Raw genomic sequence first — 72,089 nt, forward strand, 5'->3', positions numbered from 1 at the left:
ATTCAGCGATATATAAAACATTTATCTATCTTGAACTGAGAATAGGAAAAGCAATACTTGCATCAAAAGATTTAAAATAAATATCACTTGAACAATAAGTGATGATAGGGATACTTGCCTTTGGGTTTTAGCAATTAGTCATACTCGCAAAGACGCATCTATTCTGACATTCTGACTCAAAACATCTCCGTCCTTCTTTTCAACACTTTACTAATATGCTGCTCCTGCGATTGCTAGAAGCCAGACATCCAATACCATTCCATCTCATTCTTTATCCAGTGTCTTGTCTTGATCAACTCGAATGATCTGCATCTATAATTAAAATATAGAACTTTAATTGTCTTAATCGATAACCACTCGACGAACTACGCGTCAAAAGCCTATCGTCTACCCATACGATAGCCCACACACAAGGAAAACAGTCAAACACAAGACTTATGACCCACATATACACGTAATTCACATAGCACATAAGCACATAACTCATATATCACATAATTCATATCATATAAGACTCGGTTCATCAGAAGGGTCGACTCGATATGTTTAAAACTAAAATCGGGTCAAAAATATGATTTATCGATCAAAAATCGACTTGGAATGATTCGTAAAACAAACGACCTTTCGAAACAAAAGGATTTGGGTCTCGAAAGTATTTTTAATGAAAGCAGAATATTTTTCTGAGTCTGTACGCGTTCGTTTTGTATTAAACGGTCGAACGGTTTATTTATAAAAATATCTTGTCTCAACACGTCATTAGGTTTCGTAAAAAAAAAAAATTAATTATATAACCTCGTTCGACGTCTCCGATAATCGTAGGTTACGTTCCCGTATTTTTGGAATTAATTTCCCAAAAATCGGGCAGCGTCTCCTTTGTTTATCGGCCTACCCGTCGAACATCCCGACGTCAATCACAACAACATCAATCAATCGCGATCTACAATTTAATCACCAACTTCAATTAACAACACCGATTTGCAATTCACCAATTCTAATTAAATACAATTAATAATCACTATCATCCGTATTTTTATGTTTTAATCCGTTTTTGTGTTTTAAATCGTAGGACTCAGAATAACGTCATCACCGTCCACCGTCCGCTCGTAACGAGTCATCGCGGTACGGCGGCAAAATTTATTGGTGCCCGAAATATTCGGGTATCCGAATAAATTCCACCGATTAATTTATAATCCTCGCATATAAATTATTTATTTCATGAAATCAATCAAATAATCTTTCCTGCAAAGAAAAATTAAAAAAAATAAAATAAAATTTTAATCAGAACCATTTGAACCAAGGCAACACAGGCAACATACTCGCGTGCTAAGCACGCGCCACCACAACATAAACGGGGCAGAACACGGCCAGAACAGGCCGGAAAATATCACACCACACACTCACTTCCACAGCCGGAAAGACACACACACACCACACGATACACACACACACAATTTCATACACACAGAAACGTATACATACAGCAAGTATGTATATATATAAACATGAAGCAATCGATGAATAAATAGGAGGAAGGGCGGCGATTACTACCGGAAAACGGAGGAAGGCAGCGGCTGAAATCCGCAAAACAGCAGCGGAAAGAATAAAAATAAGGAAGGGAAGAAGAGAGGGAAGAAATAGGGACAAGGAGAGAGTATTACATAGACAGAGGGGAATGAGAGATCGAGAGATTGAAGGCGGAGGGAGTAAGCCGAGAAGGAAGAAGAAACGGGGGGGGGGGGAGGTTCCCCTTTTTTTTTATTTGCTTGCTTGACAGGTGTTGCACTGAGCACGGGGACACAAACACGTGTCCACAAATTATTTTATAAAGCCGACACGTATATGCGAGGACAACTACGAACCTTTTAAAGCCCCATTTGTCCCGAAATTCGAAGTCCGATAAATTAAGAAAAATTACCATAATAATCTTAAATTATTATAAATATCCCGAAGTAAATAAAAATGTAACTTTCAAAATTTTAAAATAATTTCTAAAATACACTTTATACCCGCTTTTATCAATTAAACGAATTGACGCGCGGGTGAAATTAATCCTAAAAATTTCCAAAATAATTTTAAAATTCTCGGAATATTCCAAGCTTGAATAAATATGAGTTTCATGATTTTTAAAGAATTCTGGAATTAAATACGGATTTTACAAATAAATGCAATCAGAAAATCATACAGGGCTAAATAAATAATAAAATATTGATTTCTAAATTTTATAAACTCCTAAAAATAATAAATAAGATTATGAAGTAATAAAAATGATTTTAGAGATAATCCAAATATTTATGAAAGTAATTCTTTAACAAAATCACTTTTAATTATAAAAACAAAATAACACAACTAATTACAGAAATGATACTCGAACACCAATAATCTCACCTAATTAATAAAGATATTAACAAAAATAATATCCAGCTGTCAGAACCCATACACATAGTTTATTTTGTAATTACTGGGAAAATGATTAATAAATCCATAAAGCATTATAAAATCATACACCGGTCCAAAAATTACCAGAAAACTACCACAATTATCTATATTTTATTCTGGACATATAATAATTTAGATACTCAAATAGTATCACATATAAACACCCAAACATCAATTCCAATTACCAGATCATTCCCTTAAATTCACATAAAATCACATAAATAATTTCAAATAATAATAATAATAATATTTGAAAATATGGGATATTACAATCTACCCACCTTATAAGGATTCCGTCCTCGGAATCAGCAGAAGAAAGCACTGAGGGTTTTCTAACCAACTTTCCGTTTCCAAATAAACTTAATTTTCCAAAATCTCAAACCAATCTTATATTCCTTGTATAATAAAACTTTTACAGGTGCTCTACTGGGCACCATTGTTCCATTCGCCTATTTTGACCAATTCCTCAATAGAATCGCTTTACTGATTGCGAGAAAGAAGAATAGAGAGAAAGATAGAGGGAAGAAAAGAAAGAGAGAGATAGAGAGATAAAGAAACAGATTGACTTCGCTATATACCCCTGATATTCTAATCGCATTACAATCCACTGTCGTCCTTGGTAATTCCATCACATCGCTTTACTCTGACTTGACCAAGATAACTCAACTTAACTTGATTGGCATACCTTTGAATATTTGAGATAATAAAATCATAGAATTTCAAAGAGAAAATAATTTTGTAGCATAACAGGATAGAATCTGAATTTGAGAAAAAGTATTATTGAAATGAAGGAATAACTGAGAGATCAATATGATCAAATGAACTCGGTATTGCGTGTCCAAATTAAGACACTACTAAAGGTTGTTAACCTTCATGTATTCACAACACACGCAAGTGATGGCGTCCCATCCAACTCCTATCATACAGACAGGTATACCTTGTGTCCCCTATAGTTAGGGTTGTTCATCTCAGTCAAAATAAAAGAATATCAACGGAATTGAAAATCAAATGAATAAAGCTGAAAAGATTTCAAAGCTGATATTTATGAAGGAAATGAAATCCAGAGAACCAAATTATGTACACCAAATGAGCAAGTGGTGTCACATTACCATGAAACTATCCACCAAATAAGAAAAGTGGAATTAAATTATCATAACTTGACAGAGCTATCAAAACCTGAAAAATAGGCTTCATGACAGCCTCTGGCACATTTAAAACACAGTTATGATTGAAAATGAGTGTTAGGGAATATATCCTCTAACAATTACTTCTTTTGAGAGATGTCAAAAGGAATTATAGAAAGAGAAGGTATTGCCAAAGTCTTAATATTTATCTTCAATTTGAACTCTCCAGTTAAATCGTCACCCACTTCTAGACACTTCTTCACGTTCCAATGATATCGATAATCTCCATCGTCGTCGAATCGTAGTCTCGAAAGATTCCATAATAGAAGTTTGCAGCTTTTCGGAGTTCCATCCAGCTCAGCACAACCATCTCGAACGAATGCGCCTATCTTAACTTACTCGTTGGTACTATATCCAATAGTCCAACAGGAACTCGATATGAGCTCAAACGTCCTCACATAGCTATACACACTCCTACACACTCTCGTTTCTAGTTTACTATAACCTCAGCTCTGATACCAACCTGTAACGCCCCCAAATCTGGGGTCAAGGGATTTGGTCGTCACGATGAAACCTCAATCCAAAATAACCTGTTAAATCAATAAATAAATGCCAGCGGAAGATATTTATCATAAATGACCCCTATCTACTCCAAGATCTTTTAAGGTTACAGTTTTAGAAACAAGAATTCCAAATTCCACAAATAATTTTTTCTCATTCTTTTAAAACTCTTTTCAATAATTCTCAACCTTAAAACTTAACCCGCTAGTATAACTTCGAAAAGAAGTATACTAGGCCCAAATACAATACACAATTATAATATAATATAATATAAACAACTTTACACAATAAAACTTACACTAGTCCGCAAACCCTGGACCAACCACCTTCCAAAAGCTTCTTCTTTGCTTCCTCGAATTATGCAGCTAAACAGCGCAAACTAATCCTCACTGGAGGTTAAATTTAAAAACAGGCAAGTATGAGCGGAAGAAATGCTCAGCAAGATCATTATAACATATATATAGGATCTTTTGATATAAAACCGACATCTGTATTAGAGCAGAACATTTAAAATCATAATTGCTGAATCATAAAATTTTAGTTGAGGAATCCCAGATTTAATTCCTTAATTGTATTCAAAACCAATTTGATATTTTTGAGCGAGATGCTTCAGCAATACTTTGAATCTTGACGAGAATAAAATTCGTAAAACAGTGTTTACAGAAATATCGTAAACCACAATAACATGAGACAATGATTATGGATTGAATCATAAACTTTATTCAAAACCGAACTCTTCAAATTAATACTTATTCTGCTGTCATATCAAATTAGATATCAATATGAACTTTGATGCTCACAACATTCCATACTGAAGTCAACATCATTCATCTATACTAATACCACCTTTGATATTTAGCAACAACGTAAGTATCAGCATAAATCAAAATCTGAATCAAACCGCACTTTACCATTATTCCAAAACAGAAACAGTTGATAAATCATTTATTCTATGAATATCAAAAACAAATGATAATTTAGATTAGGATCATCCTCCGACGGACGTACTATCACATGCTGATCAGCCCGTGTGATAGCACAAGGTCATGATTCGTAGAAACGTGACCCCAAAAACACGATTACTCAAACAAAAAGGCATAACTAGCCTGTGGCAAAATGGTGTCATAATATTTCATATGGCACTTAGAAATAGCCCTCCGCTGGACCGTCCGTCCCGGTCACTTACGCAATTATGATCCAATCTTAAAACCTTTTATTGAAATGGGGTCATAATAATTGACACCTGAAATAATTTTATTCGCCCAATTCTTGGGTAGGAATATTCGCAACCAAATCACTTTTATCAAAATCCAAAACATTTATAAATCCGATAATTGGATAAGTAAAATCACTTGACTATTCTGAACATAGAATAGCAGATGAGTATTTGCATGAACATAATTATTTAATTCAGCGATATGTAAAACATCTATCTCTCTTGAACTGAGAATAGAGAAAGCAATACTTGCATGATAAGATTTAAAATAAATATCACTTGAACAATAAGTGATGATAGGGATACTTGTCTTTGGGTTTTAGCAATTAGTCATACTCGCAAAGACGCATCTATTCTGACATTCTGACTCAAGACATCTCCGTCCTTCTTTTCAACACTTTACTAATATGCTGCTCCTGCGATTGCTAGAAGCCAGACATCCAATACCATTCCATCTCATTCTTTATCCAGTGTCTTGTCTTGATCAACTCGAATGATCCGCATCTATAATTCAAATATAGAACTTTAATTGTATTAATCGATAACCACTCGACGAACTACGCGTCAAAAGCCTATCGTCTACCCATACGATAGCCCACACATAAGGAAAACAGTCAAACACAAGACTTATGACCCACATATACATGTAATTCACATAGCACATAAGCACATAACTCATATATCACATAATTCATATCACATAAGACTCGGTTCATCAGAAGGGTCGACTCGATATGTTTAAAACTAAAATCGGGTCAAAAATATGATTTATCGATCAAAAATCGACTTGGAATAATTCGTAAAACAAGCGACCTTTAGAAACAAAAGAATTTGGGTCTCGAAAGTATTTTTATTGAAAGCGAAATACTTTTCTGAGTCTGTACGCGTTCGTTTCGTATTAAACGGTCGAACGGTTTATTTATAAAAATATCTTGTCTCAACACGTCATTAGGTTTCGTAAAAAAAAATTAATTATATAACCTCGTTCGACGTCTCCGATAATCATAGGTTACGTTCCCGTATTTTTGGAATTAATTTCCCAAAAATCGGGCAGCGTCTCCTTTGTTTATCGGCCTACCCGTCGAACATCCCAACGTCAATCACAACAACATCAATCAATCGCGATCTACAATTTAATCACCAACTTCAATTAACAACGCCGATTTGCAATTCACCAATTCTAATTAAATACAATTAATAATCGCTATCATCCGTATTTTTATGTTTTAATCTGTTTTTGTGTTTTAAATCGTAATTTATAATTTAAATCATATTTTGTATTTTTAAATCGTAGGACTCAGAACAACGTCATCACCGTCCACCGTCCGCTCGTAACGAGTCATCGCGGTACGGCGGCAAAATTTATTGGTGCCCGAAATATTCGGGTATCCGAATAAATTCCACCGATTAATTTATAATCCTCGCATATAAATTATTTATTTCACGAAATCAATCAAATAATCTTTCCTGCAAAGAAAAATTAAAAAAAATAAAATAAAATTTTAATCAGAACCATTTGAACCAAGGCAACACAGGCAACACACTCGCGTGCTAAGCACACGCCACCACAACAGAAACGGGGCAGAACACGGCCAGAACAGGCCGGAAAATATCACACCACACACTCACTTCCACAGCCGGAAACACACACACACACCACACGATACACACACACAATTTCACACACACAGAAACGTATACATACAGCAAGTATGTATATATATAAACATGAAGCAATCGATGAATAAATAGGAGGAAGGGCGGCGATTACTACCGGAAAACGGAGGAAGGCAGCGGCTGAAATCCGCAAAATAGCAGCGGAAAGAATAAAAATAAGGAAGGGAAGAAGAGAGGGAAGAAATAGGGACAAGGAGAGAGTATTACATAGACAGAGAGGAATGAGAGATCGAGAGATTGAAGGCGGAGGGAGTAAGCCGAGAAGGAAGAAGAAACGGGGGGAGGTTTCCCTTTTTTTTTATTTTCTTGCTTGACAGGTGTTGCACTGAGCACGGGGACACAAACACGTGTCCACAAATTGTTTTATAAAGCCGACACGTATATGCGAGGACAACTACGAACCTTTTAAAGCCCCATTTGTCCCGAAATTCGAAGTCCGATAAATTAAGAAAAATTACCATAATAATCTTAAATTATTATAAATATCCCGAAGTAAATAAAAATGTAACTTTCAAAATTTTAAAATAATTTCTAAAATACACTTTATACCCGCTTTTATCAATTAAACGAATTGACGCGCGGGTGAAATTAATCCTAAAAATTTCCAAAATAATTTGAAAATTCTCGGAATATTCCAAACTTGAATAAATATGAGTTTCATGATTTTTAAAGAATTCTGGAATTAAATACGGATTTTACAAATAAATGCAATCAGAAAATCATACAGGGCTAAATAAATAATAAAATATTGATTTCTAAATTTTATAAACTCCTAAAAATAATAAATAAGATTATGAAGTAATAAAAATGATTTTAGAGATAATCCAAATATTTATGAAAGTAATTCTTTAACAAAATCACTTTTAATTATAAAAACAAAATAACACAACTAATTACACAAATGATACTCGAACACCAATAATCTCACCTAATCAATAAAGATATTAATAAAAATAATATCCAGCTGTCAGAACCCATACACATAGTTTATTTTGTAATTACTGGGAAAATAATTAATAAATCCATAACGCATTATAAAATCATACACCGGCCCAAAAATTATCAGAAAAATACCACAATTATCTATATTTTATTCTGGACATATAATAATTTAAATACTCAAATAGTATCACATATAAACACCCAAACATCAATTCCAATTACTAGATCATTCCCTTAAATTCACATAAAATCACATAAACAATTCCAAATAATAATAATAATAATATTTGAAAATATGGGATATTACACAATCAATGGAATCTTCGATCAGGAATTGTGCAAAATCGATCAGGAATCCTGATCGATTTTGATCAGGATTCTGATCGATCTAGCTCACAATACACCACTCTAATCAATGGAATCTTTGATCAGGATGTTATCCTTTTTCCATCAGAACTCTGATCGAACTAAGTGGTTTTTTACTCTTTAGATCGAATGAAATATCGATCAGGGTTCCTCCCTTTGTCAATCAGGACTCTGATCGATCTAAGTGGTTTTTTACCCTTTAGATCGAATGAATTATCGATCAGGGTTCCTCCCTTTGTCGATCAGGACTCTGATCGAATTAAGTGGCTTTTTACCCTTTAGATCGAATACAATATCGATCAGGGTTCCTACTTTTTGTTGATCAGGACTCTGATCGATCTAAGTGGTTTTTTACCCTTTAGATCGAATGAATTATCGATCAGGGTTCCTCCCTTTGTCGATCAGAACTCTGATCAAACTATTTCTTCAAAATTCTGGTCGATTTTTGACTCTTTAGTTTCCATTCCTGCTTCTAGAATATTCCTGAAACTTCTCTATGATGGGCTCTCCTCAAATTGGGCCTGGCTGTATGGGCCTAAAAATGCGTCGTATTCCGAGCTTTTCGCCTATAAAAGAGAAGTGAGAAGCGAGAATCCTCACTTCACTTCTCATTTCTCAACTTTTCTCTCAAGAACTCTCTCAAATTTCTCTCAAGCTTCCTCTCTTAGAAAGGCAATTTCCGGCGACCTCAGCCGCCGTAGCTCCACCACCTTCAAGTTTTTCTGGGTTTCAAGCCTTTATCCGAAGAATATCAATGGCGGATCGTGATCTAGCTCATTTGGGGAAGATGAACACTTCCAAGAGAGGTACTGCCATTCAAATCCAATCTCCGTACATTTCTTTAATAGATATGATAAACTCTAGAGGCGATGAATATCCCTCTTTATCTAAATTAGATTCATATAACCATGGTAACACTTTTCATGAGTTGGATGGTAGAATTGAGTCCATGAACACCGTGTATAAACTTCCACCCTATCTTAGGATTACCCCAGCCACCCCTGGGGATAGGACATGTAATTGGGAAGGGAATACTCTGTTTATTTATTGAGGTGCCCTGACCGCGGGTCTTAGGTTCCCCTTTCACGAATTTATTCCTCGTTTACTTGTAGATGTAAAAATCAACCCTTGTCAACTCCCTCCCAATGCATGGAGGAATATTATCTGTTCTATGGTTCTGTGTCTTAGAAACAATTTCCCTCTTTCCGTAACTGTCTTTAGGAAAGTCTTTCAATTTTATAACAGTTCCATGGGTCAACCGGACTGGGTTTTAATTCGTCAACGGCCCAAAATTCCCCATATTTTTGATAGCAACTCTATAGTCGAGAACAACCCTAAATGGAGGGATGAGTTTGTTAGGCTGACCTGGGCTAGGGGTGATTGGGCCACACTCTTCCGTAGGCCCTTTTGCAAAGTGTCAAATGGGAGTCCTGGTAGTATCAGGTTAACTGATGAGGAGGAGGTGGCCTATCAAGCCCTCATTTCTAAAGACGGAAAGACAGATACTTGGACTCTTTTAGAGGAGTTCTCGTTGAATAAAGTTGGACTTTCTCATGCCAGTGATAAGGGTAACTCTACCTGCGCATCTATTTTACTCCTTCTTTATTTGCAACTATATTACTTCCAGATTTTTAATACTTTTCTTCTCTTTCTTTTAGCTTGTGAGGCCATTAATAATATCAGCATGCCTAAGGAGGGGGAATCTGGCCGCCAGAAGAGGGCCAAGCTGAACAGAGACCCGAGGGGCAAGCCCGATGCTCCCACCTTCGTTAGGCCCCACGTCCCTGTTGTGGAGTTAAGGGATGATGTAGATCCTCCACTTAAGGCGGTTAGATCCACCAAATATGCCAAGGATTGGTCGTACCATTTCATCACTCCCCACGACTTTACTGACATCGTCACGGGGAGTGGCATTGAGACTATCGAGCTTTTGGGTTCTCAGGCCCAAGCTGCGGTAACATACTACTCCTTTCTTTTTAAATTCCAACTTTCTTATTATTTTTTTTAATGAAATTGTGCTAACTCATGTTTCTTTGTACAGAGTAACACCTACTTCCAGGCGGCCCTCCATCAGGCTAGGTCTTAGAAGGGGAACTCTGATGAGTTTGAAAAGGAGATGAAGAAATGGGAGGAGAGAGCAAAGGACCTGGAGAAAAAGTTGGACACAAAGAAGAAGGAGCTGTCTAAGGCTCATTCTGAGCTGGTGAAACTTAGGAGTGATAAGGAAAAACTCATTGATGATTACATGGATTCTGATAAATTCAAGAATCTCATGGAAATCAATGATGAGGGTCTTTACTCTTTGCAGTTTACCCAGGGATGGGATGCAGCTGTAAAGGCGGTCTCGGAGAAGCATCATGGCTTAGTAGATCCCAAGGACTTTATAAGTCCTGAGCAGCCAGAGACTGAGGATAGCTTGGATGCTCTCTTCAACTCTCCTCCGCCTGATGATCGTATTCTGGATCCTAGTACTGCCTCTCCTCCTGCTTCTCCCGTGAAGGGTGCTGAGAAAGAAGGTGCTGATAAGGAGCAAGGGAATGAAGGCTCCCGCATGAAGGAGTAGTGTTTCTAGTTTTTAATTTTATTCATAACTTATTGTTGAACTTTATTTGTATCCAGAAATTATTTCCCTTCGGGGTTTATTTATGCTGCTTTCTTCTTTATACCTCTCTCCTTTAACTTTTCAACACTTATTATGCTTTTAATGTTAGATGACCTGAGCTACTTAGCCCCTTGTGAAATAAGCACTTCTTATAATTGAAGAACTCTCGAAGTCTTCTTTTTTAATGATCAAAGCATGACCTTTGTTAAAATCACACAAAGTATTATCACCACTTAAATATCCAAAGGTTGAAATAATTTCAAACTTATTAATACGAAGTCTGGTTTTCCAAAACCTTACATAGCATGGGTTCTACCCTTAACAATAATCATGGGTTCTACCCTTAACAATAATGAATCAATAATGTAGATACTACTAGAATTAGAATATAAAGTCCTACGCAAGCAAAGCTTCAAGGTGCTTTCCAACCTACTTGTCATCTTGACAAGTGAGAATTTTGCTTTAACTATTTTACACATGGTAAACTTTCAGGTTTTGCGCATGCCAAGTTCTCGGGACTACAAAACCATCCATAGTTTCAAGCTTATAGGTTCCTCTACCTTGAACACTCTTGACCTGGTATGGCCCATCCCAATTTGGAGCAAGCTTCCCTTTCTTCCCTATACCAGAAGCTTCCACCTTCCTTAAGACTAAGTCACCCTATTTGAAGAACCTTTCTTTAACCCTCAGGTTGTAGTAGAATGAAGCCTTTTTCTGATATTCCACTATCTTCGCATGTGCCTCATCTCGCACTTCATCAATTAGATCCAGGGCTAACCTTTGCCCTTCCTCATTTTCCTCAGCATTGAAAGCTTGAATCCTGGGGGAGGAATGCGATATCTCTACAGGAACAACTGCTTCTGCCCCATATGCTAACATGAAGGGAGTCGCTCCAGTCGTGACTCTACAGGTAGTCCTATAGGCCCATAGTATTGGGAGTATTTCATCCACCCAGTTATTCCTTGACTTCTCGATCCTCTTCTTTAGTCCATCCAGGATTATCCAATTTGCAACTTCCGCTTGCCCATTGGCTTGCGGGTGAGCCACATAGATGAATCGTAATTCAATTTCATTCTCCTCAGAATACTTTTTAAATTCCTCATTGTTGAATTGCGTTCCATTGTCAGTGACTAGGATGCGCGGAATTCCATGTTGGCACATGATATTTTCCCACAGGAATTGTGCAACCTGCTTAGTTATGATTTTGGCCAAAGGCTTGGCTTCAGTCCACTTAGTAAAATAATCAATGGGTACAATCAGGAACTTCCTTTGTGCCGTGGCCATGGGGAAAGGTCCAAGTATATCCATTCCCCACATGGCAAAGGGGATAGGTGAGTTGATGGAGGTCAGCATCTCAGGGGGTTGTTTAATGACAGGTGCATGCTTCTGGCAGCGGTCATATTTCTTCACATATTCTTTGGCATCGGCCATCATCTCCGGCCAATAGAAGCCTAAACGGGTTATCTTATGAGCTAGCGCTCTGCCCCCCAAGTCTTGCCCATATATGCCTTCATATACTTTTTCAAGAGCCAAGCGTGCCTCATCGGGCCTGAGACGCCTTATGTAAGGAACCACAAAAGATCTTTTATACAAAATCTCATCTATCAAAGAGTACCTTAGTGCTCGAATAACTAACTTCCGTGCTTCAGTAGCATCGTTTGGTAACCATCCGGTTTGAATATGAGTCTTAATGGGATCTATCCATGACGTCCCCAGACCTATAGAAGCTACAAGCTTAACATCAATACTTCGTGTCTTCAGAACGCGGAAGTAAAAACATCCTGAACTTTCCTCTATCTCAGATGAAGCAAACTTTGATAATGCATCTGCCTTAGCAGTTTCCTCCCTCGGAATGTGCTCAACATGGCATTCATCGAATTGGGTCATCACAGCCCTTACTAGACGGACATACTTAGCCATCGTATCATCCCTTGCCTCAAACTCTCCCTTTACCTGGGATATGACCAGCTTCGAGTCTCCACAGACTTTCAAGTTCTTGACTCTAAGTGTCCCTGCTAAACCAAGACCATCTATCAGAGCTTCATATTCTGCCTCATTGTTTGTGGTCGGGAAGTCTAACTTCATGGCATACTCAATCAGGTACCCATCAGGGCTTTGTAAAACCAAACCTGCTCCACTTGAATTTATTTTTGATGCTCCATCAAAATAGAGCACCCAATATTCTTTCTTCTTATCATCCTGTTCTTTGTCCCCCTTATCAACTTCCTTGTCTTGAGGTATGGTATCTTCCTGGCTCCCGACTTCTTGGTTGGGTATGGTACATTCCACCATGAAGTCAGCTAACTCCTGGGCTTTTATTGCCATTCGTGGCTTATATTTGATGTCGAATTCTCCCAGCTCTATTGCCTACTTGATCAACCTCCCACTAGCCTTGGGACTGTGAATGATATTTCTCAGGGGTTGATTTGTTAGCACCTCAATTTTATGAGCTTGGAAGTAAGGACGCAGCTTTCTTGAAGCCTACCAGGGCTAGAGCAAACTTCTCAATAGTTGAATAATTCAACTCAGCTCCATGCAGAATTTTGCTGACATAGTATACGGGTTTCTGGATTTTCAGTTCCTCCTTAACCAATACAGTGCTCAAGGCATTCTCTGAAACAGCCAGGTATAAGTATAAAACTTCATTAAAAGTTGGCTTGGCCAACAACGGGGCCTGAGCCATATATTTCTTTAATTCCTCAAATGCCTTCTGGCTTTCCTCACTCCATTCAAAATCTTTGACCTTCTTTAAGGACTTGAAGAACGACAAACACTTGTCCCCTATCTTGGAGATGAATCGTCCCAGCACAGCAACCCTTCATGTGAGCTTCTGAACATTTTTGATAGTTTTTGGTGGCTCCATGTCCAGGATTGCCTTTATTTTATTGGGATTGGCCTCGATTCCTCTCTTGAAGACCATTAATCCTAAAAACTTTCCAGACCCTACTCCGAAAGCACACTTCGTAGGATTTAACATCATCTTATGATATCTCAGGACCTCAAAAGCTTCCCTCAAATGGGTTATATGGTCAGTCTTTACTAGACTTTTGACTAACATGTCATCAACATAGACTTCCATGATCTTGCAAATAAGATCCTTAAAAATTTTATTTACCAACCTTTGATAGGTGGCTCATGTATTCTTGAGACCAAATGCCATAACAAGATAACAATAAACACCAAAGTCAGTGATGAATGATACCTTTGGAATGTCATTCATGTGCATCTTGATCTGATTGTATCCACTAAACCCATCTATAAAGCTCAACATCTCATGCCCAGCAGTGGCATCTATCAAAGTATCGATCCTTGGTAATGGGAAACAGTCCTTAGGACAGGCATCATTCAGATCGGTGAAGTCCACACACATCCTCCATTTTCCATTGGCCTTCTTCACCATTACAGGGTTTGCTAACCATTCCGGAAATTGAATCTCCTCAATGAAACCGGCCTCTAAGAGCTTCTCTACTTCCTGTTTTATAGCTTCTTGCCTCTCTGGAGCAAAACTTCTTTTCTTTTGCTTCACTGTCTTCCGATTTGGGTCCACATTCAGCTTGTGAGTAATCAGTTCCGGGTCTATGACTGGCATATCAGCTGCTGACCATGCAAATATGTCACTATTTTCTTGCAAAAATTTCACCAACTTCCCTCTAAGGGGCTCCTCGAGTGTGGCTCCAATAAAAGTCACCTTCTCAGGATCCTCGTGGGCTAAAGGAATCGAAACCAAGTCTTCTACTTGCTTTCCACTTTTTTCATCATTCTCTCGGATATCCAGATCTTCAATAGGAAGAACCTGCCCCCCAACTCCATCCGCCCTCAAAGAGGCCACATAATAACTTGATAAGTGGATTTTATATCCACTTGGAACGCTTTATTACAAGCTTAAATTGCTGTTTTGGACTCAAGTTGTTGGTATTTTGATGTATTTTTGTATTATTGCATTTCAGGTATTAGTTATATGAAGAAAAGAGCTTTTAAAGGAAATATGATAAAAAGTGATCAGAATTGGAAGCCAATGCCATTTTCAAGTTGTAGAGAATCTTAATAGCTTCGCGTGGGCAGTTGAATCGCCTAATTCTGACGAGCAGAACTCAAGTTATGGCCAAAACAAGATTCATCAGAATTTTTCCCAGTCAGTAGCTGAGCGCCCGCTCAGCAGAGCTGAGCGGCCGCCCAGGAGCTGAGCGCCCGCTCAGGAGAGCTGAGCGGCTGCTCAGGGCGTGGCTGGTCGCTGATTTCGCTGAAAAAGCCTTTTTTGAGTGGAATTTGACGATTTTCCAGGTCCACTAGGGGCGTATATATACTTAAAAAAAAGGTTTTTCATCATCCGGGAAGATTGGGATACCAAGGAGAAGACCTAGAAGCACAGAACAACTCCGAAAAAGAAGATCTTATTTTCAACTTGTGATTCTTTGAATTAGTTGTAACTTTGGATGCTCATTTTCGTTCTTGTTGAACCTAGATCTCGATTATTCGTACTTTAATTATTATTCATTTTATTAAGACCTTGTTTTATACCGTGCTTTTATTGGAACCCATGGTGACGATGAGTTCGATTATGGGCTAATCGTTGTCATGGGGTTCTAGCGAATTTACTTATGAATTTCAATAGTTAATTTGTTTCGATATCTTGGTGTGTGGTGATTGATTGATATCCTAGTATTGGTTGTGCTTATTCGTTTTATGTGCGTAGCTAACATATAAGATAGCGTGTTAATCTCTATTGAAGCGATAGTGAATATAGAGGTTTAGAACTTGCCAAGCTAGCATAGGTTCATGTATGTGTATGCATGATTCGTAGGTAACTCTAACCGTTTGACTTCCCTATATAATCAAGATAGATAACTTATGCTTAAACCGTTATGTTGTCAAATTCTATAGACATATAGGGTCTCAATATAATTGGTGCCTATTCAGCTTATATCTCTTTTTTGGATGTCTGGTAGAATGGTACTCGTGCAACGAAAGTTGGCGTTTATCAGTTTCGTGTTATCTGATTAGTGTCATCACAATCACATGCTAAGGTTAAGAACAATAAGGCTATTGAATGAAGTATTTAATGAAGTTAGAATCCCATGTTTGTCATATATAGTAATTCAACCTCAATTCTCTTAGTTAATGTTATTTAGTATAATCTCTTAGTTTAATAAAAACCCAATTTGTTATTTGTCTTAGCATTGAGCGATAACCATACATTGTTGCCTAGGTGCATAAATTGAACTTAACCTAAACCAGTCTCTGTGGGAATGAATCTGATTTATATCTTATACTACTTGCGAACGTGTATACTTGCGTGAATATTAGCGCGTGTTTTCGCCCTAACACAACTTCTAGCCATTTTTTGATCTCCTCTCTCTTCTCCGATCCCATCCCGGGTTGGAAACTTCATAACTGAATGGTAGGAAGAAGGGATTACCTTGAAGGCGTGTATCCCCGTTCTTCCCATGATAGCGTTGTAAGTCGAACTAGCCTTTACCACCACAAAGTCCAACATCTGAGTTCCTTGCCTTGGTTCCTGTCCTATGGTTGTTGGCAACTTGATTATCCCTTCTAGGGGCACTCCACTCCCGCAAATCCATATATTAGCATGTCGGTTGGGGTCAATTGGGAGTCGTTATATCCCACCCTTAAAAAGGTGTCATGGAGCAAGATATCCACTGAAGCACCATTATCCATAAGGACCCTTCTCACCGGGTTGTTCCCTATTATCGGGGTTATGACCAGCGGGTCGTCATGGGGAAATTTCACACCCTCCGGATCAGAATCATCAAAACATATTGTTACTCCTGTCCTGGCCCTCTTCGGGGCTTCCCCAACAATATGCATAACTTCTCGGGCATACGCTTTCCTGGAGTTCTTGGATAACCCGGCAGCAGTTGGTCCTCCAAAAATTGTGTTTATCACAGCTCCCCGGGGTCGAGGTCCTCCGAAGATTGTATTTATCACTGGTCCCCTATGTTGGGGATTTCGCCCCTGATCTTCTTGATCTCTCCTTCGATCGTCAAAGTTTTTTCTCACGTTGTTGCTCCTGTCTCCTCCATCTTCAGTGTACTTGTTCAATCTCCCTTTTCTAATAAGGAACTCAATTTCGTCTTTCAGTTGCCTACACTCATCGGTGGTATGACCAACATCCTTGTGAAATCTATAATACTTGCTCTTATCTAACTTGGCAGGATCGGCCTTCAAGGGTTTAGGTCAGCGAATATCTCGATCTTTCTCGATTTCCATTAAAATTTGGCTCCTTGGAGCATTCAGCTTAGCATACTCAGTAAATTTTTGTCCAGGTCCTCCTCTCTTGGGAGTTGAGTCAGGATTTTGCTCAGTTCTAGGATACTTGTCCTTAGCGATGTATTCCAGATCGGTCTTCCGCTTCTTGCCTCCAGCGGGCTCGTTGCTCACGACTGTCTTCCTCATACTCTCTTCCACCTTGATATACTTCCCTTCCCTATCTTGGAGCTGCAACATGCTTTCAGGGGGGCGTTTGGCCAATGACATCTTGAAAAACTCATCCCTAGTTCCCTGTTGCAGTGCTATCATGGCTACCTTGTCATCAAGGTCCGGGACTTTTAAAGCTTCCTTTGTGAAACGATTCTCTTAAGGATTCCTTCGCCCCATGCACAATGCTCATGAGGGATGCTGAACTTTTCTCATGCACTCTCCCACTGATGAATTGCTTAATAAAATCCTGACGTAATTCTCTGAAGGACCCAATAGAGTTTGGGGTAAACGACTATACCACCTTTGAGCCATACCCGACATGGTTTGAGGAAAGGCCCGACACTTAATAGCGTCATTCATGAAAGGAATATGTCCTAAGTCCAATCATGTATTAGGATTTAGGAATAACTTTTATGTAATCTGTTTTGATTTCATTGATATTAATCAAAGACTAGTTTTGTTTTTATTACGGGCATTATCTATTTAAGTGTTTAAATAAGATATACCATAGTTTAGAGTAAAGCTTTTTATGGATTATGATGAGATCAAAATAGTGAGACCTAAAAGATGATAACTCTAAACTTAAATAGTTCCTGATCGTAGAATTACTAACTGGTAATTAATAATCCGTAGAGATCGGTACATACTATGCTTGCTTCATTATGAAGGATGTCTGTTCTCATAGATATTTGTGTGGTGACACTATAGCTAGTATGTAGGTGCTTATTATAGAATAAGTTCACTGAACATGACTCGCACAGCTGAACAACTGATGGAGTTCACTCACGTGTCAGCAGTTGTTCACATAGTGATAGTTGTACAAGTATCCTTAGACTTGAGGTCATCATAGTCATCTTGTGTACACTGAACTATGCTTTGGTTTAGTTCTTAGTCTCCAGGGACAATTATTAGGGCTCTACTGGGTATAGGAATTTGTACACGAAGATAGTGTATGATAAATAAAGGATCTACCCCTTCCAGTGAAGGAAGCGAATGCTCAAGGCTGATCCACTTATGCTAGTTCAGGAATCTCTGGCCAGAGTGAATGAAATTAGAAAGGAGTTTCTAATTTGCATAGAACTAAGCATAGTAAATGGTAAGCAAGTGATAAGATTAGATAGGCTTGACACGAGATCCATGCCTTATATTTAATCGGGACATTGTAGGGTAGAAGGAGTTTATTGTACGGTAACTATTCACTGAATAGGTTCTTGGTATTCTAAGCAGTGAATTCATATTATCCGGATAGTCGCGATATGCTGAGAAGTATCCCTCACGATGTAGAATAAATGTGATTAATTAATTAATCATATTTAATAAATTAGAGAATTTATATAAATAATGATAAAATAGTTTTATTATTATTTATTTCTACTACCGGCTTAATATTGAACCTATAGGGTCACACCATAAAAAGAAAATGATTTAATGGTGGATGAATTAATTAATAATGGCTAATAATTATTTATTTATGAAATAATTAATTAATTGGCAAATTTAATAATTGATTAAATGAGATTTAATTGATTATAAATTAATTAAGAAAAGTTCTTAATATTATTAATTAAAGAATTTAATTTTTGGAAATTAAATCAAGAGAGAGAATTATTTCTAAAGTGTTTAGAAAAAGGATTAATAATTAAAAGGTGTTTTAATTATTAATGGGAATAATAAATGGGAAAATAATAATAATATTTATGGGAAAATTTCAGCTGAAAATTTTGCCTATAAATATACTATTATAAACCCTATTTTTATTCTAACCCCAATTTTTAGAAAAACCTAATTCTCTCCACCTCCTCCTCCTCCTTAACGTCGTTTTCTTGGTGGATACCGGTGGAGTATTCATGTTTGAGGAGCAGCTGCTAAGGATCTCCGATCGTTGCTTTTGGATCGCATATTAAAGGTTAGTATTCGATTCATATGTTTTTACCATGATTTATATGCTTTTATTTGGATTTTATATGTGTAAAAGTGTTTTACCATGCCTCCGCTGCGATTAAAATCCAACATTGGTATCAGAGCATAGGTTGTATGCATGTAGATCTATGGTAAAAATTTCAGAATTTTATGTGCTTGTATGAATTAATTATGAATTTTACAAGTTATATCATGGATTAATTTTGTCTGATGAGAAATCGTTTCTCAGAATAATTTTGAATGTTGATATGGGTTCTACAAGTGTTGTAGATCGTCTGGGTAATTTTTTTCATAATTTTATGATGTATAGATTATTTATTATGAATTTTTGAAGTTGTTGTAATTAAATTCATAATTAAATAATCATATATATATAAATTGTAAGTATGTATATATATATATATCTGCTGCTGTTGCTGTTTGTTTGCCTCTGTGATGTCTGACTGATTGCACGGAAAGAAAGAAAAGCAGACAGAGAACAGAGGAGTCCGGCACGGGAATCGAGACAAGCAACGGCGGCTGCTGCAAGAGATGGGAATGGGGTGTCGCGCATTCCGCGAATGCGTTACACCCTGTGGCGCATTCACGGAATGCGTTACACCTTTTAATGGCTTAAAAGGGTTGTAACGCATCACCGGAATGCGTTACAGGGCTTGTAACGCGTTCCTGTAATGCGTTACAGCCCGACTGTCCACATTAAATTTGATTTTCTGGGAGTTTCGTAACTCCGTTTTGGGCGTGCAATATACCGTTGGATTCATTTTTCCGAGACGGATCTAATGGAGTGATCAATTTTAGTTTATATAAAAGTTTTGAACTGTTTATATTTCCGATAGTGTTTTAAAGCTGTTTTTTAATTGTTTTAACTGCTTTTAAATGCTTCATGTGATACATAGAGATGTATAATGCTTAGACCAATATGCTCGATGATGTAACATGCCTACCTTGATGTTTATTCATGTTTATATATGTGATATATGCTTAGTTTATCATGCGATGATAGATTTAGGTAAACTTAAATGAACATAAGGCGCTTGTTAGACAATCTAGTATAGTGAAATTGTTTCATAACCTTAAGAATAATATTATGAATACAATCATGAGATTCTTGTGTTTATGAAACACGTAATTGAATATGAATTTTCGATATGAGAGAAAGGATGATTCTGTCAACAACAGATTTCTATCTGTAAGAAAGAGTTATTAAGTGACGCCTCTTGACAATGCTCCACCCGATCTGGGAATCATCTGATTATTGATTATTGATTTGAAATATTTAATTTAAAAGAAAGAATCTCTTTATAATATGATTATGATTGTAACGTAATATAATCCCTCTAAAATTAAATAATATCAAGTAGTAATTGGCCAATGACACAACGGGCTTGTGTCGGTCATAGCCTTCCAACATGATATAAAGTAGTTCTTATTTTTAAATCATTGTCGGTTCGTGTTGACAGCCGAGGGCTTTGATTTCGAAATAAGAAATACTTGTCTATTACATAGAGATGTGTACATTGAATAAGAATCTAAAGGTCGGTACGTGCCACAGCCGTGGGCCTTTGGGGACTGATTCAACTGTACGGAATGTTGGGTTAGACTTGACTTAGAATATTGAGTTTGTCGTACAATAGCCGAGACTCAATTATTCAAGAGGCTAAAGTTTGATTAGGGAATAACATAAGATGTAATTGACAAGAGTTATCTGCCTATTGAACATTACATGGCGGTTCGTGCCACAGCCGGGGTTGTGTAATGGAATGTAGGATCCCTATTCCCACTAGCATTATGAATGCTTAATTTTTCACGTAGGGGGTTGAATAAATTAGATAAACTAGTGGGAGCCACTTATGAATAAAGACCCGATTCATATAGTGTTTTAAAATGAAATCGAATATTTGCTAAGTGTTGTTATGTGTTTATCATTTACAGATTTACTTTGTACGTCATGTCTTCTGCACTATCACTCAGGAGCATACTAGATGCTCACAAGTTGACTGGTCCTAATTATGCTGACTGGCTTCGAAACTTGAGAATTGTTCTCAGGATTGAGAAGCTGGAATACGTGATTGACTCACCTAAGCCTACTTAACTTGCTAGCGATGCGCATAATGATGAACATGTTGTGTATCGTAAGTGGATAGATGATGCAAATGTTGCTCAATGAATCATGCTAGCTTCCATGAACATTGAGCTACATAAGCAACATGAGCATATGGATGCTCACACTATCCTCATGCATCTATAAGAGTTGTATGATGTGGCGGGGAGGACAGCTCGATATGAGATATCGAAGGAGTTATTCGGTTGTAGGATGTCTGAGGGATCATCTGTGAATGACCATGTACTTAAGATGATCAATTTGATTGAACGTCTTGGACAACTTGGTTTTGCCATGGATGGGGAGCTGAGCTAAGACTTGGTCTTGCAATCGCTTCCGAGTTCGTTCTCGTAGTTTGTTGTGAACTTTCACATAAATAAGTTGGATGTCAGCCTGCCTGAACTCCACAACATGTTGAAGACTACGGAATCGAATTTTCCCCTAAGAAGAGTTCTGTTCTTCTAATTGGTGAAGGTTCCAATCCTAAGAAAAGGAAGAGGAACCCTTCCAAGAAGAAGAAAGTAAGTGAAGAAAAGCCGGTTCCACCAAAAGCTGAAGACCCCAAGAGCAAAGTTGTTTGCTTTCACTGTAACAAGGTGGGGCACTGGAAGAGGAACTGCAAGGTATACCTTGCAGAATTGAAGAAGAAGAAGGGTAGTGAGACTACTGCTTCTGATTCAGGTATGTTCATTATAGAAGTGAATATGTCATTAAATCAAATTTCTACTTGAGTATTAGATACCGCCTGTGGTTCTCATATCTGCAATTTGTTGCAGGGACTAAGGAGAAGTAGGACTCTTAAAGAAGAGGAGGTGATTCTACTGATGGGAAATGGAGCAAGAGTTTCTGCTGAAGATGTAGGATTATTTCATTTTCATATGCCTACGGGCAAGACTATTGTTTTAAATAATTGTTATTTTGTTCCCTCGATTGTGAGGAATATTATTCCCATGTTAGACTTGGCTGGAATTTCATTTATTATTGAGAATAATGAATGTTCTATTCTTAGAGATAATATTCTTTATGGATGTGGTACTTTAAATAATGGTCTGTATAAATATGACATAATTTACTTCAGATTGAACAAACTAATAAAAGAAAAGGGATGATGAAAATCTCACTCTATTGTGGCACTGCAGTCTCCATTTAGTAGACATGGAGAGAGGGCTGCAAATTTGCTAGGAATGGTATACACAGATGTATGTGGACCAATGTCTACGCAAGCCATGGGTGGATTTTCATACTTCATTACTTTCATGGATAATAGATCTAGATTCGGATATGTGTTTGATGAAACACAAGTCTGAAGCCTTTGAAAATTTCAAAGAGTATAAGTATGAAGTGGAGAAACAAACCAAACATAGTATTATAATTCTTCGATTAGATCGAGGTGGTGAATACTTGAATGGAGAGTTTCTGGATTATCTCAAAGTAAATGGTATAGTCTCCCAGTGGACGCCTCCAGATTGGTATCTGAAAGGAGAAATCGAACTTTGTTAGACATAGTTCGGTCCATGATGAGCTATGCAAATCTTCCAGTATTCCTATGGGGTTATGCATTGGAAACCTCAGCATATTTACTGAATAAGGTGCCTTCCAAATCTGTTCCTCAAACTCCATATGAGATATGGAAAGAAAGGAAACCGAGTCTTAAACACGTTAAGATTTGGGGATGTCCAGCTTATGTCAAGTAAGTTGACCCAGATAAGCTGGAAATCGATCCGTAAAATGTAGTTTTGTGGGATATCCTAAAGAGACTTTAGGGTATTACTTTTACACCGATCATCGGGTGTTTGTCTCTAGACATGCTACCTTCTTGGAAAAGGAGTTTATCCTTGAAGGAAACAGTGGGAGCAAAATTGAACTTGATGAAGTTTAAGAAGCACAAACTACTACGGATCAAGTGGAAACACCTGTTCTGACTGAACAACCTTCTGTGGAACAGCCCATTCGTAGGTCAGAGAGAGTGTCTCTCCAACCTGAGAGGTATTATGGCCTTGTCATTGAGAATGACAATGAGTTGTCAATCATTGATGAAGATGACCCTGTGACCTATAATGTGGCTATGAGTAGTGTTGACTCAGAGAAATGGCATAGTGCCATGAAATCCGGAATGAAATCTATGTATACGGGATACAAAAGAATGATTAGAACAGATGGCCAGGTAGAGACCTATAAGGCCAGGCTTGTGGCAAAAGAATTCAAACAAAGGCAATGGATTGACTTTGATGAAGCCTTTTACTTGTAGCCCTGTTATAATCAGTTCAGATTTAGCTGCTTTGTAGTCTCGCGGTTCCTTTGAATTTGCCACAACACCAGTGTTATCACAATACGCCGTCAAGCTCCTAGGCAAATTAGGTACCACATCTAAGTCCAAAAGGAAGTTCCTGAACCATACAGCCTCCTTGGTAGCCTCAGAGGCCGGCACGTACTCGGCCTCCATGGTGGAGTCTACAATGCATTTCTGCTTTACACTCCTCCATATAACGGCTCCACCTCCCAAAGTAAAAATATATCCCGAGGTTGATTTGCTCTTATCCCTATCTGATTGGAAATCTGAATCAGTATATCCCAAAGGAAATAGATCTGAGGCCTTGTAAATTAACATATACTCCTTAGTCCTTCTCAGGTACTTGAGTATAGTTTTTACTGCACTCCAATGTTCCTGACCTGGGTTCGACTGATATCTACTAACCATGCCTACAGCAAAGCAGATGTCAGACCTCGTACATAACATATCATACATTAAGCTTCCACATGCTGAAGCATAAGGAACTGCTTTCATGCTCTCTATATCCTTAGGTGTCGAAGGACACTGCTTCTTAGATAGAGCAACTCCATGCTTAAAAGGTAAAAAGCCTTTTTTGGAGTTCTGCATGTTAAAACGAGCTAATACTTCATCAATGTAGGGCTCTTGAGATAAAGCCAACATCCTTTTCTTGTGATCCCTTATAACTTTGATCCCAAGGATGTATGCCGCTTCACCTAAGTCCTTCATGTCAAATTGTTTGAACAACCATGCCTTTACTGATGACAACATCTCAACATTGTTTTCAATGAGTAAAATATCATCTACATATAGTACTAGAAAAACCACTGCATTACCTTCACTTCTCTTATACACGCACGATTCGCTTGGACTTTGATCAAATCCATATGACTGGACTGCCTGATCAAAATGAATATTCCAGTCTCTAGAAGCTTGTTTAAGTCCATAAATAGACCTCTTAAGCTTACATACCAGATGTTCTTGGCCTTCCTTAATGAATCCTTTTGGTTGCTGCATATAGATGGTTTCTTCAAGACTTCCATTTAGAAAAGCTGTCTTGACATCCATTTGCCAAATCTCATAATCGAGATGAGCTGCTATAGATAAAAGAATACGGATTGACTTAAGCATGACTACCGGTGAAAAGGTTTCCTCATAATCGATACCTTCTTTCTGAGTATACCCTTTCGCAACAAGTCTTGCTTTCCAGGCTTTCACCTTTTTATCTAATCCCCTCTTTTTCTTGTAGATCCACTTACATCCAATAGGTTTTATACCTTTGGGTGGTTCCACGAGCTCCCAGACCTGATTAGAATATATTGATTCTATCTCAGATTCCATCGCCTTTTGCCAAAGATCTGTATCTTTGTCTTGTATTGCCTCTTCGTATGTACGGGGATCATCATAATGTTCACCAGGGACCAAGTCTGAAGACTCTCCCAAAAACATGAATCTATCAGGCTGTTGAACAACCCTCCCACTACGACGAGGCACTGGTGCGGTATTAGTGACAGGTTGTACATTATGTCGTGGTTGTTCTACTTGTATTACAGCTTCATGGGTATTATTTGTCCCTCTCACTAGTTCCTCTAAAACGACACTACTCATGGGTTTGTGATTCATTATATAGTCCTCCTCCAAGAATCTTGCATTGATGCTAACAATGACATCCCAATTCTTCGGACTATAAAATAAATATCCTTTCATTCCCATGGGGTAGCCTACAAACAACTTTACTTCTGTACGAGATTCTAACTTAGTCGCGTTCTTGTTCAGCACATGTGTTGGACAACCCCATATTCGAATATGTCTTAGACTCGGTTTATCCCCGGTCCACAGTTCTAAGGGGGTTTTAGGAACCGACTTAGAAGGTACTAAGTTCAGAAGATAAGCTGTTGTCTCTAAGGCATGTCCCCAAAACGACTTGGGTAAATCCGAATAACTCATCATCGATCTAACACTCTCTAAAAGAGTCTGGTTCCTTCTCTCTGCTACACCGTTCTGCTGGGGTGTGCCTGGTGTAGTTAACTGGGATTCTATCCCATTTTCTGATAAATATTCCGTAAATTCTCCAAGCAAGTATTCGCCACCACGATCTGATCGTAGTGACTTGATACTTTTATTAAGTCGCTTCTCCGTTTTAGCTTTGTACTCTTTGAACTTATCAAAGCACTCAGACTTACGGCGCAACAAATAAACGTACCCATATCTAGAATAATCATCAATGAAAGTGACGAAATATTCATAACCACCTCTTGCTTGGATATTCATGGGTCCACATAAATCAGAGTGAACCAATTTTAATACTTGTTTGGCTCTATTCCCTTTTGCCTTCAAAGGCCTATTAGTCATTTTACCTTCCAAGCAGGATTCACAAACTGGAAATGGCTCCACTGCCAATGAGCTTAAAGGCCCGTCTACTACCAGTCTTTGAATCCTCCTCAAGTTAATATGACCTAATCTCAAGTGCCAAAGATATGTTTGGTTCAAACTAGAAGGTTCCTTTCTTTTAGTAGAGTTAGAAGATGTCTTGTTCAATTCCCTAAATTGCAGTTGCAGTGCAGGTTGACTAGGATTAATTATATACAAATTGTCTTGCAATGTACCGGAACATATAATTCGTTTATTCATCATAATAGAAACATTACGATCCAAACAAACATTATAACCATCCAAAGCAAGTTTAGAAACCGAAATTAAATTCCTTCTAAAAGAAGGTACATAAAGACAATTGTTCAAAACCAAAATCCTATCAGAACCAAAAGATAAATGAATAACTACTACTACAACTACTGCTACTTTCGTAGCATCTCCCATGAACACGTATATCTCACTATCTCTAAGCATTCTGGATAGTTGGAACCCCTGCATAGAATTACAAACATGATCAGTGGCTCCTGTATCTACACACCAAGTGCTCGTAGATATATCCGCTATAAATGTTTCTGTAACTAGAGAAAGAGACATACCAGTATTGTTTGTCTTCTTAGGAAGAGGACAATCCTGTTTCCAGTGACCTGACTGTTTGCATCTGAAGCACTTTCCCTTAGGCTTTTTCACACCACCCTGAACTCCCACTGCCTTCACAGCTTTCTGTGTCTGAGCCTTTTTCTTCTTCTTAATACCTTTCGGCTTAGAGGAAGAACCTTTCCCAGCCACATTCACTTGAACACTCTGCCGAAATAATCTTTCAGCTGCCTGAAGTTCTGTCAGCAGTTCCGCGAGACTATACTGCCTCTTGTTCATGTTGTAATTCAAGCGGAACTGCTCAAAACTCTTGGACAAGCTCATAAGGATAATGTCAATCTGGGTTTCCCCGTCAAGTTCAGCACCAAGGATCTCTATCTCATTCAGATGCGACATCATCTTGAGAACATGATCCCTTACAGGTGTGCCTTCAGCCATCTGAGTGTTCATTAAAGCCTTCATGATTACTTGCCTAGCAGCCCTATTCAGATCTCCAAAAAGTTCCTTGAGATTAAAGAGCATATCTGAAGCAGTGGCCATAGACTGATGCTGATGCTGCAAAACACCCGACATTGCTGGCAGAATGTAACATCGCGACATCTCATCAGCCTTAATCCACCGTTTATAATACTCTTTCTCATCTTCAGGAGCATCAGCAGCAGGCTGTTCAGGCTTGGATTCATAAGTGCAAAACTTGTACTCCTCAGCAGTCAACACAATGTCCCAATTTCGTTTCCATTCAATATAGTTAGGTCCAGTAAGTTTGTTATCCTTAAGTATGGTGAATAGTGGATTAAAGCCCATTTTATCCTGAGAATCATGCATAAACACATCACATAAATAAGGGTGCATTAATTATTAAGATCTAAATTATTAAAATTTAATGCACTAACATCTAAACACCATAAGCTTCTGGTACGCCACGATGTGTGACATGTATACCACCTAATTTTGTTTAAATGTTACTTCGGTCCTATTACTAAACAATATGCCACGTTGGGGTGGACTATATTATTTTTCATAGCTAAGTGTATACCATCATCAAATCTTAAATTATTCGAAATCTATGAAACTTGGTACGCCACGATGGGTGGCGTGTATACCTTCCAATATTCGTAATTTTGCCTTGAGTAGAATACTTCAATTCAATATTCATCAATGGTTTGATTTCCAGGTAGTGGAGGAGTCGCATCGGTCTCGCTTAAAATCCACAGCCTTACAAGTTTGATGAATCCGTTTTTGACAAAATCGCCCCAAATCAGAAATAAAGAAAATCCGTATTTATTCCTTTCAAAATTTATTAATTTAAGAAGTTTGTTCTAGTAATTTCTATAACATTCTAGACACCATAAATTACATGCCACGATGGGTGACGTATATATAATTTATATTCGTCTTTATGTTAAATTACCTACAACCAATAATGGAGACCATGAGATTTAATTTCATATTAATTCCCTCTCCCACTTAGAATTTTTTTTATTAAAATTGAGGAATTTTAAAATTAAATGGGGCCCTATGTTATAATTATGTCTAATCATGCATTCAAAATACACACATAATTTTAGCAACATATAACATTTAATTAAAGCAATAAATAAAATTTATGTCCATGTCGTCCTAATTAAGTTAAACATGCAATTTTAAAAGAATTACACACATAATTAACGACACACATAATCAATAAATTAAAGCAATAATTAAAATTTAATGGAAAAAATTAAAATAAATTTTCCACTATTATGGCCCTTGAAAAAAAGATCCAGCTCTCAAAAAAAATCTGCCCCAAGCGCGCCCCGACGCCCCCAGCAGCCCTAGCAGCCCCAGCAGCCCCAGCAGCCCCAGCTGCCGCAGCGGCCCCAGCAGCCCCAGCTGCCGCAGCGGCCGCAGCGCGCGCGCCCAGTAGAAGGGGAGTCCCGCCTTCCCTTGTTTCTGCTGTTTTTCACCGCGCCGCCGCCTGTTGCTTTTCTGTGAGTTTTGTTTTGATTTTGTTCGATCCAAACATCAACAGCATCCCCTTGTAATCGCACAGCGGAATAAAAAACTACCGGAATTGATTTCCGATCGCACATAACTATTACAAAATACCCGGAACAATTACAAACAAAATAGATCTAATACAAAACTAATTTTGTAAAATCTATTCTAACACGATCAACCCTCGTGTAAATTACAACCACGATTAAACCACGTGGAAACCAAAATAAAAATTAACCACGATTAAACCACGTGGGATCCAAACACATAATTAAAATATACATGGCCATAATAGTAGATTAACAACCTGTATCAAAAACAATACAAGCAAAACACTATATACACGCATATATAATTACGACATGGACATTATATCATAAAACGTAGAACCCATTACCAGGCTCTTGATACCAATTGTTGGGAACCACGGACTTAGGGTGTTACTACGTTTTACGATAAAGATTACGAAAAGAGGATTACCTTGTTAATGGTTGATTCCACGCTCTTCTATTGTATTTCCAAATTTCCTTGAGCGAAGTGTGGCCTCCGTCTTCTCAAGTTATCCTCTCTTCTTGCTCCTTGGTGGCTACAATATATTTTCACACCATTGCCAAGCAAGAAGAGAATAAGAATATATATAGGCTACAATAGGGACCATGGATAATTAGGTTGGGCCTTCTAATTACATCTTGAGCCTAACCCAATGTAATTAAATATTAATTCAATCCACTAAAGAATTAATATTTGCACTACCTTTTCTAATACCGTAATTTATTTAATTTGGTTCCAATATTATTTGCTTATTAAATTCCCCATGTTTAAAATATCATATGTCCATTAATTAAATAAATTACTGATAATTTATTTAATTAATATCTTTTATCCTTGATCATCCACTCAACCTTTATTTAATTATGCCAGAATAAATTCCACCTGCAGGGTTTCACATAATTAAATCTTTTTGAGCTTTCAAGGGGACATAATTAACCCGAATATTATCAGGACATGGATTCCTTCAATAAATAATATCCACCATGTATATAATTCCATCACCCAAAATATAATGATATAATTCAAAAGAATTATTTCATATATAAATCAAAGCATGTAAATAATATACACGTGTCAATTACTATTTCTGGATTAAGAACCTAAGCATTAATAATAACATAGAATCTTAGTTCTCCTTCTTAATCAGTATTAAGGAAACAATTCTAAATTTGATCATGTTCAATATACACAAAGTATACTAGCATTATTTATTAGTCAATATAAACTAATCTAAATAATACTACAGCCATACCAGTGGATTGTCCAACACCACCTGTGCTGTGAACCTTATTATATTATATAACTGTATTTAACAATCTAATATTCTGTATCCCATTTGATACTAGATTGTTCACAATATATAATATTAGACAACATGTAAACATTCAAATGATTCTCAAATAAACTGGCCAGAAATAAATGTACATACTTCAAATAAATATTTTCAGTATACACTAACAGGGGATTCGTACCTTGAGTAGCCGAGGGAATCGTCCCTTGTGGCTGATGTTCAGTTGCCCCTATCTGGGCTTCTCCTTGTGCGACTGCATAAGTTGAATGAGGAGGTACCTCCACGGTTGACGAAATCACTTGGGTTGTCCCCGTTGGTGTTCCTCCTTCAAGGGCTCTAACTGTTCTCCGTGTTCTCGCCATGGTTGTTGTTGTGTTTTCCCACAAACGGCGCCAAATGTTATGGATTAAAAACTAAAGTATAATAACTGTTGTATTTATTACTAAGGAACGTTAGTTTCGAGGCTCGATTTGACTGCTCTTGTGTTTCGTGACTCGATCTGCCTTAACAAGATGCCTACGTACCTTGCTGATTGCCAAAGATTAAGTCAAAAAATGTAATTTTGATTGGTGGGGGTGAGACCCCTTATATAGATGTTGTGAGTTCTTAAATTGGACTTGGGTTAGGAGACTTGGTAGGCAAGTCTCTGAATTAGAATGGACTTTGGAGTCCTAGGAAGTAGGAAGCTGATTCCTTATCCCATGAGGTTCCTTGGAGGCCAATCTACAAGGATTTGTATCCCCACTCTTAATAGCTGTTTTTCTCCCTTATTAATTAATTACGAAATTAATTAATATTCGGGGTTTTGGGCCTTCTTTGTTCCATCAGGCCTGATCTGGTCCATCAGGCCTGATCAATGTCTTAACCTTTTTGGTCTGAATGTCATACATCTTTTTATTGAGTCTTATAGCCCAAATTATGTGTAATTAATGTAATATCTAATTATGTAATCATGATTTATTTATTCCCTATCAATACTATTTTCTTATAATGATTTGATTTATAAATCTTATTTTACCAAAAAAAAGTTGTCTAGGTATTGATTTCTCGGAGGATCCGCCAGCTCGCATGAGTTTAATTGTAAAGAAAAAGATAATCTTGACTGAAAACTTGGGAGAAAGGTAATAATAATGTAGATATATGGACAATGAACTGATCAAGGAAAAGTCCTATCCCTCCCGTAATCACAATATTCATTTTATTTTTCATCTATTTTTCATATATATCGTCAAAGTCAAAATATATGCAGTGTTAATAATTACAATATTCATTCTATTTTTCCATCTATTTTTCTTATATATGGTCAAAGTCAGAAATGTGCAGAGTGTTACGAATTTTGAAGAAATATCGATGCATTTAACAATATATTGTGTGAATTAGTTTTTAAAAAATTACATGTATAGTTACTAATTAAATAAACAAATACTTCAAATACTTCGGAAAATGAACCATCTTTATTATTACATTCACATGCATGTCGAAGTACTAAAAAAGTGAAGGCCAAATGGAGCGGAGCAACATCAAAATGAAATCTATCCCCAATACAGGGATCGTAGTTGTCTTAAAATTATGTATGTAATGAAATTGATACATATAAGGGAACAAAGGCTAACAATGATTGGATAAATTTGAAAATCATAGTAATAATTTAGTGTATGCATCTAGGAATGGGTGATATGAAACAGGAGAAACCTAGGTCGAGGCACATAAAAGGAAGCAATATTTGCAAATTATAGCCCAGTGTGCTAGCTAGCATGTGTCAGCTGCACCAAGTTTTGAGTTACTTTAATCAAATCCACTTTGATACATGTGTATGTATATGCCTTTATTATTTTGAATGTAAAGAAGTTGTATATCCTATATATTTTTGGAAATTTCGAGCCATTTAGTCTGTGAATGAATGAAAAGAAATTGTACTGTTCTGTTTGCATAAAAAGAGTTGGTCAATTGTTTTTCATACCAGGCTAGGATTCGTTCTTCAAGGGCAGATATCAAACAATGCTTGATAAATGGTGTCATTTCCCTTCTGTGAGCTCATCATCAGTTGTATTTCATATAGCATTTTTTTTTTAAATTAATACTATTTTCACTTTAATAATAAAAATAAGGTATGAAACTAATCATAAAAATGATCATATGTAATCCTTTTATAATATTCATATAAGTTCTTACCAATGGTATTTCTCTAAATACTAGCTGTATTAAAATATCAATTTAACATATTGGAAAAGGTGTTTAAAACAATTGATTTCTTGACATTATATCAAGTTTAAACTCCTTATCATCCTAACATTGCCACAATTTAATGTACACACCAAAATTACCCTCACTCCAGTGAGGGCAAGAATTAAAACACTACAAAATTCTGGAAAACGCCTTACTCTATATCAGGTCGAGGTTTAGAAGGAGATTTTAATTTACAACTTAATTAATTCTCATTTCTGTTAAGGGGCACCATCCAAAATCCCCTACAGGAAAAACAAGATACAATATGGTTGTGGTATACATATACTTAACAACATAAACATGGTTAGCAAGGCCGTCAAAAAACTACTACAGCAGTAAATTGTTGGCACACAAGTGGATGTTAACATGCAAGTTAAAAACTTAGAATCGTGATCTGGAAAACAAGTAGATTAAGGAAAGCATGTAGCAACCAACCCCTCAGCCTCAGGACCTCATACTTAGGGTTTCAGGTACAAAGATAGGACCCACAACCCACATGATACATGCATGTATGTCCTTTTTCCCCTTGCTGTCCCACAAATGTTGACAACCAATTCACATATCATAAAAACCTCCCTCTGCGTTTTCGACCTCCCTTTGGTCCAGTTGGCCTGCTCGCCTACATTAATTGTACTATCCCTTCCTTAGACACACATATTTTTTCTCGTACGGACACTATTCAGATATTTTTTATAATTATTAAGTACCCCTCTTTTTCTCTCTTTGCCTTTCCTTATTTATGTTTCACTTTCATTCAACTCCTTCCATTTCAATCTGGTTTTGTTGTACGTTTGTTTCTTTCATAAAAAGCTAAAGGTTAGCAAGCTTCAGATTTTCATCCCATATATATTTGACCTATTTATATACTTGGTTCGATCTGTACTAGTGTAATCGATATATATAGTTCATTCTCTACTATCTTTTTATGTTTTATTTGGTTTATTTGGTGAGTTTGATTGAAAAAAATAGTTGAAGAAAATATTCGAACTTGAAAAAAAAGTGTATAGTTTATAAATTGGAGTAGACAGATGGTTGGGGTACAGTGAATGATTAAGAACAGCTGAGAACATTATATATAATAATACAATAAGTATTCGGTAAACGCACCAGTTACAATCAATATCAGTGCATCATATACCTATTTTTTCAGCCATTCTTGGACTAGCTACTGTTTGTTTTCTTGGTATTTATAGCGCTCTCTCTCTCTCTCTCTCTCTCTCCTCTTCTGTACCTTACCTTTTGAGCCCTATTCTTCCTAGTTTTTTCCAAAACCTTCTTCTCTTTCTACTACTTCCAGCACACATACATAGATGTATCTATAAATAGATACATCACATATCTTCTGTAAGCTTTCTTCATGCTTTCTGATTATTTTTTTAGCAATCGTGAGGTTTAGATTTAATTAGTTGGGTTTTGGCTTATATAAAGGTATTATAAATAGGAGCAAGAGAAGGTGAAAATGGTCCGGGGAAAGACACAGATGAGGAGGATAGAGAACGCCACAAGCAGGCAAGTGACCTTCTCGAAACGGCGAAACGGACTGCTAAAGAAAGCTTTTGAGCTTTCTGTTCTTTGTGATGCTGAGGTTGCTTTGATTATCTTCTCTACCAGAGGCAAGCTTTTTGAATTTGCCAGTTCAAGGTATGTATATATCACAATATGCTTGTTATCTGAGAATCCAGTTGTATGAGTTTTATATAAAACAATATTTTCTGTTATAAATTTTGTATTAATATGTATATTATCAATCATCAACAAATCAATGTCCTTTAATTGTTTGCAAGTAGCACACATATGTGCATCCACATGCAACAAGTCTTTTTAATATACAGAATAGATTATTATGGAAATTATGTGATCTTGTAGCTTTTAGCTACATAGGTAATTAAATTTCTATTTGTTATTTGTTATTTTCCTATAGCTTCAATATATAACTAATGACGACTACACAAAAACTTTATCTCGTGTGCTGAGATTTATTATTTAGGAAAATATTAGTAAAAAGTCTCCAGTATTAGACTTTTAGTGCTTGATTTTTAATGTTGTCCCAACCTCAAACTTATAATAGTATTTAGGTGTAACTTGTATCTAATAGGGAACAAAGATCCTAAAATTTGAGAACACAATAGCCTAATTTACTTCATTTTCTATAGATCCTGGAAATCAATTTGACAATAAAAGTTATTACTACATATATATGAATCAATTATTCTCTGTATACATATGCACTGGTTAATATTTTTACTCTTCTCTCAGGTGAGATGTTCTTCTTTCTTGCAACTTTTTCCCTCACATCTCTGTGATGGCCGTTTCAATGTTTTTTTATTTGATTAATTATGCACGCACCCGTCAATAGTCGACCTCCTGCTTGAGCTCAACGAGTGCACCATCAGCTATATTTTAATTCTGCTTTCCTGCCAATGTCTATATTCAACACATCATATTTTTTTATTTCTCCTCACTTTTTCACCCATGTTTTTCCAACATGATCTAACACAACGACAATGGATCCTGCAGTATGTGTTGGTTTGGGGAGGCCACTCACTTAGTTGTCTCCCTTAATTAGAAATCATTGAACTCGCTTTTTCCAGCTTATCATTAGCTTTATGTTAAAATGGGTTAATCAGTCTGTAGTTCAGTATAAGATACCCATATATGGAGAGACTACGGTTTTCACAAAGGCTCCAGCGGGCACTCGACATGATCTTTGACAATCATAACCTTTAAACTACTTTCAACCTACTACCAGAGTTCAAATATGTTACCAAATTCAATAATAACCTCCTTACTTTTGTTGGAAACGTGATGAGTTTGCAAAATATATATTTATATTTTTAGTATAACTCAAACAAACAATATATATTTATAATGTTAATACAAGCAACAACAGAATTTTGACTCAAAATAGGCTACTGCCTTTATACTCTAAAATTAGAGTTTCAGCTCTTTTGCTACAACTGTGGTGTACAACTTTACTAAGATGTGCATATCAACTTTTCTTCGATACATATTATCAGAAACATACATCCTTATTTATAGGCTATAAAGACCTGATTTACATCATGCCTTACCTCACACAATATTTATTATTGTAGCCTAATATATTGACTGCATAATTTTTTTAATTTCACTGCAAACCGTGTTACAACTATATACATCCAGGCAACCTTTTCTAAACTTGTGCAGCCTACTATTTTCCATGCTATTTACTCTTTAACAACCAAACCTTCTATGCTAAGTTTACTTCAGTTTAAAATACTTCCGTTTTATCCACATCTGTAACACCTTGCATGCATGTATCTTTGACTTAGGTCATTAATCTTACCCTACCATATTTTCAGGAAGCTATTATTGCTATAACTTTATTCAACCAAGTTATTTTTTTTTATTTTATCTCGGGAGAGTTTGCAAATTCTAACACTCCCCCTCAAACTCGACTTTGCATTCTGAGTTTTTCTTTCATTTTCCCAAACACGTCAGGTTTCAACGGTTTAGTGAAAATATCCGCTAAATTTTCTTCTGTCCTGCAGTGCACCAGTTCCACAATTTTATCATTTACTTGTTCGCGAATAAAATGATATTTAATGTTGATGTGCTTGCTCCGACTGTGTGACACTGGATTTTTTGCTAGTAAAATAGCGGATTTATTGTCCACAAAAATAGTAACCGGTTCTTACTTGACAAGATTTAACTCGCCCAAAATATAGCCTAACCACATAGCTTGACAGGCGCACGCTGCTGCTGCAATATACTCTGCCTCACATGTTGAGAGAGCAACCGTCTGTTGCTTCTTTGATGACCATGAAAATATCGCGGAACCGATATGAAAAGTATATCCCGAAGTGATTTTCCCGTCATCCAAGTCACCACCGTAATCACTATCTGAGTAGCCAACTAATTTTGCATTTTGAGAATGAGAATAAAATAATCCATGACCAAGTGTACCTTTAATGTATCTCAAAATTCTTTTAGCTGCCATGAAGTGATCTTGCTTCGGTTTCTCCATGTATCTACTAACCAATCCAACTGCATACATAATATCTGGATGAGTAAAAGTTAGGTACCTCAGACTTCCAACCAAACTTTTGAACAATGTCGGATTTACCGACTCCCTTGTTGAATCAACTCTGAGCTTTATGCTCGATTCTGCTGGCATGCTCACTGGTTTGCATTCCTCCATTCTGAACTTCTTTAAAATTTCCTTGACATATTTTTTCTGTGACATAAAAATCCCGTCTTTACTTTGCTTTACCTCGACTCCAAGAAAGTATGACATTTGACCAATATCTGTCATCTCAAATTCGTTAGTCATAACTTTCTTAAAATCATCAAACATACCAGGGTTGTATCCTGTAAAGATCATGTCATCCACGTACAAGCACACGATCATAATATATCCCCCTGAATTTATCTTCGTATAGAGGGCATGCTCGTATGGACTCTTTACAAAACCATTTCTCTGAAAATATTCATCAACCCTTGTATTCCATGCTCGTGGAGCTTATTTCAAACCATATAAGGCTTTCTTTAGTCTGTAGACTTTGTTTTATCTGCCTTTCTGAATATATCTGGGAGGCTGCTCAATATAGACTTCTTCTTCAAGATAACCATTCAGAAATGCTGACTTGACATCCATCTGAAATATCTTCCACTGATTCTGAGCTGCAATTGCAGTCAGAAGTCGTATGGTATGAACTCTTGCAACTGGAGCAAATACCTCGTCATAGTCAATGCCATATCTCTGCTTGTAGCCTTTAGCTACCAACCTCGCCTTGTATTTCTCCACTTCTCCATCTTGATTCGTCTTAGTTTTATAGACCCACTTGACACCAATTGCTTTGTGTCCTTCTGGAAGATCTGTGAGCTCCCAAGTATCATTCTTCTTGATTGCGCCAATTTCTTCGTCCATGGCTTTATTCCATTTGCTTTCTTCAGAAGCTTCTTCAAATGTAACTGGATCACATTCAGCCATTAAACAAAATAGAGAATAATCAAAAGATGTTTGTACCGGACTTGTAACTTCGTAGATATTATCCAAACTCCGCATCTTTCGTGGTGCTCCCCCTGAACTGCAACTTCCTCCCGTGGATGGTGTCGATACAGGAGTTTGTTGATTTGGACTTGGCGTCATCTTCAATGTTCTGGTTATCACCGTCATCGTCATCACCATTGAAAAATAAACCAGCAACTTTTCTTTCATCCTCGCTCCATCTCCAGTAATCTGATTCATCGAACTCAACATCTCGAGAAATGATTAATTTCTTCGTCAGGGGATTGTAGAGTCTGTACGCCTTGCTTCTTTTGTCATATCCGGTAAAAATACACTTTTCGCCTTTGTCATCCAGCTTCTTTCTTTTCTGATCGGGAATATGGGCATAAGCAATACACCCAAAAATTCTGAGATGTCCAACTGATGGTTTGCTACCACTCCATGCTTCATTCGGAGTTTTGTTTCTGACACTTTTTGTTGGACACCGATTCAACAAATAAACTGCACATTGAACGGCTTCCGCCCAGAAAGTTCTTGGCAAGTATTTTTCTTTCACCATACTCCTTGCCATATCAAGAATAGTGCGATTCTTCCTTTCTGCAACGCCATTTTGTTGAGGAGTGTAGGCCGTTGTTAATTGATGATTTATTCCATGTGCTCGGCAGAAGCTTCTAAACAAGTTTGAAGTATACTCGCCTCCTCTGTCTGATCTGAGTGTCTTCAAATAATGTCCACTTTGTTTTTCCGCCAGTGCTTTGAACTCCTTGAATTTATCAAGAGCCTCTGATTTTTCTTTGATGATATACACCCAACTTTTCCTGCTAAAATCATCAATAAATGTTAGGTAATACCTATTACCTCCAAGTGATAGGATATCTAATGGACCAGCTATATCTGTGTGAATTATCTCCAATGGCCTCCTGGCTCTCCATGATTTTTCAACAGGAAAACTTTGTCTGTGTTGTTTCCCCTTTACACATGCTTCACACAAATTTTCTGGTTCGTTGATTTCTGGCAAACCGTCCACCATTTTTGTCTTTGATAATAATTTCAGGCCAGAAAATCCAAGATGACCATATCTCAAATGCCACAACGACGGGTCATTTTTAATGACCGACTTTAAGCACTTCTGCACATTCTTCTGCATATCAAGCGTAAACAAACGATTCTTTGACATCTCCACATTTGCAATCAATTCCCGAGCTTGATTTCTGATAATGAGGGAATTGTCCTGCATCTGTATATTATATCCTTTCTCCACAAGTTGGCCAAGACTGATAATATTATTTTTCAATGTAGGAATATAATAAACATCATTTATATATTTCTTTTCACCTTTCTTTGACATGATCGTGACAGTACCTTTTCCTTTCACCGGAATCTTTGACGAGTCACCAAAAGTAACCTCTCCGCTGATGGTGTCGTCTATCTCCGTGAATAATTCCTTGTGACCAGTCATGTGATTACTGGCCCCTGAGTCAAGATACCAAACATTCTTCTTGTTTTCCTCGTCTTCTTTGTAAGTGAGGAACATAGCAGTGCCAACGTCTTTGTCTTCTTTTGCTGCTGCAAAATGACTTCTTTCTTCCACCTTTGGTGATCTATACTCGTAACTGAAATGACCATATTTATTACAGTTATAGCACTGATATTGAGACTTATCACCTCGTTGTTGATATCCGCCTCGTCCTCGGCCTCTGAAATTTTGACCACGACCAGATGGCTGATATCCTTCAGAATTCTAGCCTCTATTGAAGGACTGCCTTCCTCGTCCTCGTCCACCACGGTAGCCACCTCTAAAGCCACCTCTGCTACTGCCAGAATTGTCACCAATGGATATCTTACTTTGCAACACCTTTTTTCAAATGGCTTACATCATCATACTGGTTCATTCGCTGCTCGTGGGCTTGAAGAGAACCTATGAGCTCATCAATAGAAATCGTGGACAAGTCTTTTGACTCTTCGATAGAAGTAACAACATAATCAAATTTTCTTGTTAATGAACAGAGCAACTTTTCCATGACCCGAACATCATCGAGACTTTCCCCATTTCTTTTCATCTCATTTGTCACTGTTTTCAAACGCGTAACAAATTCACCAATATTTTCGGAACTCTTCATCTTCAAATTTTTGAACTCCCCACGTAGTACTTGGTGCTGAACCTTTTTTACTTTCTCAACACCCTGGAATGATTTCTGCAGAATCTCCGACGCGTCTTTCGCCGTTTTTGCATTTGAAATTGTTTCAAAGGTTGATTCGTCAACTCCTTGAATAATTGTATATAACGTCTTTTTATCTTTTTTCCGGGTCTCTTTCAAAATCATCTTCTCAGCATTTGACAGGGCTGCTTCAGCGACTGCATCTGTGGTCTCGTCATACCCGCTTTCGACAATATCCCAATTATCGTAGGAACCGAGTAATACCTTCATTTGAATAATCCAGTTCCCGTAATTTGTACTCGTCAATTTTGAAATATTTGGTTGCACCATCGTCGCCATTTTTCACGAACGGAACCTTAGCTCTGATGCCACTTGTTGGAAACGTGATGAGTTTGCAAAATATATATTTATATTTTTAGTATAACTCAAACAAACAATATATATTTATAATGTTAATACAAGCAACAGAGTACTCGATTTTGACTCAAAATAGGCTACTGCCTTTATACTCTAAAATTAGAGCTTCAGCTCTTTTGCTACAACTGTGGTGTACAATTTTACTAAGGTGTGTATATCAACTTTTCTTCAGTACATATTATCATAAACAACATCCTTATTTATAGGCTACAAAGACCTGGTTTACATCATGCCTTACCTCACACAATATTTATTATTGTAGCCTACTATATTGACTGCATAATCTTCTTAATTTCACTGCAAACCGTGTTACAGCTATATACATCCAAGCAATCTTTTCTAAACTTGTGCAACCTACCATTTTTCATGCTATTTACTCTTGAACAACCAAGCCTTCTATGCTAAGTTTACTTCTGTTTAAAATACTTCCGTTTTATCCACATCTGTAACACCTTGCATGCATGTATCTTTGACTTAGGCAATTAATCTTAGCCTACCATATTTTCAGGAAGCTATTATTGCTGTAACTTTATTCAACCAAGTTATTTTTTTTTATTTTGTCTCGGGAGAGTTTGCAAATTCTAACAACTTTGTGTTCTTCCATTATCATAACTACACAACTATGAAAGAATTTTAAAGATATCACAAAATTATCTAAGAAATAATTTAAATACAAACCTTATAAGATCATGTTCAATGGTGTGCTAATGTAGTATAACACATAAACTAAAGTTTTTTAATTCAAATATTCAATGATTTGTCACATGTAGTGCTAATTAAAATGATACAGTACTATAATTTGTGGTAAATATTGAGATGATCGAGGAATTTAAATTTGAAACAAGTTTATTTATATTAAGAATTATATATGGATCCAAATAAATGTCATTTCAACATGAAAACGTCATTTTTAGTGCTAAATTATTACAATAATTACACATGTTGAAGAACAACCATTGTGTTTGGTCTAAGCCGTGTCCTCTTATAACCAAATTATGTGTGCTTTACTAATTGCATCCTTTTTGATTGACCAAAATGCTTTTAAATATTCCCACCTCATGCTTAATATAAATGTGAATTATGTTTATAGATGTTTGATCGTATTTGAACATTGATTAATCTTTAATTGTTTGATATTTAGAGCAACTTAACACTATATTATTAAATTTTAATATGTTATTTGTGTATGCAGCCTGAATTCTGATTTTTTGGTACTCAAATCAAGTACCATATATTCTGTGATTATAAAGTATACCTGCAGTTAGGTTTTAATAATAAAACAGAGGTTTCTTTTTATTCATTTAGCTAATTGCATTCTTTGTATCAAAGAAAATACTACTATATATGATGTTTATTTAGGTGCAATTTTTTAAGAGGGAGTCAAAATTTAAATATTTTTGGTATCTAGCTGTTGATGAGCTAGCTAGAAACACACACGTTAGTATTGACACATTATCAAGTCTTAGAAGGATCTTCGTGGAGATGTAAACGTCGGTCTCTATATATAAAAATCTAAATTTATCAACATTAGTATCGATTAATATACAAAAACTTAATAGGATTAGTATTTTATAAGTGGCCGGTTGTAAAACATTTGACTTACATATTGTCTAAAGGTTACCATTACGAATATTTGTATGTTAATATTCAAATATTTTCTTAACTATTTCAGCATGCATGACATGATAGAGCGCTATAGGAAGTGCACAAAAGATGTTCACACTAACAAGACACCTGCCGTGCAGGACATTCAGGTCAGCCTCCTTTTACGATTGCATACGAGAGCCGGGTTGTAAATATGAGTAGAAAAAGCATATAGATCGTAACTAACATTTGTTGTGGACCATCCCTCATATTGTAGTGAATATCACTGAAATATGGCTAAATCTTGATCCTATTATTTTGGTCTTTAGAAGTTGCTAGAGATTTTTATTTGAAATATTGTTTTATTATCTATGGACAGCATTTGAAGCTTGAAACAACATGTTTGGCAAAGAAGATAGAGCTTCTTGAAGTTGCTAAGCGGTTCGTAATTTATCTATCCCCCATAATGATTTTAGCAGTTCTTTTATATCAAATATACTTCGCCCTAAAGCTTGCTTGGATTTTCAATATTGCAGTAAGCTATTGGGAGAAGGTCTGGGGTCATGCACCCTAGAAGAACTGCAGCAGGTTGAACAACAATTAGAGAAGAGTGTATGCACCATAAGAGATAGAAAGGTTAATAATCATTTATATCGACAAAATATTATTAACTATAAATATGGTCTACTTAAGATAAGAACTTCACAATTCAAACCCCTATATTTGTCATTTTTTACAATTTTGTCCGTGAGCATTTCACTCGGTAAAGGGAGTGCGGGCAACACAGATAGAGCAATAAGAAGCCTTTTGGTCCTCAGGAACTTGCACATTAATTAGTGTTAGAAGCTCTCTACATTCGTTTCAGACAACAAAAAATCATTTAGGGTTTTAAGTCTAAAAAACACATATTTCAGGGCTTAGAATACATGAACAATAATTTTGATCATTTCATATGATCTAGAATCTAAATGTCTTTATCTTTGCCGGTCTTTGTGTTCCAGATGCAGGTCTACAATGAACAAATTGAGCAGCTTAAAGAAAAGGTAAAAACTTAGTGAAGGCAAAACTGATATTTAGATTGCTAGCTTCATTTCTTTAAAGTTTTTGAACTCCACAAACTTCTCTTGATTTACTATTCAATTTACTGACATTAAATATAATATAAGGCAGTCAGCTTGATTAGCTAATTATGGTTTCAATGCTATGGGTTTTCTTTATAAATTTGCAGGAGAAGACCCTGGCAGCAGATAATGCCATCTTATCTGCAAAGGTAAATCTACTTCCCTTTCCCTTCTTATGTCTTACTATTTAATATCCAAATTAGGCATCAAGTTTGAGTCGTTTGACATGTACATGTTTTTCTTTGGATTGCTTACTACACGAAATATGTACATAATTATCTTCAAATAAAATTAGACATTACTAGGATATATGTCCAGATTGAGAAGTAGGATACGAGGACAGTGAAATATACGCAGACATTGCCTCTATATGAGTATACAGAGACTAGTGGAATGTTTTGGTTTAATCTCATTTAAGAAAATTATTTTATAAACGTGGAAAATTTCTCAGGAATATAGAGTACCATTATTCGAGCAATAAAGACCACATGAAGATTCTTTCTAGTCTTTAACTGGAGAATGCAGCTGTATGGTTGTCTCTATGTATGCGTAAACTGATCCTTGGAAAAATAGAATTAATGAACTGTGTACTGTGTGTTCAACATGTACAAACTGATACAGATGTAGAGCTGTAGATGTCATGTGTACTGTAGCAATGAGCTGTGGTTTCAGAACAGCTCAACAAAGCTTAATACATACAGCTTTGCAACACTCACTGAAATTCCGTAATGGCTTTATTCAGTATATTCAATATATTTCTTACAAGCCTGGGGTCTTTGGAATACGATAATTGGATAATGCCAATGTTAAGTAACCAGTCCTCATAACCTTAAGATATTAGAACTTCTTTTCAAAGCTTTTGAGTGAAATATGTCTTTACTTTGGTATTAGTTAGTGTAATCAAGCAATACGTGTATACCTGATCATCATCATTTTGAACTTGTTAGTGTAAACTTCAACCAACACAAGAATCAAACGAAGACAAAGAATACTCGCCCTCAACCGAGACCGAAAATTCGGATGTGGAAACTGAACTCTACATTGGACTCGGAAAGAAGATATCAAGTATGGAAATGTAACAACTGACAACGTTGATAAATAAGTTCAGGTTGTGCACCTGTTTCGCTTTCCAGATCAAGTTCTGGAACATCCAAGAAGAAATACTTGAATTTCATTACTCAGTAATAAAGATAACAACCAGTAGTCGATCTGCTGAGTGATGATATGTTGTTTTGACCTAATATTGTCATCTTAATTTTATCTATAGCAACTAGCTACAGTGTTAATAATGCAGCTGATGTAACATAACTCAGATAATTGTCGAATTTTAAATATCTAGTTAAACACTTAAACTTTTTACATTACAAGAAAAGTAGACATTCAAATCAGTCAGTTTGTGTGGTCGGTCTTCATATTATCTCCAATCGTATACCATAATTTTTAACCAAATATGATGGTAGAAATGTACACTTACTTTTTTACTTTTCTTGTAGTGTTATTGTTACTTGGGATGGGCGTCGTGTCAATTTGTTACAAAATACACTTACACGCACACCTGTACTGCAAAATTTATAATCTAGAGAGTTTAACAATTTTATTAGTCAGGCTAGCTAATAATTTGTATCTAGCTGCTTATACTATGTCTGGAATAGAGCCGCCGATGAAAATCAGCTATCTTGGATTCTCTTACCCCAAGAATTTGATGTAGAGATTAAGGACAAAAAAGGGATCCGAGAATGTTGTAGATCATTTATCACGATTATCTAATGCTCCATTTGATGATAACTGTATAATTGAGTTCTTTCCAGACGAACAACTCTTAGACATTTCGTCCCACGAACCTTGGTTTGTCGACATAGTAAACTGCCTTGTCACCAAAGATATCCCTAATCATTGGATCAAGGTAGAGAAAAACGTGTTTTCCTTTCGTGTCCATCATTATTTTTGGGATGATCCTTACCTTTTTAAGTATTGTCCGGACCAAATCATTCGTCGTTGTGTCCCCGAACATGAACATAGGAGTATTCTCTCTTTTTGTCATGACATGACTGGTGGTGGTCATTTTAGTTTTCAAAAGACCGCATCCAAAATTCTCGAAAGCAATTTTTATTGGCCAACGCTTCACAAAGATGCCAACATTGTTTGTAAGAGTTATGAGAGATGCCAACATGTTGGAAAGATTTCTAAGAGGGATGAGATGCCACTCAATAGCATTCTTGAGTGGACATATTTGACATTTAGGGTATAGATTTTCTGGGCCCCTTTCCATCGTCCTTTGGTAATGTTTATATCCTCCTAGCAGTTGATTATGTTTCAAAGTGGATTGAGGCAATCCTACACACTAATGACCACAAAGTCGTGGTCAATTTTCTCAAAGATAATATCTTTAGTCACTTTGAGACCCTCGTGCAATCATTAGTGATACTCTACTCAGGATCTTTATTGGCAATGGTTACCAATAAAGTTATCATCACAACCCTCTTGCAGCACTTCAGCTTAGAGCTTTCTCCCTCATATCTGCATGCTCCGAGACATTCTTTCTTCCTCGTACCTCAACATAGAATGAAACTTGTTTTACGTAAACTTGTGTAGTATGGTTGGATATGTTCATATATTTTCCTCTGATTGTCAGTGTCAGAAAACTGTATAAATGAGTTCTTTCCAGACGAACAATTCTTAGACATTTCGTCCCATGAACCTTGGTTTGCCGACATAGTAAACTGCCTTGTCACCAAAGAGATCCCTAATCATTGGACTAAGGTAGAGAAAAACATGTTTTCCTCTCATGTTCATCATTATTTTTGGGATGATCCTTACATTTTTAAGTATTGTCCGGACCAAATCATTCGTCGTTGTGTCCCCGAACATGAACATAGGAGTATTCTCTCTTTTTATCATGACATGACTGGTGATGGCCATTTAATTCTCGAAAGCGGCATCCAAAATTCTCGAAAGCAATTTTTATTGGCCAACGCTTCACAAAGATGCCAACATCGTTTGTAAGAGTTGTGAGAGATGCCAACATGTTGGCAAGATTTCTAAGAGGGATGAGATGCCACTCAATAGCATTCTTGAGTGGACATATTTGACATTTAGGGTATAGATTTTCTAGGCCCCTTTCCATCGTCCTGTGGTAATGTTTATATCCTCCTAGCAGTTGATTATGTTTCGAAGTGGATTGAGGCAATCCTACACACTAATGACCACAAAGTCGTGGTCAATTTTCTCAAAGATAATATCTTTAGTCACTTTAAGATCCTCGTGCAATCATTAGTGATACTCTACTCAGGATCTTTATTGGCAATGGTTACCAATAAAGTTATCATCGCAACCCTCTTGTCGCACTTCAGCTTAGAGCTTTCTCCCTCATATCTGCATGCTCCGAGGCATTCTTTGTTCCTCGTACTTCAGCATGGAATGAAACTTGTTTTACGTAAACTTGTGTAGTATGGTTGGATATGTTCAAATATTTTCCTCTGATTGTCGGTGTCAGAAAACTGTATAAACGATTTCTTTCAGACGAACAATTCTTAGACATTTCGTCCCATGAACCTTGGTTTGCCGACATAGTAAACTGCCTTGTCACCAAAGAGATCCCTAATCATTGGACCAAGGTAGAGAAAAACGTGTTTTCCTCTCGTGTCCATCATTATTTTTGGGATGATCCTTACCTTTTTAAGTATTGTCCGGACCAAATCATTTGTCGTTGTGTCCCCGAACATGAACATAGGACTATTCTCTCTTTTTATCATGACATGACTGGTGATGGCCATTTTAGTTCTCAAAAGCCGCATCTAAAATTCTCGAAAGCAATTTTTATTGGCCAACGCTTCACAAATATGCCAACATCGTTTGTAAGAGTTGTGAGAGATGCCAACATGTTGGCAAGATTTCTAAGAGGGATGAGATGCCACTCAATAGCATTCTTGAGTGGACATATTTGACATTTAGGGTATAGATTTTCTGGGCCCCTTTCCATCATCCTTTGTTAACGTTTATATCCTCCTAGCAGTTGATTATGTTTCGAAGTGGATTGAGGCAATCCTACACACTAATGACCACAAAGTCGTGGTCAATTTTCTCAAAGATAATATCTTTAGTCACTTTGAGACCCCTCGTGCAATCATTAGTGATACGGGTACCCACTTTGATAATAGAAATTTTGCTTCTCTCATTCTCAAATATGGAGTAAAGCGTCATTTGGCCACCTCTTATCATCCTCAAACTACTGGCCAAGTTGAAGTGTATAATCATCAAATTAAGCTTATTCTTGAGAAAATTGTTAGTCCTAATAGGAAGGATTGGTCCAAAAGGTTACCCAACGCCTTGTGGGCATAATGAACTGCCTTTAAGAATAATTTAGGTATTTCACCTTATCGAATGGTATATGGGAAGGGATATCATTTTCCAGTTGAGTTAGAGCATAAGGCACTTTGGGCCATTAAAGAACTGAATTTTGACTTTGATAAAGTCAAGGCCCAAAGGATGCTCCATTTGAGTGATTTAGAGGAACTTAGAAATGATGTTTACGAAAGTTCCCGTATTTTTTAGGATTGTACCATAAACTTGAAAGAGATATGTCCTAAGTCCAATCATGTATGAGGATTTAGGAATAACTTTTATGTAATCTGTTTTGATTTCATTGATATTAATAAAAGACTTGTTTTGTTTTTATTGCGGGTTGTATCTATTTAAATGTTTAAATAAGATATACCACAGTTTAGAGTAAAGCTTTTTATGGATTGTGATGAGATCATAATAATGAAACCTAAAAGATGATAACTCTAAACTTAAATAGTTCCTGGTCGTAGGATTACTAACTGGTAATTAATAATCCGCAAAGATCGGTACATACTATGCTTGCTTTATTTTGAAGGATGTATGTTCTCATAGACATTTGTGTGGTGACACTATAGCTAGTATGTAGGTGCTTATTATAGAATAAGTTTACTGAACATGACTCACACAGCTGAACAACTGATGGAGTTCACTCACATGTCAGCAGTTGTTCATTAAGTGATAGTTGTACAAGTATACTTAGACTTGAGGTCATCATAGTCATCTTGTGTACACTGAGCTATGCTTTGGTTTAGTTCTTAGACTCAAGGGACAATTATAAGGGCTCTACTGGATATAGGAATTTGTACACGAAGATAGTGTATGATCAATAAAGGATCTACCCCTTCCAGTGAAGGAAGAGAATGTTCAATGCTGATCCACTTATGTTAGTTCAGGAATCTCTGGCCAGAGTGAATGAAATTAGAAAGGAGTTTCTAATTTACATTAAATAGAACTAAGCATAGTGAATGGGAAAGCAAGTGATTAAATAAGATAGGCTTGACACAAGTTCCATTCCTTATATTTAATCGTGATATTGCAGGGTAGAAGGAATTAATTGTACGGTAACTACTCACTAAATAGGTTCTTGGTATTCTAAACAGTGAATTCGTATTATCCGGATAGTCGCGATATGCTGAGAAGTATCCCTCACGATGTAGAATAAATATGACTAATTAATTAATCATATTTAATGAATTAGAGAATTTATATAAATAATGATAAAATAGTTTTATTATTATTTATTTCTACTACCGGCTTAATATTGAACCTACAGGGTCACACCATAAAAGAGAATGATTTAATGGTGGAGGAATTAATTAATAATGGCTGATAATTATTTATTTATGAAATAAATAATTAATTGGAAAATTTAATAATTGATTAAATGAGATTTAATTGATTATAAATTAATTCAGAAAAGGTTCTTAATATTATTTATTAAGAATTTAATTTTTGGAAATCAAATCAAGAGAGAGTATTATTTCTAAAGTGTTTAGAAAAAGGATTAATAATTAAAAGGTGTTTTAATTATTAATGAGAATAATAAAGTGTTAATAATAATAATATTTTATGGGAAAATTTTCAGCTGAAAATTTTGCCTATAAATAGACTATTATAAACCCTATTTTTGCCTAAACCTAAATTTTTTTTACAAAACCCTAATTCTCTCCACCTCCTCCTTCTCCATTACATCGTTTTCTTGGTGGATACCGGTGGAGTGCTTTACACTTGAGGAGCAGCTGCTAAGGATCTCCGCTCGTGGTTCTTGGATCGCTATTAAAGTCCTCCATCTTTCCATTAATGTAAAGCTTCTTATGGTAAACATACTAAACTACAAATTAAATATTATTTTTCGCATGGATCCTGCGGAGGGTTTCGTTTTTTTTTAAGATTTAAGTTTACGTTTTCGCTGCGTTTATGTGCTAAAAACCCTTTAATGGCATCAGAGCTACTTGCGAAAAGTTTTTCATTCGTTTATATGTTTTAACTGTTTTCGATATATGAGCATGTACGTGATTCGCCATGATTTGATGTTGATATAATATGCTTATATATGTATGGTTTTGAATATATGATATTCATGTGAGTTGTATAATCATAAGATGATTATATAATCTGTATATATACTGATATATACATGATTTATGTTTGTTCTAATTATGAGAATCATATTAGATACGGATTCTGAATTGGCTGCTGCAGATTTGCTGAAATCTGGGTCTCGTGTCCGATTTACGCAAACGAATACCCTATTCTATAGGTAAACGAGCGTCTGAACAAAACTAATAGCTAAAGCTATCAACGACTTGTCTGTAAGGCGTTTGACGTCGTTTATGCCCGTAAATAGTGATTCTTGTTTTTCTGATTATGATTCTGATTTTTGTCATATTTTGTTTTATGATTAGATCATGGATAATATGATATGTTAAGATCAGATTATGTGTTTTAACATGCTTTTATGTGTTGTATGAGCATGGTGGATGGTTATGGCCTTTCGACCTTAGTGTAATGGTTTTGGTTTTGGTTTTAAATACGACTTGCATGTCGTCAATCTTTGTAATCATAAAACTCGAATGTAACTCGAGTTATTCTTGTAAGTTCATTAGATTAGTTTTACTTTCAATCATGTAATGTAATTAAAGACTCAAGAAGGCTATCCAATGGAGGTGATACAAAGAAGAATACTTATGTAATAAGTAGTTGTATTTATTTCCATCACCATATTAGATTGACCTTGATCTTTATCATGAGCTTGATAAAGATCACATAGGATGGGCGGGGGCCATAACCGAACACATTTACTTTATTGCACTTTACATTTACTTGTTTATTTAATTTTATATATGAGATATATGCCTATGTTTACCATGCGATGATAGATTTAGGTGAACTTAATTGACATAAGGCATTTGTTATACAATCTAGTATAGTGAAATTATTTCATGACCTTAATATAAATATTATGAATACGATCATGAGATCCTTGTGTTTATGAAATACGTAATTGAATATGAATTTTCAATATTGAGAGAAAGGATGATTCTGTCAATAACAGATTTCTATCTGTAAGAAAGGGTTATTAAGTGACGCCTCTTGACAATGCTCCACCCGATTTGGGAATCATCTGATTATCGATTATTGATTTGAAATATTTAATTTAAAAGGAAGAATCTCTTTATAATATGATTATGATTGTAACGTAATATAATCCCTCTAAAATTAAATAATATCAAGTAGTAATTGGCCAATGACACAACGGGCTTGTGTCGGTCAAAGCCTTCCAACATGGTAGAAAGTAGTTCTTATTTTTGAATCATTGTCGTTTCGTGCTACAGCCGAGGGCTTTGATTTCGAAATAAGAAATACTTGTCTATTACATAGAGATGTGTATATTGAATTAGAATCTAAAGGTCGGTACGTGCCACAGCCGTGGGCCGTTGGAGACTGATTTAATTGTACGAAATGTTGGGTTAGACTTGACTTAGAATATTGAGTTTGTCGTGCCACAGCCATGACTCAATTATTCAAGAGGCTAAAGTTATATTAGGGAATAACATAAGATGTAATTGACAAGAGTTGTCTGCCTATTGAACATCACATGATGTTTCGTGCCACAGCCGAGGTTGTGTGATGGAATGTAGGATCCCTATTCCCACTAGCATTATGAATGCTTAATTTTCACTTAGGGGGTTGAATAAATTAGATAAACTTGTGGGAGACACTTATGAATAAAGACCCGATTCATATAGTGTTTTGAAATGAAATTGAATATTTGCTAAGTGTTGTTATGTGTTTATCATTTACAGATTTACTATATTCGTCATGTCTTCTGCACTATCACTCCGAAGCATACTAGATGCTCACAAGTTGACTGGTCCTAATTTAGCTATTTTTTTTCACTGTAACAAGTTGGGGCACTGGAAGAGGAACTGCAAGGTTTACCTTGCAGAATTGAAGAAGAAGAAGGGTAGTAAGACTATCGCTTCTGATTCAGGCATGTTCATGATCGAAGTTAATATGTCACTAGGTTAAATTTCTACTTGGGTATTAGATACCGCCTGTGGTTCTCATATTTGCAATTTGTTGCAAGGACTAAAGGGAAGTAGGACTCTTGAAAAAGATGAGGTGATTCTACTTATGGGCAATGGAGCAAGGGTTGAGGCCATATCTGTAGGATCATTTAGTTTACATATGCCTACGGACAAGACTATTATTCTGAATAATTGTTATTACGTTCGCTCTATTGTGAGGAATATTATTTATATCCCTATGTTGGATTTGGATGGTTTTTCATTTATTATTAAGAATAATGAATGTTCTATCCTTAGAGATAATGTTCTTTATGGACGTAATATTATAAATAATGGTCTGTATGTATGTGACGTGGAGCATGATTTACTTCAGATTGAACAAACTAATAAAAGAAAATGAGATGATGAAAATCTGACCTATTTATGGCATTGTAGGCTAGGTCATATTAGTGAAAATAGACTGCGGACATTGCATAAGGAAAGGTTACTTGACCCCCTTGATTTTGAATCATATTCTATATGCGAGTCTTGTCTATTGGGTAAAATGACCAAATCTCCACTTAGTGGACATGGAGAGAGGGCTGCAGATTTGCTAGGATTGGTACACACAAATGTATGTGGACCAATGTCTACGCAAGCCATGGGTGGATTTTCATACTTCATTACTTCCATAGATGATAGATCTAGATTCAGATATGTGTATTTGATGAAACACAAGTCTGAAGCCTTTGAAAAGTTCAAAGAATACAAACATGAAGTAGAGAAACAAACCAAACACAGTATTATAACTCTTCGATCAGATCGAGGTGGTGAATACTTGAATGGAGAGTTTCTAGATTATCTCAAAGAAAATGGTATAGTCTCCCGGTGGACTTATAACGACTCGTAGATTTCTGTAATATTTAATCGTGTAATTATTAAATAATTAAATAAATTATGTGTATGGGATCTGTTAGTTGAATATTATTTCTGTTAATATTTTATTAATTATGTGTGATATTTGGTGTTCGAGGATCGTTTGTGTAATTAGTTGTGGCGTTGTGTTAGTTATTTTATGGTTAAAAGTGGTTATATTCAGGATTTATTTCCATAAATACTTGGTTTAACTCTAAAATCATTTTTATGGCTTCATAATTTTATTTATTATTTTTAGGAATTTTTTTTAAAATTGAGAAATCAATATTTAATTGATTATTTACCTTTAAATGATTTTCTGATTTCGTTTAATTGTATAATCAGTAATTAATTCTAGAATTCTTAAAAAAAATATAAAATAATAAATAAATAAATAAATTTGAAATTCATATTTTATTAAGTTTGGAATATTTTGAGAATTTTAGAATTATTTTGGTTTTCTTTTTGGGATAAATTTCATCTGCGTATTGTTTCGTTTACTCGTTAAAAACTAAATTTCGGGTAAGATAGAGTTTCTGTTGCGAGGTTTTTATAATAAAAAATAATAATAAAAGAAAAGGGGGGGCTGTTATTGTTAATCGGGTATAAACCGACCCTTTCCTTTCCAATCTCTCGCTCTCGTCTCTCAATCTCCCTACAAATCTCTCTCATTCTCTCCTTCTCTCTGTCCTTTCTTTTCTGCTCTCTTGGTTTCCTGTGGTTCCACCGCTGTGTCCCCCTTCTTGTTGGGTAATTGCCGCCTGTGATTCCTGTCTTCCTTTTTCCGGCCGCCGCCGGACTTTCCTCCATCGAGGTGGTCTGTGTATGTGTTAATTATGCGTGTGTGTATCGATTGTGTGTGTGACGTTGCTGTGTATGGTTGTTGCTTGTTTCTCTTTGCACAGCCGCCGCCCTTCGCTATTTTCCGGCGAAGAGGTGGCGCGTGCTCGGCGTTGTTCCCTGTATTGCCCACTTCCTTTCCCTGCAGATTGTGTGCATGTTTGTGCGATTGTGACTGTGTGTGTTTTGTGTTTGTGTGTGTTGTGTGCAAGGGCCGTGTTTATTCCACCGCAGTCGCCGCCTTTCGCCGGTTTCCGGCGAGATGGTGGTGTCGTCGCGTGGCCGTACGCGTGGTTGTCCTGTTTTGTTACTCCTGTTACTGCTGTGTTATCGACTGAATAATTTAATTTATTCGAATCATTTTTATATATAAAATTCGAATGAGAATTTTGATGATTATTAAGTTAACTATTTAATTATTCGAAGGTTATATCGATGAAATCGATGTTGGAAACCCGAATTTACCGGGCACCTGCGATTTTGCCGCCGTCGGCAATGAGCATCGGCGAGCCGACGGTGGACGGTGATGAATCATTTATGAGTCCTACAATTTAAAATAGAAAATACGATTTAAAATGAAAATTTCGAATAAAGTTATAAAATGCGAGTTAAGACATAAAATGCAGATAATAACGAATAATTGGTGTTTGTGAATTTGGGAATTTTATTGTGTTGGTTTGAATTGATTGTGATTGATTTGACGTCGGGACGTTCGACGAGTTAGCCGATAATCAAAAGAGGTGCTGTCCGATTTCCGAAAAAATTATATTATGGGAATACGAAGCCGTACCCAATGGCTATCGGAACGTCGATCGATTATATATAACAATTTTGTACAAAACCTGATTATGTGTTGCGATGGAATACTTTGCGAAACTGATAACCCTAATTTCGTAAAAGGACAAATATACCTATATTACGAAAACAAACACTGAACCGGCTTTTGAAGATGTGAACCCTAATTGATACGTGTATTATTATATTGAGAATGTTACGAGTCCGGTTTGTTAACGTATGGGTAGATTGTTAGCGAGGATAGTCAAGCTTATTCGGACGTCTAATTTAGGGTATTTTGGTTCCTGTAGGTTCCAGTTGAAATCCTTAGCATCCCGGTCAGTGCAAAGCCAGTCAGAAATTAGTGTTAAAGCGTATTAAGGCAAGTACCCCTGACCATATCTTTATGGTTCAGTATGTATGAATATAATGTTGTTTTATTCTCATAGTAAAACAGACTGATTTAAGTTACGTATCCCCTGGGTTTCAAATTGTTTTACTAACTTGTGTTTTGGGGGAAAAGTAACTTCTGAAAATACCTATCTCTAAGTTTTGAATAAAACGAAAATGTTTTGGGAAAATGTGCTGTGTTATAATGGTTTTGACGAGAGATAGGTAAGTGATTTGGAAAAACTGGATAAAAATGATCAGATAATTGGATGAGTGTGCGCAGAAGGCCGTAACGGCCTGGAAGTTAGCGTAAGAGGCGAAGTGGTTGCGCACCCTATTATAACCACCAGCCCAGCGTGACAGAGACCTAGCTAGTCTCTGAGTTCCGGAACAAGTTTCATATGATAGCCTGATCAGCTGTCTCACTAGGAATCATCCAATGCTTTTATATCTGAGCAAACGTTTTTGAGGTTCCCGAAAAGGAACAAGTTTTATAGGTCCTGTGATAGGACAATTTTTATGGTTCCCGTAAAGGAACAATTAGTCATATAGGTCCTGCGATGGGACGAATGATTTGGAAGTAGCATGCTAAATTTAACCCTGCTATTTATACAACACTATTAATAAAATGTTTAGAGAGCATGCTAGCTATTAAAGATCCAGTTTCAACAGTTTATCAGTTTTTATCTATTTACACTTGTTTTACTTATTTTCTATTATCAAGTTGAAATTTTTGTTCCTACAATTATTTATTATAAACTGTTTTAGTTAGTAATCATATAGTGGTACTGCTGAGCGGTTGATCGCTCACTCTTGCAAATGTGTTTGTATATTTTCGCATTGCAGATGCTTAGGGGATGTTGCTGTTTTGCTAAGGGCCAGTTTCCAACTCCTCCTGTGTCGAGCTCCTCTGATTAGGTTGTGTTTGGGAAGTGTGGTCTGTGAGTTGCTGTAGAATAATAGTCATAGATGGCAGGTTGTTTTTAATAAGATGGTTTGTAATAAGTGTGTAACCTAAGTTATACTTGAACCTGGAAAAGGTCTTGTGGAAGAGTTGTTTATATTGAAATAAAGTAAGTAGTTGTCTTATAATTATAGTTTCATTTTGTTAGTGACGTCAACTCCTAACCCGGGGTTGAGGCCGTTACAGGTTGGTATCAGAGCTACAGGTTTGAGTCCCTGATTTAGGTTAGGAGTAGAGTCGGAAAGGGGTAATATTGGTATATAGGGAGTGAATCAGCAACTCACATCTAAAGGAGCAAGTTTAAGAGTCTAGTTGAGGGTTCGAAGGCGTAACCCTGGCATATTTTGAGGATTTTGGAACTGCCCTAATCTTTAGTGTGTTTTCCCTGGTATATGTACCATTGGTAGTAGCCAATAAGGATTCCTAGATAGTTTTCCACGAGAACGAGTTCGACCATGTGAATTTAGTTAGTGTTATATTATAGGTGGTGTTGCATGCTGCTAGTGTCGTGTTGTTATTACTGTTGTTATTTTATTGTTGCAATTGTTGCTGATTTTGTTAAATCTAGCCACTCATTACAGTCGGACCCCAACTCAATGAGGGTGGGAATATTTTATTGCGGCAGTATTCTCTTGGCACATGAAAATGTTGCTACCCGGGGGCAATTCTTTTAAACTAAAATCATTTGCTATATTTCAGGAGAATGCCGCCCAAGAAGAATATCCCACCAAATTCCTCTAGCAGAGCTTCTGAAGGGGGCCCAGTTATGGGTGAGTTGCTAGATTTGCTGCGCCAACAGTCTAATCAAATGGCTCAGCAGCAAGAACAATTTCAGCAGCAACAGCTATTTCTACAACAACAGCAACAACAGCAGCAGTTCATACAGCAGCAGCAACAACAAATTCAACAACAACAGCTGCAGCTTCAGCAGCAACCTCAGCAAAGAGAAGTGAACCAAACTGTGAGTTTTAAATCTTTTCAGTCGGTAAAGCCTCCAGAATTTAAGGGCGAGGTGGACCCAGTTGCTGCTAGGATTTGGCTAAAGGAAATAGAGAAAGCTTTCACCCTTACGCAAGTAAGTGATAATCTTAGATCAGACTATGCGAGCTATTTTCTCAAGGGTGAAGCGAATTATTGGTGGGAATCCACCCGTACCGTGGAAGGAGAAGGCCCTGTCTTGTGGGCCAGGTTTATAGAGTTGTTCTTGGAAAAATATTTTTTGGACTGTTTGCAGAACCAATTAGAAGTTGAGTTTTTGGAATTGAAGCAGGATGAAAAGAGTGTGGCCGAGTATGAGGCAAAGTTTACGGAATTGGCCCGATTGGTGCCTGTGTATGTGAATACTGAAGCTCAGAAAGCAAAGAGGTTCCAGCAGGGACTGAAGCCAGAAATTCGCAGTGGGGTTGTAGCCTTGCAGCTCAAGACATATCCCTCCGTAGTTCAGGCCGCGCTGGTAATTGAAAGTGACCAGAAGTTGGCTGCCAAGGAAAAGGGCGATAAGAAGCGGAAATCTGAAAGCATCACTGGTGAAACGAATCCAGGGGGATCCGGTCAGAGGTTTCAGAAGAGGTTTGGCCAGAATAGAAATAAAAGATTTAGAAGACTGAATTTTTCTCAGGCTAGGCCTGCTACCACCTCAGTTGCCTCCACTCCAGCTCAGTCATCAAATTTCGTAAGAGATTGTAAGGTATGTGGGAAGAGACATAGTGGCCCGTGCAAAAGGGATGTTCAGTGCTTCAAATGTCATCAAAAGGGTCATTACGCATCTGAATGTAATATAGAGAAACCCGCAGTTACTTGCTACAACTGTGGGAATGTGGGACATGTTGCTCGGTATTGTAAGGCAGCTACTCAAGGTACTGCATCTCAAGGACCGGCATCCAGCACAGCTAAAGCCAGAACTTTCAAAATGACAAAAAGGTCCAATGCTCAGGACTCAGACGTAGTGGCAGGTACGCTCTCTCTCAACTACGTACCTGTTAAAGTTTTATTTGATTCAGGAGCATCTAAGTCTTTTATATCAAAGAATTGTGTGGTTAAAATGGACTTAATGTTAGAAGATTTGGTTGAACCTTTGACTATAGAAGTAGCCAATCAGGATAGAGTATCAGTGAGTCAGTTTTTCCCTAAGTGTCAATTGGAAATCCACGGATACTCTTTTTCAGTTGATCTGATACCCTTCGAGCTAGGAGAGTTTGACGTGATTTTAGGAATGGATTGGTTGTCCCAGAATAAGGCTAACATTGATTGTAAGAAGAAGAAAATTTTGATGGTTATTGAGGATAATATTAAGGTGACTTATCAAGGACAAAGGCAGGAAAAGAAATTTCTCTCGATATTCCAGACAAAGAGATTGTTAAGACAAGGATGCGAAGCTTACTTAGCACATGTAATAGATATGGAGAAAGGAGTACTTGACTTGGACAAGATTCCCATAGTAAGGGAATTCCCAGACATTTTTCCAGATGAATTGCCCGGATTGCCCCCAAATCGTGAAATTGAGTTTTCCATAGACTTAGTTCCCGGAGCAGAACCAGTTTCAAAGGCTCCTTATCGTATGGCTCCAGTGGAAATGAAAGAACTAGCTAAGCAACTCCAGGAATTATTGGACAAAGGCGTGATTAGGCCAAGTGTATCCCCGTGGGGTGCTCCAGTGTTATTCGTAAAGAAGAAGGATGGAAGTATGAGATTGTGTATTGATTATCGGGAATTAAACAAGTTAACCATTAAAAACAAGTATCCCCTGCCAAGGATAGATGACCTGTTTGACCAACTTCATGGAGCGTGTTATTTCTCGAAGATTGACTTGAGATCAGGCTACCATCAGTTAAAGATTAAGCCTGAAGACATACCAAAGACTGCATTCAGGACCCGATATGGACATTATGAGTTCTTAGTAATGTTGTTTGGATTGACCAATGCACCAGCTGCCTTCATGGATTTAATGAATCGGGTGTATAAAGAATATTTGGATAAGTTTGTGATTGTATTTATTGATGACATCCTCATTTATTCGAAGACTAGAGAAGATCATGCTAATCATTTGAAGATTTCCCTGCAAAGGCTAAGAGAGAAGCAGTTGTACGCAAAGTTTTCGAAGTGCGAATTTTGGTTGGAGGAAGTTCAATTCTTAGGTCACGTAGTAAGAAAAGATGGCATTAAAGTGGATCCCGTAAAGATTGAAGCTGTATCCAAGTGGGAACAACCAAAGACTCCAACAGAAGTCAGAAGCTTTCTTGGGTTAGCAGGTTATTATCGAAGATTTGTAAAGGATTTCGCCAAGATTGCAACTCCATTGACCATGTAACACCCCCAAATCCGGGGTCGGGGATCCGGGTTGTCACGAGTTCCATTTCCCTTAATAACACCCAATCTTAATAATTACTCAACTACTCTGTACTGTGACCCCACAATAAACACACACCACACGTTATAGTCTCAGAGATGAACATCCAAAAAAAATAACCGTAAGTCATTTTATTCCACAATTATCTGCCAATACACCTTAAAAGGTTTTCTGAATAAATTTACATTTCTTTGCCATTATTACAATTCATAAATATACATAAATCTGGTACATCAGAAGTTGAAAGCCTAGCCTATTGGTAGTTCCTACCTCAGCTACGGCGGCATCAATGCTTCTAGAAAACTGCGGAACGTCTCCTAATCGCTTGCGAATCGGGAGCTTGGTCCTGTTCATCTTTTTTATCTGTTGTTGTGTGATGAAAGAAAAAGCAAGGGTGAGCAGCAAGCCCACCAAAATAATATGTATAATGATTAATAGTATATGAGCCTTCTCATAGTACTCATGAAAGTCTTGGTCAAAAGAAATGAACCAAGTTTGATATCTTAATGCGATGAAGTCACAAAATATTCAGTATATATACATATATACTTTTCAAAATCTTGGAAGTCCTCTTCCATGCATAATATACACAAAGCCCCAGTGTATAACTTTATAAAAAAATATCATTGCAAGGTGATCTCATATATCTAACCTTGTCTCAACGTTTTTCTGAAAATCTTTGTCATTCATAAGACAATTATTAACTAGATATAAGTTTAAAAGATGAAGTTACCAAATACTTCACTACACTTATATCATTTATAAAGCTACTTGAACTACCACTGTTCAAAGTATAATGAGCTTTCAACAGTTCATCACATAGATGAGACTACAAGACCAGATTTGAATAGATTAACTCTTTAAAATATTATTAAAGGAAATGAAGTTATGACATACTTCATTAAGTTCTCATATATATATATATTCATATATATCTCCCATACATTTCCTGAAAACCTCTGTCATGTAAAGTATGAACAGAATTGCAATATCCAATAAATTTGGAAAGGAAAAGAATTTTGGCATAAACCAGATATCTTGCTGATCAGGCAAAGATACCCATAAGTAACCTTTTCTACTAGTAGATGGACGAATTCCCCACTGGTCATCACCCCGGTCGTAATAGGACTTTATGCTGGACTGCCACTCAGCCACTTATGCATTTGATGGACTCCCACTGAGCCACTTACACTATCATGGACGCCCACTGAGCCCATGTTGCTTATGCCGACTCAATAGATGGACTTACTTCCCGAACGTTGGGTAAGTAATCAATTCATTTACCAAAACTACAACCTTGTTGCGAATATAAAATACACCACAGAGCCGGATCCCTCAGGTTTTGAGCGAGTATTTAAATCCCCTTAAAAAGGAAGATCTTAAATATAAAAATGAGTTTTGGGATCCGCTCTAACTTTTAAATTCATTTTGAAGACTCGAAAACATTTTTAAGAATGTTTGGAGTGATGCTGATTTATGAAATAAATCAGTCCCAATATGAAAGAAATATCTGAATATTATTATTTAAATAATATTCCCATAAAGAATAATGGAGGTAGAAGTTGGAAAACTTATACTCGAAGGAATAGCAAATAATCAAAGATATACTTATACGAAAGTAATATCTTTATTTGAATAATCAAAAATAAGTTTGATTATCGACACCTTATTCTTTATTACAATAAAGAATATTATTAAGTAATAAGCGGAGTCATAATACCTCGAATGAATACTATAAATAATATTCATAAAATAAAGGAGTCATACATCCTCAAATGAATATCCAAGTAATATTCAATAATAATATGAACTGAGTCATAAACCCTCGGATAATATTCGAAATAATATTCAATAAATAATATAAAGAGTCATAAGCCCTCGAATGAATATTCATAATAATATTCATTTAATAAAATAAAGAAGTCATAAGCCCTCGAATGAATATTCGAATAAATATTCAATTAAGTAAAATAAAGGTATCGAATAAACCTTATTCGATCAATAGTTTTAAAACTATATCCATATATATATATATAATATACTCGGGAACATCGACTCCCGGTTTAGAAATATGTTCACCTTTTATCCCCTATACTAAGGGTATACGCAACTACTTGCTTATTTCTAGCATAGGTATTATGCAACTATAAGCATTGAAATCAACAGATAGATAACCAGATTACGAAACAGACATGCATATATACCATATCAGCATGCTCCAATATATCGCAAAATTTGCTAATAACAATCATGCACTATCACAAGATAATGCATATACATATATTTACATCACAACAACAGTATATCGGGTAGAAAACTTGCCTGAGCGACTGGGGGTTACGAATGGCTCGGGACGAGTCTGGTAACCTATAAACAACAAGTAAGTTGGAATTAAACCAAAGTCACTTGTAAATCTATACTTTAACTAACTTAGACTCTAACGCTTGTTTTGCGCTTACTGATTTTCTTAAGTCACTCGAGTACCCTCGGCTCCACCATTTTTAATAAATTAATCATTACGAGTTTTAAGGCGATTCCTTCGCGAGTGTCTTACCAACTGCCTAACACACTTACCATAAATGTTTCTTACCCCAATTAGTCATTTAAGGTCCTTAACCAAGGTTTCAAAGTAAGGCGAGGGGAAAAGTTTCGTTCGCGAAACGCCGTTACTTGAAACGGTCGTTTCTCCTAAACCGTGCATCGGAATCGAACGAACTACATATCAAAACGAAGCTCGTAACATGAGCTATCTAAACATGGCAATGGTCATAATCTAGCAGGGGGTTCTCGGGTCCTAATGTTATGCACAAAAACAGTCTAAAGAAAATCGGACATTACGACGGCTATGTTTACGCGATTTCCCAATTTTAAACCATTCAAAACCAACCCAATTCAACCTCAAATCCAACATACAACCAACATCCATCCTTATCACATCATAACAACCCCAACCAATTCAATTTTAACATTCATACTTATGCCTAAGCTTAACTTTAACCATACTTAAGTTCTTTTAATCAAAACAACAACATTTACCATTCCATTTCACTACCATTTCAAATCCCAAACTCTAAATCACAACATCAAGCTACAATATCACCCTACTAATAAAAATCATCTTATAATACATAGGAATCTAGGGTTTGGAGATGATATACCTTCCTTGAAGTGGTGGGAGGAGCTAGGAAGCCTTAAGAAGCTTTGAGAAGTCTTAGGAATGCTTGGATCTTCAAGGAAAACAAGAAAAATTTCAAGTTAAAAACTTGAAAACACTATTCATAGTCTTCTTCTTTGATTAAATGAAGAAGATTGAGAAGGAATTGATGGCTTAAACTCATGATATAGCCCTAACTAAGCATGAAGATGATTAGGGAATTAACTCACCAATTTAGGAAGCTTGGATCTTGAATTTTTGAAATTTCTTGCCTTTTGAATAGTAAAAAGCCGAGAGCTCTCAAGAACAAAGCCTTGGTTTCTTTTTGATTTTGATGAAGAATGAATTTGCTTGGCTTGGTTGATTTGTTTTTATGTTTGATTTAGTTAATTACCTAGTTGCCCTTGATTTTGTGTGGTTAAAAAGTCACCACATCTCCTTCCTTCCCATGTCATGCTTGTGTCATCCTCATGATGTCATCCTCCCCTCCTTGTCCTCTTCTCATTGGTTGGGTGACATCATCCTCTCTAATCCCTTTGATTAACTTCCTAATTGTTTGCCTAATGACCGCTGATCTGTTATACGATTCGCTTAACTTTCGTTTTCGTTTATCGTTTGAGGGATCATACCCGGGATCTTATTACTTAGGTTCCCTTAACCTTTCTCAATACATTATATTCCTTTTTATGATCCTCTATTATAATCCTTTAATTTAAATCCTTTTATCCTGTTACCTTATACTCAATTCTTTCCGTATCTATTGGATTTCCGGGAAAAATCAAAGTGTTCGGATTTGGATTCTGACGATCTTTACATACACTTATATCCCATATAAAGTACTAATAAAATCTCAGAATATCCATATCAGAACCCCTACATAGTGTGGCATGAAAAGTTTTCTCATTCAGCAAAAACACTATTCATAAGGGTTTCAAAATTTCCCAAAAATTGGGGTTATTACAGACCAAGTTGACCCGGAAGAATGAGAAGTTTAATTGGACAGAGAAGTGCGAGGAAAGCTTCCAAGAATTGAAAAAGAGGTTAGTAACAACTCCAGTATTAGCATTGCCAGATGAGACAGGAAACTTCGTTATCTATAGTGACGCTTCCTTGAAAGGTTTGGGTTGTGTATTAATGCAATATGATAAAGTCATTGTCTACGCTTCCAGACAGTTAAAGCCTCATGAGCAAAAGTATCCAGTGCATGATTTGGAATTAGCCGCAATCGTGTTCGCGTTGAAGCTGTGGAGACATTACTTATACGGAGAAAAATGCGAAATTTATACAGATCATAAAAGTTTAAAGTATATATTCACTCAGAAGGATCTAAACATGCGACAACGGAGATGGCTAGAACTGATTAAGGATTACGATTGTTCTATTAATTACCACCCAGGCAAGGCCAACGTAGTGGCAGATGCCCTAAGCAGGAAGGAAAGATTGAATGCAATCAAAATTTCCGAGGAACTCGCCAGAGAATTGGAGAAGCTGGAAATTGAGGTTCGAGTAACAGACGAAAATCAAGGACAATTGTATGAGATCACTTTTCGGCCAGAATTGATGGACAAGATCCAGAAGTGTCAGGAAGAAATGATGGATCGAGAGTTAGATAGTTTAACTGGAGAAGAACTCTGCACACAAAAGGATAGCAAGGGTATGTATAGGTTTTCCTCGAGGATATGGATTCCCAATGTAACTGAACTAAGGAATGCGATATTGCGGGAAGCTCATAATTCCAAGTTTTCCATTCACCCGGGAAGCACTAAAATGTATCAAGATTTGAAGATGCACTTTTGGTGGCCAGGAATGAAAAAGGAAATTGCAAGTTGGGTTAACAAATGCCATGTATGCCAGACAGTGAAGGCGGAACATCAAAGACCAAGTGGATTGTTACAACCGTTGGATGTTCCACAGTGGAAATGGGAAGAAATTGCGATGGATTTTGTAGTAGGACTACCAAAGATGAAATCGAACCATGATGCAATTTGGGTAATTATTGATAGATTGACCAAGTCTGCACATTTTCTCCCGATCAATGAAAAGTATTCTTTGGACAGGCTAGTTAAATTATATTTGGATGAAATTGTTACCAAGCATGGAGTTCCTGTTTCAATCGTATCGGATCGAGATCCAAGATTTAATTCCAGATTTTGGATGAAATTCGAGGAATGTTTAGGGACTAAATTGAAAATGAGTACTGCCTACCATCCCCAAACAGATGGTCAAAGTGAAAGAACCATTCAGACGATAGAAGACATGTTAAGGGTTTGTGCTTTGGATTTTAAAGGAAATTGGGACGAGCACTTGCCGCTGATTGAGTTTTCTTATAATAACAGTTATCATGCCAGTATAGGAATGCCGCCCTACGAAGCCCTGTATGGACGTAAGTGTAGGTCCCCTCTTTATTAGGATGAAGTAGGAGAAAAGAAATTATTAGGCCCTGAATTGGTTCAACAGACTAAGGATTCAATTATATTGATTCGAAAAAGGTTAGAAGCAGCTCAAGATAGACAGAAAAAGAACGCAGACCTTCATCAAAAAGACGTGGAGATGGAAATAGGATCGTTGGTATTGCTAAAAGTGTCGCCCTGGAAAGGATTGGTTAGATTTGGACAGAAAGGCAAGTTAAGTCCTAGATATATCGGACCTTTTGAAATATTGAGGAAAGTTGGTAAGGTTGCCTATGAATTGGCATTGCCACCGCAATTACAACATATCCACAATGTATTCCATGTGTCCATGCTGAAGCGTTATATCCCTGATTCAAATCAAGTTATTGAATATGAACCAATCGATCTTCAGCCAAATTTATCCTACGAGGAACGGCCGATCCAGTTCCTAGATCGTAAAGAGCGAGTTCTTAGAAATAAGTCTATTCCCATAGTTAAAGTACTGTGGCGAAATCCTCGAGTGGAAGAGTCCACTTGGGAATTAGAGTCAGATATGCTTGACAAACATCCTCATTTGTTTAATTAGATCAGATTCTGAGGATAGAATCTTTTTAAGGGGGGAAGGATATAACGACTCGTAGATTTCTGTAATATTTAATTGTGTAATTATTAAATAATTAAATAAGTTATGTGTATGGGATCTGATAGTTGAATATTATTTCTGTTAATATTTTATTAATTATGTGTGATATTTGGTGTTCGAGGATCGTTTGTGTAATTAGTTGTGGCGTTGTGTTAGTTGTTTTATGGTTAAAAGTGGTTATATTCAGGATTTATTTCCATAAATACTTGGTTTAACTCTAAAATCATTTTTATGGCTTCATAATTTTATTTATTATTTTTAGGAATTTTTTTTAAAATTGAGAAATCAATATTTAATTGATTATTTACCTTTAAATGATTTTCTGATTTCGTTTAATTGTATAATCAGTAATTAATTCTAGAATTTTTAGAAAAAAATATAAAATAATAAATAAATAAATAAATTTGAAATTCATATTTTATTAAGTTTGGAATATTTTGAGAATTTTAGAATTATTTTGGTTTTCTTTTTGGGATAAATTTCATCTGCGTATTGTTTCGTTTACTCGTTAAAAACTAAATTTCGTGTAAGATAGAGTTTCTGTTGCGAGGTTTTTATAATAAAAAATAATAATAAAAGAAAAGGGGGGGCTGTTATTGTTAATCGGGTATAAACCGACCCTTTCCTTTCCAATCTCTCGCTCTCGTCTCTCAATCTCCCTACAAATCTCTCTCATTCTCTCCTTCTCTCTGTCCTTTCTTTTCTGCTCTCTTGGTTTCCTGTGGTTCCACCGCTGTGTCCCCCTTCTTGTTCGGTAATTGCCGCCTGTGATTCCTGTCTTCCTTTTTCCGGCCGCCGCCGGACTTTCCTCCATCGAGGTGGTCTGTGTATGTGTTAATTATGCGTGTGTGTATCGATTGTGTGTGTGACGTTGCTGTGTATGGTTGTTGCTTGTTTCTCTTTGCACAGCCGTCGCCCTTCGCTATTTTCCGGCGAAGAGGTGGCGCGTGCTCGGCGTTGTTCCCTGTATTGCCCACTTCCTTTCCCTGCAGATTGTGTGCATGTTTGTGCGATTGTGACTGTGTGTGTTTTGTGTTTGTGTGTGTTGTGTGCAAGGGTCGTGTTTATTCCACCACAGTCGCCGCCTTTCGCCGGTTTCCGGCGAGATGGTGGTGTCGTCGCGTGGCCGTACGCGTGGTTGTCCTGTTTTGTTACTCCTGTTACTGCTGTGTTATCGACTGAATAATTTGATTTATTCGAATCATTTTTATATATAAAATTCGAATGAGAATTTTGATGATTATTAAGTTAACTATTTAATTATTCGTAGGTTATATCGGTGAAATCGATGTTGGAAACCCGAATTTACCGGGCACCTGCGATTTTGCCGCCGTCGGCAATGAGCATCGGCGAGCCGACGGTGGACGGTGATGAATCATTTCTGAGTCCTACAATTTAAAATACAAAATACAATTTAAAATGAAAATTTCGAATAAAGTTATAAAATGCAAGTTAAGACATAAAATGCAGATAATAACGAATAATTGGTGTTTGTGAATTTGGGAATTTTATTGTGTTGGTTTGAACTGATTGTGATTGATTTGACGTTGGGACGTTCGACGAGTTAGCCGATAATCAAAGGAGGTGCTCTCCAATTTCCGAAAAATTATATTATGGGAATACGAGGTCGTACCCAATGGCTATCAGAACATCGATCGATTTTATGTAACAATTTTGTACAAAACCTGATTATGTGTTGCGATGGAATACTTTGTGAAACCGATAACCCTAATTTCGTAAAAGGACAAATATACCTATATTACGAAAATGAACACTGAACCGGCTTTTTGAAGATGTGAACCCTAATTGATACGTGTATTATTATATTGAGAATGTTACGAGTCCGGTTTGTTAACGTATGGGTAGATTGTTAGCGAGGATAGTCAAGCTTATTCGGACGTCTAATTTAGGGTATTTTGGTTCCTGTAGGTTCCAGTTGAAATCCTTAGCATCCCGGTCAGTGCAAAGCCAGTCAGAAATTACTGTTAAAGCGTATTAAGGCAAGTACCCCTGACCATATCTTTATGGTTTAGTATGTATGAATATAATGTTGTTTTATTCTCATAGTGAAACAGACTGATTTAAGTTACGTATCCCCTGGGTTTCAAATTGCTTTACTAACTTGTGTTTTGGGGGAAAAGTAACTTCTGAAAATACCTATCTCTAAGTTTTGAATAAAACGAAAATGTTTTGGGAAAATGTGCTGTGTTATAATGGTTTTGACGAGAGATAGGTAAGTGATTTGGAAAAACTGGATAAAAATGATCAGATAATTGGATGAGTGTGCGCAGAAGGCCGTAACGGCCTGGAAGTTAGCGTAAGAGGCGAAGTGGTTGTGCACCCTGTTATAACCACCAGCCCAGTGTGACAGAGACCTAGCTAGTCTCTGAGTTCCGGAACAAGTTTCATATGATAGCCTGATCAGCTGTCTCACCAGGAATCATCCAATGCTTTTATATCTGAGCAAGCGATTTTGAGGTTCCCGGAAAGGAACAAGTTTTATAGGTCCTGTGATAGGACAATTTTTATGGTTCCCGTAAAGGAACAATTAGTCATATAGGTCCTGCGATGGGACGAATGATTTGGAAGTAGCATGCTAAATTTAACCCTGCTATTTATACAACACTATTAATAAAATGTTTAGAGAGCATGCTAGCTATTAAAGATCCAGTTTCAACATTTATCAGTTTTTATCTATTTACACTTGTTTTACTTATTTTCTACTATCAAGTTGAAATTTCTGTTCCTACAATCATTTATTATAAACCGTTTTAGTTAGTAATCATATAGTGGTACTGCTGAGCGGTTGATCGCTCACTCTTGCAAATGTGTTTGTATATTTTCGCATTGCAGATGCTTAGGGGATGTTGCTGTTTTGCTAAGGGCCAGTTTCCAACTCCTCCTGTGTCGAGCTCCTCTGATTAGGTTGTGTTTGGGAAGTGTGGTCTGTGAGTTGCTGTAGAATAATAGTCACAGATGGCAGGTTGTTTTTAATAAGATGGTTTGTAATAAGTGTGTAACCTAAGTTATACTTGAACCTGGAAAAGGTCTTGTGGAAGAGTTGTTTATATTGAAATAAAGTAAGTAGTTGTCTTATAATTATAGTTTCATTTTGTTAGTGACGTCAACTCCTAACCCGGGGTTGAGGCCATTACCGGACTCCTCCATATACTCCATAGTTGAATGGGGTATCTGAAAGGAGAAATTGAACTTTGTTAGATATGGTTCGGTCCATGATGAGCTATGTGAATCTTCCAGTATTCCTATGGGGTTATGCATTAGAAACCTCAGCATATTTACTGAATAAGATGCCTTCCAAATCTGTTCCTCACACATCATATGAGATATAGAAAGAAAGGAAATCGAGTCTTAAACACGTTAAGATTTGGGGATGTCCAGCTTATGTCAAGAAAGTTGACCCAGATAAGCTGGAATCTCGATCCGTAAAATGTAATTTTGTGGGATATCCTAAAGAGACTTTGGGGTATTACTTTTACACCGATCATCGGGTGTTTGTCTCCAGACATGCTACCTTCTTGGAAAAGGAGTTTATCCTTGAAGGAAATAGTGGGATCAAAATTAAACTTGATGAACTTCAAGCACAAACTACTACGGATCAAGTGGAAACACCTGTTCAGATTGAACAACCTTCTGTGGAACAGCTCATTCGTAGGACAGAAAGAGTGTCTCGCCAACCTGAGAGGTATTATGGCCTTGTCATTGAGAATTGCAATGAGTTGTCAATCATTGATGATGACGACCCTGTGACCTATAATGAGGATATGAGTAGTGTTGACTCAGAGAAATGGCATAGTTCCATGAAATCCGAAATGGAATCTATGTATACCAACCAAGTATGGACTCTGGTTGAGTTGCCTGAAGGTGTTAAGACTATTGGGTGCAAGTAGGTATACAAGAGAAAGATTGGAGCAGATGGCCAGGTGGAGACCTATAAGGCCAGGCTCGTGGAAAAAGGATTCAAACAAAGGCAAGAGATTGACTTTGATGAAACTTTTTCACCTGTAGCCCTGTTAAAATCAATTCGGATTTTGCTTGCGATTGCTGCTTACTACGACTATGAGATCTGGCAAATGGACATGAAAACGGCCTTCCTCAATGGGGAACTTGAGGAGGAAGTGTATATGACACAGCCAGAGGGTTTTCTTTCCAAGGGAAATGAACACCTAGTGTGTAAGCTGCTGCGAACCATATATGGTTTAAGGCAAGCTTCTCGTAGATGGAACATCCATTTTGATGAGACAATCAAAGAGTTTGGTTTTATCAAAAACATAGATGAACCATGTGTCTACAAGAAGGTTAGTGGGAGCGCGGTTACATTTCTTGTATTGTATGTGGATGACATACTTCTTATAGGAAATGATATACTGATGCTACAATCAGTCAAAGTATGGCTATCAAAGAACTTCACCATGAATGACTTGGGAGAAGCATCCTACATTCTCGGTATGAAGATCTATTGAGATAGATCTAGAAGAATGATAGGTCTTACCCAGGGTACATACATCCAGAAAGTGCTTAAAAGGTTCAGCATGGAAAACTCCAAAAGAGGTCTCATACCGATGAGCCATGGAGTGTCCCTTTCCGAAAAAATGTCTCCTAAGACACCTGAGGAAAGAGAGCGTATGAGTAAGATTCCTTATGCTTCAGCAATGGGATCTATCATGTACGTGATGTTGTGTACAAGGTCTGATGTTGCTTATTCAATTAGTGTGATGAGTAGATATCAGTCCAATCCAGGTGAAGACCACTGGAAAGCAGTGAAAAACATCCTTAAGTACTTGCGAAGGACTCAGGACATTTTTCTTGTTTTTTGAAGGTGAATCTGAGTTGAAAATAGAGGGTTATACTGACTCTAGTTTTCAATCAGAAAGTGATAGCAAATCCATGTCAGGGTACGTGTTTACTCTGAATGGTGGTGCGATTAGTTGGAAGAGTTCCAAATAGTCTACAACGGCTGACTCCACAGCGGAAGCAGAATATATAGCTGCAAGTGAGGCTGCAAAAGAAGCCGTTTGGATGAGGAAATTTGTTTCTGAGTTGGGAGTTGTTCCTAGCGTTGAAGAGCCTATTGTGTTGTATTGTGATAACAACGCAGCAATAGCACAAGCCAAGGAACCTAGGTCTCATAAAAATTCCAAACATGTCCTGCGGTGCTTTCATCTGATTAGGGAGATTGTTGAAAGAGGAGATGTCAACGTCGAGAGAGTTGACACACATAACAACGTAGCAAACCCACTCACAAAGCCACTTTCTCAAAGTCACTTTGATCGTCATAAAGACAAGATGGGTATTAGATACCAGAGTGATTGGCTTTAGTACAAGTGGGAGATTGAAAGAGATATATCCTAAGTCCAATCATGTATGAGGATTTAGGAATAACTTTTATGTAATCTGTTTTGATTTCATTGATATTAATAAAAGACTTGTTTTGTTTTTATTGTGGGCTCTATCTATTTAAATGTTTAAATAAGATATACCACAGTTTAGAGTAAAGCTTTTTATGGATTGTGATGAGATCATAATAATGAGATCTAAAAGATGATAACTCTAAATTTAAATAGTTCCTGGCCGTATGATTACTAACTGGTAATTAATAATCCGTAAGATCGGTACATACTCTGCTTACTTCATTATGAAGGATGTCTGTTCTCATAGAAATTTGTGTGGTGACACTATAGCTAGTATGTAGGTGCTTATTATAGAATAAATTCACTGAACATGACTCACACAGCTAACAACTGATGGAGTTCACTCACGTATCAGCAGTTGTTCATATAGTGATAGTTGTACAAGTATCCTTAGACTTGAGGTCATCATAGTCATCTTGTGTACACTAAACTATGCTTTATTTTAGTTTTTAGTCTCAAGGGACAATTATAAGGGCTCTACTGGGTATAGGAATTTTTACACGAAGATAGTGTATGATCAATAAAGGATCTACCCCTTCCAGTGAAGGAAGAGAATGTTCAATGCTGATCCACTTATGTTAGTTCAGGAATCTCTGGCCAGAGTGAATGAAATTAGAAAGGAGTTTCTAATTTACATTAAATAGAACTAAGCATAGTGAATGGGAAAGCAAGTGATTAAATAAGATAGGCTTGACACAAGTTCCATGCCTTAAATTTAATCGTGACATTGCAGGGTAGAAGGAATTAATTGTACGGTAACTACTCACTGAATAGGTTCTTGGTATTCTAAGCAGTGAATTCGTATTATCCGGATAGTCGCGATATGCTGAGAAGTATCCCTCACGATGTAGAATAAATATGATTAATTAATTAATCATATTTAATGAATTAGAGAATTTATATAAATAATGATAAAATAGTTTTATTATTGTTTATTTCTACTACCGGCTTAATATTGAACCTACAGGGTCACACCATAAAAAAGAATGATTTAATGGTGGAGAAATTAATTAATAATGGCTGATAATTATTTATTTATGAAATAAATAATTAATTGGTAAATTTAATAATTGATTAAATGAGATTTAATTGATTATAAATTAATTAAGAAAAGGTTCTTAATATTATTAATTAAGAATTTAATTTTTGGAAATTAAATCAAGAGAGAGAATTATTTCTAAAGTGTTTAGAAAAAAGGATTAATAATTAAAAGGTGTTTTAATTATTAATGAGAATAATAAAGGGTTAATAATAATAATATTTTATGGTAAAATTTTCAGCTGAAAATTTTGCCTATAAATAGACTATTATAAACCCTATTTTTGCCTAAACCTAAAAATTTTTACAAAACCCTAATTCTCTCCACCTCCTCCTTCTCCATTACATCGTTTTCTTGGTGGATACCGGTGGAGTGCTTCACACTTGAGGAGCAGCTTCTAAGGATCTCCGCTCGTGGTTCTTGGATCGCTATTAAAGACCTCCATCTTTCCATTAATGTAAAGCTTCTTAAGGTAAACATACTGAACTACGAATTAAATATTATTTTTCGCATGGATCCTGCAGAGGGTTTCATTTTTTTTTAAGATTTAAGTTTACGTTTTCGCTGCGTTTATGTGCTAAAAACCCTTCAGAAGTTTCATGATAAGAAATTCAGACCCAAAATTTTCATTGTAGGGAAAAGGTCATTCACCTTTTTCCAGCCAAACTAAATCTATGTGGGATGGTCCTTACTTTGTTCACAAATTATATTCCCATGGAGTCGTGGATATCCAAGATCCCAAAGATGCATGTGTGTTTAAAGTCAATGGTCATAGGCTCAAATCATTTCTTGAGTATCCATCATTAGAAGATGAGGAGTGGGTGGATCTTGTTGATCCATCTAGTTATGAGTAGGATTGGTTTGGTAATGAGTCTTCCCGAATTAGTAATGTGCTAAGTCCTGATATGGGGGAGACATGTATACTATGTATGTTTTGCCTTGTATATTCACCTTTTTGTTAATAGGATTATTAGTGACCTCCAATTTTTCTCCTCCTTCACCATGGTGGAAGAATGGTACACCTTTATATCTTTTGTGAATCCTTTTCTTTTACATTGAGGACAATGTAGATTTTTGATATGGGGGGGAGTTAGTTGTGCGTAGCTTTGATCTTGTTATTTTGTTCATTTAGAAAAACAAAAAACAAAAAAAATGAAAATGAAAAAAAATGTTGAAAAGCAAAAATTTAAAAAAAATAGGAAGTTAAATAGGTTGTCTTCTCTTGACCTTAGTTACTAGTTGGTGTTGACGTTTTTTCAAAAATATATTATATATAGTGCCTATAGACGATTTGAATTTTATTAAGCATAGTGATCTTCATAAACTTGCGTCACACTGAGGTTTTTTCTTGAATTCCGAGATGCCGCACACTATTCACAAGGTCTTTTTTGGGAAGATGAGTGAGATAGTTTTTGATAC

The 72,089-nt window shown here is 36.6% G+C and overlaps 1 protein-coding gene across 4 annotated transcripts; it reads left to right on the forward strand.

The window, feature by feature from the left end:
- The first annotated feature begins 32,833 nt into the window (after positions 1-32,833).
- LOC141689054 (MADS-box protein SOC1-like) lies at positions 32,834-43,781 on the forward strand. Of its 4 annotated transcripts, none has more exons than XM_074493225.1 (8): positions 32,834-32,980; positions 33,593-33,805; positions 41,403-41,484; positions 41,694-41,755; positions 41,851-41,950; positions 42,316-42,357; positions 42,543-42,584; positions 43,383-43,781. In XM_074493225.1, exons 2-8 carry the CDS (start codon positions 33,624-33,626, stop codon positions 43,512-43,514), a joined length of 642 nt encoding a protein of 213 aa, XP_074349326.1. In that variant the 5' UTR covers positions 32,834-32,980; positions 33,593-33,623; the 3' UTR covers positions 43,515-43,781. The 4 variants fall into 4 exon arrangements, with proteins under 4 accessions (XP_074349326.1, XP_074349328.1, XP_074349327.1 ...); XM_074493227.1 differs by having other exon boundaries at positions 32,906-32,980; positions 33,606-33,805; XM_074493226.1 differs by lacking the exon at positions 32,834-32,980 and adding an exon at positions 33,104-33,508 and having other exon boundaries at positions 33,606-33,805.
- The last annotated feature ends 28,308 nt before the right edge of the window (positions 43,782-72,089 follow it).

This window comes from Apium graveolens, chromosome 10 (genome assembly GCF_009905375.1).
Source record: "Apium graveolens cultivar Ventura chromosome 10, ASM990537v1, whole genome shotgun sequence".
Classification (NCBI taxonomy): domain Eukaryota; kingdom Viridiplantae; phylum Streptophyta; class Magnoliopsida; order Apiales; family Apiaceae; genus Apium; species Apium graveolens.

Bases quoted from the DNA above. Each gene is read 5' to 3' on its own strand.
- LOC141689054 (XM_074493225.1), top strand. From the start codon at position 33,624: ATGGTCCGGGGAAAGACACAGATGAGGAGGATAGAGAACGCCACAAGC. The intron at 33,806-41,402 runs GTATGTATATAT...TAACTATTTCAG, and splicing joins TTTGAATTTGCCAGTTCAAG to CATGCATGACATGATAGAGC. The intron at 41,951-42,315 runs GTTAATAATCAT...TTTGTGTTCCAG, and splicing joins GCACCATAAGAGATAGAAAG to ATGCAGGTCTACAATGAACA.